The sequence below is a fragment of the Chionomys nivalis genome, chromosome 14, assembly GCF_950005125.1.
Source record: "Chionomys nivalis chromosome 14, mChiNiv1.1, whole genome shotgun sequence".
Taxonomy (NCBI): domain Eukaryota; kingdom Metazoa; phylum Chordata; class Mammalia; order Rodentia; family Cricetidae; genus Chionomys; species Chionomys nivalis.
This window is the reverse complement of record NC_080099.1, coordinates 32,979,375-33,051,463: the sequence shown is the minus strand read 5'-3', so window position 1 is coordinate 33,051,463 and position 72,089 is coordinate 32,979,375.

The following is a 72,089-nucleotide window of genomic DNA, read 5'->3' as shown; positions in this document are numbered from 1 at the left end:
GTTGCTTAAAAACTACAGAGTCTAAGGGTCAGGATTCTGGTATCAGTTTCCAGTGGAAAGTTCTTCTAGATCTCTGACCCAAGTCTTAATGGTTAACTAAGTAACTGTAGACCCAGAAAATATTACCAGAAGAGCTGTTCTTGCCATATAGCCATTGTCTTTTTGTGCCAAATACAGGCATATTTATTCTATTAGTGGTAGAAATATGTATTGGTACAAATATGACAATGTCAATAATTTATCACTAGCCATGAAAGTCATAATAGATATTTTAATTCAGAATTTGCCTTCTAAAAGTTTGTCTTACAGATTTATTTGTACTTATACACAAAAGTAATTGTAGTAAGTATTCATTACAGCACTTTTCTTAATCCAACAAACTATAAACCTAAGTGCTTGACAAAAGGATGTGTATGGTTAAATACGTATGCACACACGTGAATAAAATTATTTGAAAGTTTTTAGATTAAATAAAAATAGCCAACATATATTCCTCAATGTATCTTTGACAGGAAATCAACTGTACACATTTTTAGGATATTTCAAAACATATTAATCTATTGTAAAATAGTAAATTCTTGACAATTAAAGGTATTAAGAATGCAACCCTAAAATAAAAATATTTATTAAATAAGTGGCCACAAATATTCAGTATTGTTTATGATTCTGATACTTTCAAGTTAATGTTTTAAGCTGTTTTAGGTGTTTATACAAGAAAAGCTCAATTAATACAGTACAGAAATACTCAGTTTAGAAAAGAAGGCATGTTGATTTACAGCCTGATATATAAAGCTTTTAAGGTTACATTTCAGTGCTTGTCATGATCAGGGTACTCTCAGAGCTTTACAGTTTGCATGTAAACCTAATGTTCAGAAATAACCTATTCTTGGGGTTCTGGTGCCCCAGCATTCCAGACTGCAGATAAAACACCAGATATGGGTTGTCAGACTACCAGGCACCAATGACATTTTGGGACTTGAATCTTTGTTGAAGAAAAAGAGTGAATCAACATAATTTTCTTAGGTCTAAGATTTTAAAACCCAAATGGCATATTATACAACCAATATATCCTGGATATTTTCAACAAAAATACTTTAAAAAAGTACAATACTAAACACATGAGGATGTGACAAAAATATTCTAAGACCAAATAATTATAAATAAACAAACAAACAAACAAAAAACAAAACCAGAGTGGAAGAATAACTGACCCTGCAAGCAAGCCTGTTGGTTTACTGTCGTTGCTTCCTTTTTTGTTTTGTTTACAGACCAATGCTAATAGCAAGTCTGTTTTTTCTGAGGCACAGAATTGGCCCAGCTGCAGGAGAGTGTAGGTGGGATGTGATGAGGCAGTGGGGACTTGCATCGCAGCTCTCTCACGCGTGTGGCCATCAACTTGTTTTGGGATAAGTCTTTGCAGATATGATGAAATGAAAACCTTGGGATGAGATCATCTTGTTTAACCAAGTGAACTAGAAGCTCAATGAACTGTGTCCCAGTAAGAAACAAAGGTCAAAACAGAGTGATACACAAAAATATGGTGATGGAGATGAAAGGGCATAATTTGGTTAGACAAACCTATGACCTTAATAACGTAAGTGTTTCTGCCATTGAAGAAAGGCCAAAATCAATGTCTGTGGCAAATTTTTCACCAGAACCTCCATAAAGAGCCAAAATAGTACACACTCTAATTTCAGGATTCTTTACCTCAAGACTATTAAAAAACAAAAAAATAGTATCTCTTAATTTTATTCATTCAGTTTGTAGTGAATTGTTACTGCGAACATAGGAAGCAAAATACAAATGACAAAGCTTCATATTAGCAAGGGCTCATAGGGCAAAGCAAAGAGGCATGCAGAGTTTTAAGTTTAAATTTTTAATTCAAAATTATACACACACACACACACACCATAATTTAAGTCTGCTTAGTCTGTACTCTACAACCACCAATTGACAAACCAGCATAATCCCTAACTACATTTTAAATACTTGCAATAGAAAGTTTGGTAAGAGATTGTATTTCTTAGGAATGTCAGAAGTACACCCTCAAAGTCTCACCAACAACGCTGTCCAAGTATGAGCTGAACAAAGACAACAATAATAGACATGCCAGTGTGTATGGGGGAAAGTTCATGAGTCCTGAACCCTACCTAAAGGAGTATAGGCGACTAAGGGATCCTGAGAGTAGGCTGCAGTCTTGTCCAGGGAAGAGCTCTCCAACTGGTTAGGTAATGCCCAAAGTACACACAAGTAGCATGGAACTTTTAGGAGGGTTCCTAATCAGTTTTAAATTTTGATTGGATGATTAGTTTTAAATTTTGATTAGATGATGATGAGATATGTCTGAGTATTCGTAGGTTTTGGTTTCATATTTTAATTATTTTATTCCCAGGGCTTATCATGGTTTTTGTTATAAATGCCCAATAGACATTTGCTATTGAATAATTAATTGCTCTGCTCCATGTATGGGAGAGTTTGACGGTGATGCAGTTAGAAAAGAGTGACACAAAGGACCATTAAAATGGTTACAGAGGGACAGGTGGAGCACATACGAATGAATAGCAAAATCCATTTTCATCTTGGGTCGATCAGTGAGGCAATCGTAAGAAATAGGAGCCTTTTTTAAAACAAGAAAAGTGGAAAATGGCCCTTCCCAAGAACAAGGAAAACCCAGCAAACATCAAGGAAGACTGCCATGATGCAGTGGGGCCGGGAAGGGACAAGCTAGCCTAGCCCTCCCTTCTGCCACAGTTTGCAGTAGTAGTCATGTCTGCCCGACACTGAGATCAGTACCTCCTGAAAGAGAAAATAGAAAAACCCATAAGAGGGATGGGGAGAGAGAAGAGGGAGTACGGTGAAGAGAAAAGGCGGCAGAGAAAAGATGTAACCATGTAGTTACTTACAAAGCTGTACTAGAAGTCCCCCCTAAAATGCTGTAGAATGGTTCCTTGGTTTGAGAATAATTTATTTCAGGACTCTCTACAAGTACTAAACTCTACTAAGTTTTAGATTACATGCATTGCTCAATGCAATATAAATGCTTGATAAATAATGTCTATGCCATGCTGATTAAGAAATAATGAACAGAAAATAGCCTGTATATATTTAGTACAGATGCAACCATAGAAATAAATACACACTACACAAATGAGACACAAGAGAATGTGAGGGTTGAAGAGAAATAGGGACTATATGAAATGCTAGGAGGTTATAGCCTAGTGTGCATTCTTTTTTAATTTTTTAAATTGATTTTATGGAGCTATACATTTTTCTTTGCTGTCCTTTTTCCCTCTCCCCTCCCCTTCAATCCTCTCCCGTGGTCCTGATGCTCCCAATTTACTCAGAAGATCTTTCTTTTTTTACTTCCAATATAGATTAGATCCATGTATGTTTCTCTTGGGGTCCCCCTTGTTGTCTAGGTTCTCTGGGATTGTGATTTGTGGGTTGGTTATCTTTGCTTTATATTTAAAACCCACTTATTACTGAGTAGACATTCTTTCATGTGATTTGATGTAGTGTTTGGCATATGTCAAATTCAAGTTTCACTTTCTGGAAATTTCAGGAATAGGAATTTTAATGAACATCGGTAATATGCAATGATCAGATCTATGCCTGTGAAGGGCAGTTCGACTATCAAATATAAGGTGTTTTTTTCATATATGCATCATTAGGGCAATTGTCATTTAAATAACCAGAGTTAGAACTTATTCTCTCAATGCCACAAATTAAACAAAATTATTTGTGCTCCCCTTGGCTTGACTTACAGACAGCAAGAAACACTTCAATTATGACAAGATTGTGGAACACCAGAATCTGAGCAAAAACAAGAAGAAAAAGCTTATAAAAAAGAAGGAGTTGCTTGAGGATGACTTTGAGGTAAATGTTAGCGACACACGGTTTCAGGCAATGTACACTTTCCACTTACTCAATTTGGATCCTTCTGATCCTAATTTCAAGAAGACAAAAGCCATGGAAAAAATTCTTGAAGAGAAAGCTCGGCAATAAGAACGAAAAGAAGAACTACTTACTCAAGCAGTGGAGAGAGCTCAGCAGGACACGGGAAAGGTGGCACAGAAGCAGCACTCAGATCCTGCCTTGTCTTTGCTGATTAAATCCGTGAAAAACAAAACAGAGCAATTCCAAGCCAGAAAAAAACAGAGAGTTAAATAACTGGACACTGTCTCTGTGATCTCAAGTACACAGAAATAGTTTAAGGGTTAATGGGAATGTAGCTTTCTTAACCCCAGCACTCGGGAGGCAGAGGCAGGAGGATCTCTGTGAGTTTGAGGCCAGTTTGGTCTACAAAATGAGATCCAGGACAGGCTCCAAAGCCAAACAGAGAAACCCTGTCTCAAAACTTAAAAAAGAAACAAAAATATATGTAAAAAAATGGTGTCCATTTTTTTGTGTACAGATTAAAAACAAATTTTTAAAAAGTGAAAAAAAACCAAAACTCTTAGGATATGACAAGGAATTCATAAATAAATTACATTCATTGCACTACTGAACTGGTAACATAAGCATTACATTTTAATCCTGTTTTTTATTTATATGAGTATAAGCTTCATAGAATGGTTTTGCAGATGAAAATTGAACATCAATGTGAAACATTTAGAATTGTGTTCTGCTCTCTATAAATTCAATTGATGTTGGCTGTTATTGAAAATGCACTATAAAGGAATAAGGATCCACTTAAAAATTTTGTCTCTAAATAAATAGGTCAGATACTTGTATAGTTGGTGATCTTTCTAAGAATGCTTTGAACTGTTAAAAAAATATAGAATGTTCTTATACATGAGACAGTGGATTTTTAAAAGAATTCTCTTTTATTTCTCTGTCTTAGAACAGGTAAGCTGCCTCTGACTTTTCGTATGAAGCATCTTAAAATTTAGGCGGCCAGCTCTAAAAGGCTGCCTAAATATGAACTAAGCTTCTCCACATCCTTCTGGGTAAGGCCAGGTTTCTCCCAACTGGTCTAATGCAGCATGTACATTCTCAAGAAACAGCGCCTGCTGACTTTTCCTGTGCCTCTCATCTCCAGAACCTTCCTTCCTACTCTGAGTCAGTCTGATCTGCATTTAAATGCATTTAATAAATTATTTAAATACATTTAAACAAATTAAATGCATTTTAATGTCATAGACAAAACCGTGAAAGGTCAATAACTACAACAATGAATGTAATTCTCCCACAAATCATGATGCTCTACACACTTAACCTTCTCCACACTGTCCATTTCTCTAGAGTTGACTTTGTAATCGCTAGCCCAAGTGTTTTTTTATTCCAGTTTCCTTTACATTTAGTCCTCTCAATACAGTTACTACTGTCTTCTAGGTTAGTAAACTCACTAGATGGCTCCAGTCCATCAAGACCAGGAAGATTTGTTCTGTCTTCATCTCATGTAATCTCTCAAAAAGTCATTGATACACACGTATAGGTTAAGCTTCTAGTACCATTTATGGTGGCTCTCACCTGCTGGTAATTTCAGTTCTGGGCGATTTGAAACACTCTTCTGACCTCCAAGGGTACCAAGAGACAAAGTACTCATATACATAAAATGAAGAACAAGTTTTTCAAAAAAAGTACACATTACAGTAGTTTACTTTCTTTTGATGTGTCATCTGAACACATGTAAACTTTATCGACTGTGTAACATGATTGTACATTTATCACTGAACTCAGCAATGTGGACAAACCAATTCCTTTCTAAACATCTTGTACTAACTGAAAGACTGAAGGCCAAATTGTATGAATAAATAAATCACTGAACTGTATTTCTAAAAGCTACTCTCATAACTAACAAAGGCAACTTTGCAAGAGACATAAGCTGCTTAAAACTACTGGTTTGCATGACTACAGATTTGTAGAAGTATGATCAAATAAAATCTACTCATCCATATAATCATGGCTCATAGCCATTGTATAAATCACCTACATATGGAATAAGAAGCCAGTTCCTACATGGTATTCAAGTACTGTACAAAATGGCAAGATAAGCATCCAAACAACCTCTTCTATCATAACACAATCTCTGCACAAAGGTCATCTCTCTCTCTCTCTCTCTCTCTCTCTCTCTCTCTCTCTCTCTCTCTCTCTCTCATATATGTGTATATACGTGTGTGTGTGTTTGTGTGTATAAAACACTAGTGTGATGAATTAGCTTTCTGATACTTAGACTTTGTATTTACTTTTAGGGAACATGAAAAGGCCTCTAGAGCCTATACCACCTGTGACAGGCACCAGAAACAAAAGGAATGCTACCTGACTCAGAACTGCACAACAGAGACAGCTGTGTGAAGACCAGTTGACTGTGGTCTTACAAAAACCAGTTGATCAAAAGAAAAGTTCCCACAGCTGGTACTGCATGACAAATGAGTCCCAGGGTGGCGATTCACATATGGCCCTGCAAATTTACAGCTTGTGGTAGCTGCTACAGCCTTTGACTTTGCCCATGTTCTTGTGTCTTGCCCTTCCTTTATTTTATTGCATTCGTTGCATAGTCTCCTGGAAATAATTATTAAAGGAAGGTTTAGTGTCTTTTAGAAGTTGAGGGAAAAGTTTTGATAGAACTGAATTAGTTTGGATTCAGTTCAGAATGAACAGAATAGGATGTACAAATGAAAAAGTATCAGCTATGTTGGTGATAAAATCAGATGAGAGAAAGTGACCTCAGTGCACAGTTCAAAGAAACTTCCCAAGATGAACTGACATCAGCTAAGCACTGACAAGGGAAAACCCACATTTAAATGCACTTTTACCATGTTTCATGAACTGAACACTAATCTAGACATACAGCCAGATCTTTACTTTTTTTTCATGAAAGCCTACAATGAAGAAGGCAAAAAGCTAACACCTTTGTGATCAGGAACTTCACAAAGAATAGAGGATTCAAGCCTTTAGCCTGAAGGTCACAACCTCATAGCATGTGTAAAGATACCACTTTCTGACACATTACAATTTTATTGTGTCCATCAGTAATGCTTGCAGGCAAGTTTTGCTTAGAAAAACTAATATATGCTCATTTCTCTCATGTAGGTCAGTTCTTTGTGAAATTGCAAGTATTTTAATAAGGCAGTAAGGTAGCAATTTAATGTTTTTATATATAGATATATACAAATTGACAATACATATTTTTATACACATACATACATATATGTATGTGCATATAAACCTATACATATATATGTATGTATGTATATGTGTATTACATGTTTATACACACATAGATGTATGTGTTTTAAGGAGGCCGCTTGTTCACTTCCCGACTGCCCAGACTCCCAAAATAATCATACAGAAACCATACTATTTAAATCACTGCTTGGCCTAGCTCTAGCTTCTTATTTGCTAACACTTACATCTTAATATAACCCATCTCCATTAATCTGTGCATCACCATGAGGTTGTGGCCTACCAGCAAAGTTTCAGCATGTCTGTCTCTGGCGACTCCATGGCTTCTTCCTGACTCCACCCTTCTTTCTCCCAGCATTCAGTTTAATTTTCCCCACCTAGTTAAATTCTGCCCTGCTATAGGTCCAAAGCAGTTTTTTATTAACCAATGGTATTCACAGCATACAGAGGGGAGTCCCACATCATGTACGTACAGGTATGTTTGTACAAAAGAAGAAACATTCATCTAAGACTTTTTTGGCTTCATGCTGTGTTAAACCTTAGGAAACTGCTTGTTTCTCTAATACTCTGTGGTTCAAGGAGTTGTTGGACTTAATTTGGTTTGTCTATAAGATGAAACAGTTCTTGTCCTGAAAGAAAACAACAGCAGATATGACTTCTAGATTTCTTGAAATCCAAAAACATGACAGGACTCTTTGAATGAAAAGGTCATTATTTCTCAATATATTTTATTTCACTTTTCCACATTTTTAATGAATTATAGATAAAATAGCAATATATAGTATGTACATTGCCTACAACTTTGGCACCATAAAATTTTGGATTAAGGGCACATTCTTTTTTTTAAACATACATTATAGCCAGGCATGGTGACACATGCTTTTAATTCCAGCACTTGAGAGGCAGAGGCAGGTGAATCTCTGAGTTTGAGTCCAGCCTGACCTACAAAGTGAGCTTTAGGGCAGACAGAGCTATATAGAGAAACAATTATCTCAAAAAACCCCAACAAAACAAATAATAATAATAAGCATTGTTATCAAGTGTGTAGTCCTTAAGCATGAGTCTAAGAATGTTGAAATTTCAATAACATGAAGATTTTATTTTGATAGCAAGGACAGTATTAGCAAACCAGTGTGGGTCCTTAAGAGTCTGGAAACCAGATGATTAGATCAGGAGGTCACCCCACTGTCAACATTTCATACCCATAATTTGTTCACCTTATTTCATACTCATGATCTCATAGTCATTGTCATAGAATTCCCTTTGAAATAAAAGAAAATGCTTGGGTCTCGGCTTCAAAGATCACCAATGTTTGTTTAAAAAATGAAACAAAAAACATTGTCCAGAGGGAAAGGAAAGAAGACAATCAGTGGAGTTAGGTTCTACTTAAAAACAAGTGCAGACTGGGTCCAGATACAGGCTCAGAGACTAGCTACATTCTAGGCTCTTCTGTATCTATATCCTAGGCTTCAGTCATTCCCAACTCTGCTGTACATCAGCACCAGCCTTGTGTATGTGGACATAAATGCTCTTACTCACTCACATTTCACAGAAGCAGAAAATCCCTTAAAGTTTTATGTCTCACAGAATAATTTGTCAATAAAGGAATGTTTTTCATTTTCTTCTGTTACTTTTGGATCTTAAGTAGGTTGTAGAAATTGTTTTTAATAGCAATTTTAACAGCAGACTTGATGGATTTTATTTTCAAAAGTACATTTATAAAACACATTTCTCAGAGTACTACAAGGAGCGAATTCATAATCATTTATTTACTGGTGAGAAAGGGGAATAGGTTATAAACACACATCTGCTCACTCCATACCCTACAACAACCATCTCTTGCTCTTGTTATACACTTGTCTCTAGTAAAGATGCATTTAACTGAAATAAAAAAACCTGTGGCTATTGCTATAAATCCAAGATGGCTCTTTTTATTTGGCACAACTTTAACTAAGCTCTTTGCATTTTAGCGTTTCAACTTCTGCTGGAACCACACAGACCTCGCCTTTGCAAGCATCATTCCGCGTTCATTCTTCAGATGTGTGCATGTGCACGTGTTTTCAGATGAGAAGCATTTTAGATAGAATTAAAAAGACCTACTTTGGGATAATTAATATCCTTACCTCCTTGTAAACAGAAAGCGTAAACCTCTTTTCCTCAGGAGCAAGTTCCCCCATTTCCTCCTTTCCATATTGGATGCAGCTGCCTTCACATCAGTATTCTGGTACATGTTTAATTGTAAGGAAGACGACATTCCTTACTGTGCCTCATAGTCGGGAGCTATTTTTAGATGCTGGTTTTCACATGCATGTCTTTCTTTTTTAAGTGATTTTTTAAACCTAAAATAAGATATAAATTTTTAAATTAAATATATGGAGAAGTGCAGTGTTCTCCATTACATCACATAAAGCAGCAAGAACAAGGCACTGGCTGGATTGTGACCAAGAACCTAGTTTAAGACTCAAGAGAGAACATTTCAAATGTTCCAAATGTATCCTGTGTTTGGATATATATTGACCTTCTTTTGATGTGGCAGAGGAAATGCAGTTTGTGAAGTTCTAGATCAAAATACTGAAGTCAAATTTAGAAACTGAAAATCCCCCCTGAGCACAGACAACATCCACATGTCTGGATTCAGAAATTTGTTCTTGCATTCTGGATATTGACTTCCCTCATTTCCAAATATTTTGTCTTTAACTTTAAAGATTATTTCTAATTATGTGTACACACATGTGCCTGTGAGTGGATATGTGACCATGAATGCATGTGCCCATGGAGGCTAGGGGCTTCACATATCCCTGGAAGAGGAGTTGGAGACAGTGGTAAACTATGAGACATGAAGACTGGGTAAAGAATCTGGGCCTCTGAAAGAGCAGCAATGCTCTTAACCACTGAGCCTTCTTAGCAGGCCTATTATGCTTTATTTAAGCTTTGGATTGTTCATCAGGTAATTGAGGAAGTCTCTTGATGGTGTTGTAGGCTCAGCAGTCAGCAGTAAGTTGGACTCAGCACATAGGTATAAGAGCAAGTGGAAGATGCTTAAAATCATCTGCCTTTGACGAAAGAGGTTTGGACCCAATGAAAATGATCTACAGTTCATGGTTGCTGTCCACTTCATAATTGTAGCCTCAACCATTGCTTTCCATTTTATAGTTTATATAGTTTGCCAAAGTCAATCAAGAGCCTAAACAAAGAAATGAAATTGGAACAAGGGGATGATCTAAATGCAGTCATCTGCTTCATTTACTAGATGGAATTTCTGATACCAATTGAGTTTAACTATATCACTGTCAAAGAAGATTATAAAAGTTTTTCACGTTTTATATGCACTCTTATCTTCAAACCACATCATGAATTAAATATATGGCTTTATTTTCTTATTGCATCAATTTAAGTGGGGTGTGAAGTATTTCTTACAGCAGACAATCCTGGTTCATTTTCTCAATGAGCAAATAGAAGCAAATTCTTTTGTCAGCCTAGAGCAGGTGACATATTTATGGTCATCATACATTATTTGACTTGTGTTTCTTTGTCCCAATATTAAATCATCCTTCATTACTTACTACAAAATAGATATTGGCTTTGTTTAGCCTGCAATGTGGCAAATTAGTAGAAAGGCAGGTTATCAATTCTCCTGACAGGTATTTCACTCCCAAGGGAAGCAGGATACTTGTCAAAATATAGAATTCAAATTTGTTTTTATTGTCTTTTGAAAGCACCATCTCGTAAATTTAAGGCAATTATTTCAATAGCCATCTGTCAGCTCCTTTTGCCTATGGATAACTCAGTGTTATTTGCTGGGTCTAAAATCACTGCCCCACATCCTTTCAGCATATGTTTCTCTGACCCCATTCTGTCCTGCCACAGGCCTTTAATGGCATCCCAGCAATGTATGAGAGTTGAAAAGACAAGCATATGGTTGATTGGAGCTTACATGTGCTCTAAGGAAACCAAATCCGATGTTTTTTTTTCCCCTTTAAAAATGATATTATCAGTTTATCTCATTTATTTTAAACTTGATTTTATGAAAGAGAACCTAACTAGTGTTGTCATTGATTATTGAAACAGAAAGGCAACAGATGCCCCTTTACCAAGAAGGGAAAGGAAGGTCTTTAACAAACTCGAGACATAATTGGCATAATTCAGCAAACACATTCATTAAAACCATACCAGTCAGTATTCAAATTATTCTTCAGATAAAACAATGTGTATGAAGTAAAACTCTATAACACCTAATAACATCTCCTTTATCCTTATGGAATCATCGCAAAAGATTATACACACACACACACCCTTTGACGACAGCCCTTTTGAACATAATTTTATTCATCATGGTAAAAATGTTATCATGACAGATTTTCTTCTGTTATTCTTGGTACATTCTGCATAGGTCTATAAATATAAAGTCTATATTTTAAGCCAATGTATTTTCTTCCTAAATTTTTAGCCTACCTGACTAAGCAAGATGGGGAAAATGTAGGCTGCAGAAATAGCTGCTTTTCCAAATGGGCACTAACCTGGCTGCCATAGCAACTTTGGTGGCTCCTCTAGAATAGGAACTACAAAGACATATCCAAGGCAAATAGATTACATCATTAATACCAGCCTACATCTTACTTGCTTGCTAAGACATTCAATAAATTTGCATATGAAGTAATATTCTGTCCTATAACAATCATATGCCTACTAGCAAATTCCAAGTCACAGAAATGGACAGCATCCATCTGAACTTCATTTTCCTCCTTTATTCACCACTATTTCATCAGAAGCATCAACCCAACTCTACTGCTTATGTTCTAGAGTCCAGCCCTAAATCCATGGTTCTTATCTTCCTAAACAGTATCTTAAGCTAATCAGGAAACATGCTCAATTATCTTGACTGTCTTTTATCTTCTCTTTGCCCAAGGTTAGGATTCTTCCCTGTGTTCACCTTTTGTGCAGATCTGAAATCATCCTTCAATTCTATGGACAATCTGGTTATTCCTAAGCAGAACTATCTGTCACACCACCATGTAGCTAAAGCTCATTGTAGTAACTGTCATAAGATCCAAAACAAAAGGGTCTATAGATCTTAGAGTGCCAGGGACCCCAACAGTTATACACAGGATGTGTGTGTGTGCTATGGCTTAGACGTACTGTGGTCATGTTTTGGAAGCTTGATTCTGGCAATGTCAGCATTGTGAGGTACACCTTGAGGGGAGATGTTTAAGCTTCGGAAAGGGATCAGAACTGTCTGGTGGGATTCTAGTTTGGATGGAGCCAGATTAGTATTCATAGGAGTGGGCTGGTGCGAATGATCTTGGCACCTCCTTGAGCCTCTCCTCTGTTGGGATGCTGCTCTCAGCTCTCACACATACTGTCACTGTGTGGTGCCATCTGCCTTGCCTTCTGGCCGTCTTGACAGCCAGAAGACTCTTACTAGAAGCAAAGCAGATGGAGCTATTTAATCTTGGACTTTCAACTTGAATAACTATGTGCTAAATAAACTTCTCGTCTTTATAAAGTACACAGTTTGTGGTGTTTTGTTTTAGCAACACAAAATGGACTGAAACATTATGAAGCACCATGTCTCGGTAGACTTCTCCAGTCTAGAATCCCCACGCAATTCCAAAGTCAATGAATTAGCAATACTGACAGGAAGACTGTGCAACGTGGAAGAAGCCTTGCCCCCAAAGTCACCTTCACCTGGGTTTGAGACCCAGATGCTTTGCAAAATTGCAATGCAACTTTGGAAAAACTACAAATGCTACATGTTGCGTCTTATATTATTTTGGAAAAGCTGAACATTATAGTATAGAATTTGAAAACCTTGGTACTAATGTGGACAGTGTATTGAAATCTTAAGATTTATCCAATACTCACTCAATTCAAGCTATTTATTATTGTCACTGCATGCTAGCACCTTGGGGGAAAAGGACCTTGAAAGAGTCCTATTCTAGCATCTTATATTTGGGGCAACATAAGAGCTCCTGGGACATGGTAATGGCTGTAATACAGGAGAGAATACAGGAAAAGGGAAAGAAAACAGTGTACATATTTTTACAGAGGTACCAATGACTACAGGCTTGTTTATGTTGTTCCTACCAGAAAAAGTCATAGAAAGGGGTTGGAAAGAGGAATCAGAGGTGATGGACATTGGCTGCTCTTCCAGAGAACCCAGGTTCAGTTCCCATCACCCACATGAAGGCTCATAACCATCTGTACCTCCAGTCTCGGGGGTCCAATGATTTCTTTTCTTGCTTCTGTAGGTACCAGGCAACCAGGTGTTATGCAGACATGCATGTAGACAAAACACCCACATGCATGAAAAATTAATTTAAAAAATAAGACTTAAACATGAAGTAGGTTTTCTGACAATTCAGCAAATGGTTTTATCATCTATCTGAGGAAAAAACTTCCCAGTGAGGAAGAGACATGTGAACTTCTGTCAAACAAGACTAGGAGTTTGTTTAATTAATTAGAAAACAGAATCAATGAGTTAAAACTGGGAAAGCCTCATTGCATTGCCCCAGGCAGGAACCCTGATATTTTCCTTAGTGATTAATTGGTAAAGATGATGACTTTTAGAGACTCCTAAAAACTCAAATCTGAGAGCATGCATTTTAGATGAATGATTTCATTGTATAGTGCCAGAAATTATACATTAAAGTGTAAAGAGTGATCATGAGAGAATGTCTCTTGAGTCATATTAATAAATGTCTGAATTAGGCTAATTGCAGTGGCAGACTTCCTGAAATGGTCTCTCAGAAACAGCTCTCAGTATTCCTTGGAACCTGGTCCAGACTCACTCTAACACAGAAATGATCTGCTTAGGCCAAACATAATTACATCAGACTTAGTAGCAGAGAATTTCCCTGAGCTGGTGGGAGAAGAGAAAGTCCGAGGTTCTGAGCATAGACATGACTTAAGACTGCCGTTGATGGTTTGAAACTGGCAGGTGAGCAGGGATGTAGGCAGCTTGGTAGAGTCCCCATCTGACAGCCAGCACAAAACCAGGGACCGCAGATCACCAGCAACGGGATGGGATTTGTCAGCCACCCTAGCTGGAAAATTCACTCTTTTTACAAACCTGCAAGTAGAAGCCTGGTCAAGTCAACATCTTGATGTTGGCTTTAGAAGACGATGAGAAGAGAACTCAGTTCCCCTCAGACTTCTAACCTACAATTGAGAGATAAATGATGGTTGTGGTTTGAAGTCACCATGCTTGTCTTTTATTTAAACAAATGAAGAAAATGATTATAATAATTATTATATGATTAAAAAGAAAGCTATACTATTCAGTGTTTTCTATTTTGTAGTGACTAATTGAATTCTCTCTCTCTCCCCCCCCGCCCCCGTGTGTGTTCCTAATTTCTGGGGGTGGAATAGCTAGGCTGCATTTCTCTCTCATGTGTGTGTGTATGTGTGTGTGTATGTTTTCTAATTTCCTGGGGGGTGGTGCTGAGATAGCAAGTCTGCTTCCACTGTCTGTGCGGATAATAAGGGAAAAAAATCTAAATGACCCCTAGAAAAGTAGTTGTTTTGCCTTCAATAAAGTAGGATGAAGTTTTTGATGTACTCTGTGGTACTGGATTTTAGCTTCTGAAGTTCAGCTAATGGAGTCTGGAGCCTAAACTCCAAGGTCTACCATCACCTATCTCTGATTAGTTGCTGTACTGAAAATAAATTAAATTAGGCATGTCTGTTAAATAGTATGTATAACATTTCTGTATTTAGAAATCATGTTGTTTCAATGACTTCCCAGGTAGAAACAGAATCCAAATTACTAGATATGAACTGCATCCTAAGTCTCCTTCTGCAGAAACTCTCAACCAAGGAAGATAATTCAAAGGAAAGAAAATGAATGATGTAATGTACAGAGAAATTCCAATTCTTCTACACGGAATAAGAAATTAAAACCGAAGGTTGGTAGAGACGATGAAACAATGTCAGTGATGTAGCCAGAGGTCAGATGATGTAAGGTCTGAAAACCAAAGGAATGCTAGATTCTGGCTTTATTTAAATGGAACATTGTTACTACAGCACAGCTAAAGGACTGCAGAAGGACCAGAATGCAACAAAGGAAAATGCGTCTAATCATAGCAGCCCACTGAGTTGATGCTGATTTAGTTGTTTACAGAGGTAGAACTGTACACATTCAAGATTTTGAAAATACAACTAAAAATGTTTTGTCAAAATCAGTTCTGCCTTTTCTTTCCTTCCAAAATTCTGAGGCAGGACATATAGCAAGGGAGAGAGATCGGAGGGAGAGAAGAGGATAGGGCACCATGTGTGCCTCTGGATAAGACATAATAAAAGCTAGAGCTAATATAATGTGATTTCACTATTATCAAACCTGTCTAAACCTTTCTTGCCTCACTGGACAAACAGCTACGATAAAATGTCACCTTCTTTGCTTCTGGGAGTCACCGAACAAAGCCTTACCCATACAGCTCATTAACAAATTTATCTTTCCATGTGAAGGTAATGGTTTTTGTTTATCTAACAAACAACCAGTCTCCATCCCTTGAAAATTCATGAGAATGTTTTACTCCCAAAACAAGAATGCTATTTTCTAGTTAATATTTTTCGTTTAAAAAAAAATTTTTTTTTCCTTTCATACACCATATCCATGTCTCTGTTATGGCAAAAGTAATTCTGCAGATGGCCTCCCGGGTGCTCACTCTGGATGTCTGCAGCATGGCCAGTGCCTTCTGAAAGGCTGCTAGGCATTCCAAATGGCCCAAGTTCATTAACTTTAAGCCTATTCCTTAGGGAAACAGTTAAGCACACATAAAACCACAATGTTCCAAACTGCAGTTTTGATGTTCCAAACCTATGCTTCGAATCACTGTGCTTTGTGTTGATTTTGTTCGAATGTGATGCTTATTAAATGTGCTTTCAAGTCTATATGAGACTCAATATTTACATTTTGTTTTCTCATGGAAATGTTTTCTCATTTAAAATGTTTTGGAAGTCAATTTCTGCATGAGACTATGGCTTCCCCTTTATGCAGTTGTTTATCTATTCATTTATTTCCCTAAAGCACTGAAGATCGACCATCTTCACTAAATCCAGTTAGGTCAGTGAGACAAGAATATGTAGATGAGGAATATGCTCTTTCTTAATTCAAAACATTGCAAAAAGAAGTATGTTTAGGATTAGAATGACTTTGTTGCCACTTCTGCTTGCCATTTTCAGCCTTGGCACTCTCTGCTCTGAAATTCCTAAGAGGATAGAAAGGCAGATGTGAACCAAGGGTCAGAACAGTCCTAACAACCATGAGATTATTTGCTTTGTTGCCCTAACTTCCTGAGTCCCACTAGACCCCAAATATTCAAAGAGGCAGAATGTGGCCACTTTCCTTAGAAGCCATAACTACCTCTGATGAGATTTTTCTTCTCTCTGCATGACTGGTCCTCACCTTTGTGGTCAATTTTGGCTCACTAGAGTCATTACAAACAAACATAGACTACCTCCTTCCACTTTTCATTTTCATCCCCTCTCTCCATCCCTCTCTGTTTCTGCCTTTCTTCCTTCCTGCCTTCTCTCTCTCCCACTGACTATGAAGCTCTCTTACTGATATATTCAATTTTAGTTACTATCCATGAAATTTGAGCATCATTTTTAAGCTGTTCAATTCATATTGCTTTTTAGCCAACCAAATTCTCACTTTAATGATATCAAAAAACTTAGGTAACAATCCAATTTTTTTTTGTCAAATATCATGCATTGATCAAGAAAATAGGCATATACATCCATATATATGTACAGCAACTGCACAGATACATATAAGTGTATTCAACTGTCTACCTATGATTAAAGTCAAATTAATCTTTAATTGAATTGAATTAAGCAATGAGAATGAAAATTTCATTTTACTCTTTCTGCCTTCTTATGTTTCCATAAAAATTTGTTTAACAGTTTTGCTTTTCAATATTTGTTCAATAATGATTTTTATAAGAGTACTTAACCAAGGATGTACAAACAGGTGAATCAAGAACTAGACTATTGCTGTGTTTCATTTTCTCAACTCTCCTAAATCTTCACTGTGTAATATCTTCGTCACTGTTCTATTACTGTGAAGAGACGCCGTGACCAAGAAAGCATTTATCGGCGCTTCCTTAATTTCAGAGGCTTCCTACATCCTCATATGGCAGGGAGCATGATAGCAAGCAGGTGTGCTAGAGAGGCAGCTGAGAGCTATGCCCTGAGCCACAGCAGGGTGAGGGGAGACAGAGGCGGAGACAGAGAGAGATGTTGAGCCTGTCTGAGGTTTTGGAAATCCCCCCAAGTCCACCCTCAGCAACACATTTCCTCCAACTGTGTCACAACTAATCCTTCTTAGGAATTCGTTTTTTTTTTTTTTTTTTTTTTTTGTAAAAAAATATCATTTCCTAAAGTACAAATATAATTCAATGCAATTACAGGGTGAGACATTTCCAATGCCATAGAAATGATTAAATGAAGAGTTATATCTGCTGGGCTCTGATTCATTAGTAGACAACTAGCCAGAATGAACAACCTATCAACACTGAAGGATAACAGAAATTGGTGAATGCAAAAGAACTATTCACTTGTTAGAGGAAGGACTGCAAATTAAGGTAACACTGAGACGTTAACTCCCTCATCAGACTGACACAGGTGAGTAGTGATGCTGTAATAAAATGGCAAGGGGAGATATGGGAGAATTTCACTAATTATAGGTAGGCATGTAATTAATAAATGTATTTTTAGAAAGAAGCAATGATAAAAATTCAAAGGTGCTCCTACTATTTTAACTAAACATTTTCACTTAGAAAATGAGTTTTGGATTTAATATATGTTCTAAAATTTACTCACAAGGATTGTCTCTGCAGCAGTTGGTGTGATTGCTAAGAGGAGTGAGATTACGTAATGTTGTAAAGTAACATGGAAGGTAAGCATAAATAATTAGCTAAGTTTTAGATGGTAGGCTTATCACCAAAGCTTTTACTCTCCATACTGGTTATAAAGACACTATTTCTAAATTGTTCTGGTACACAAGAATGAGAAAGGAAATTTTATATGCCTATATGGGTCAAAGTCCTCAAAAGTCTCCCACACTTATTCAAGTCTGTATTCTTTGTCTCTGTTTATTTGAAAATCACATAGTTATTCTTCATGTTATGCAGTTTAGGTTCAAAAGGTTTTATAGGATCCACTAAGAGCCTTGACTTAACCATTTGGAGGAATGAGTTTCCACTGAGAACAGCCTCTGAGACATCGGTATTAATCCATTGGAGCAGCTAGCATCTTAAAACAGTGTAAGCAAGATCCAAGGAGATGGGTCAGTGGGTAAGACTGCTTGTCCTGCAAAACTGGAACATGAGAATTAGATCATCAGAATCCAGTTCAAAAGTTGGAATTGATGGAGTGCGTCTGTAATTCCAGCATACACACTGTGAGAGGCAGGTGAAGATGGAAAAATTACCTCAAACAAGGAAGCCTTCAGACCAGCTCTCCTGCAATACTCAGCTCAGGGGCAGAAACAAGAGACCTTGCTTAGAAGGTGGAGAGCACTGTCTCATGGAAGCTGTTCTGACTTCTACACATACTACATGCCTGCCCACATTTATACGCATATCGTGCATATGATGTGTGTGTACTTCAAAACAAGACCAGTCAGTCCTAGTATTGCATTCCTAAAAATAAGTGTATTCTGTATTAAGGGCAAATTGAAAGTACAGAGTATCCACATGTAGCATGCTCACTTTGTGCTTAGAAATATACGGAAGGTAATTTTCCTGTGAGCAGAATCAGCTTGCTGAAACTATCACTTTAGATAAAGGAGGAATCCATTTTGGTGTGGGACCATGGTCTGTATTCTGCCAATTATATTTTAAATAAATGCTGATTGGCCAGTACCAGGCAGGAAGTATAGGCAGGACAACCAGACAGGAAATAGAGGCAGGTCAAGGAGAACAGGGGAATTCGGGGAAGAAGGAAGCCCATTCTTCTGAAGTCCTGACCCAGCCACAGAACAAGCAAGATGTGACTGCCTCGCCGAAAAAGGTACCAAGCCACGTGGCTAACACAGACAAGAATAACGGGCTAATATAAGTTAAAAGAGTTAATTAGAAATCTGAGCTACTAGGCTAATCAGTTTATAGTTAATGTAGACCTCTGTGTGATTTCTTTAGGGCTTAACGACTGTGGGAACCAGGCAGGACAGAAACCTGAGACAACAATATTTTATATTTCTAATTATAATAATAGTGTCCTTTCCCACTATAGGAAAGATGCCATAACTTTTGAAACTCATTAAAACAGACATTTTTATTATATATTTGAATATGTCAAATCATTCATTAATTATTAGGTATGAATGAAACCTGAATTGCACCTATTGCAACACTTCTTTCTCATTCCCAGCCCTAGCCTTGGTGATAGCTTGGAGATCTTCAGGGGGTGGATGCCTAGGGTCGTCCTCAGTGTGATCTCCATCTCTCCCTCTTTCTATGCTGCTGCTTCAGAATCTCTTCCTGTTGGTGCTAGAGGATGTATGAATGCAGCATGCTCACACCAATTGCCCAACCAAAAGAGGGATTCTTTCATGACGAATTTGTGTATAACATTGTCCTGTGCCCTATAGTTGCTCTCTAGAGAACTTCAGTTGCTTCTCCCACTGACGCATCTCACATTCTCTCATTACTGGCACTCTCTCATCACCAGATGATGTAGAAGAAACTAATGAAGATAGTCAATTATAAATTATTGTCTGATCCATTTGCGTCTTCAGAAACTCATAGATCTTCCACAGCCAATAGTGATGAAACAGGTTTTCTCCACCACTGTCCCCCTGCTTCCTTCTGCCTTTAGGATGCTCGAGGCATGACACCAGCTTCTGTTTGTGGGTATTTCTCGTATGCAGGGGACAAATGACAGCTTGTTCTCTGAACTCTTTAGTTATAGGTTCATGGCAGAGCAGGTGCTATCAAGAAACATTCATTCAGTATGAGTGATGGTGACCTCTTCATGCAGACTTTGCCAAAAAGTACGAGCAGTCTTCTAGAAATAACACATGACTCGGCCTGAGGAGTGTGAGTGTATCTTTTCTTACCCCCAAAGTAGCAGAACAGAGAAAAGACATTGCTCTTCTGTAGATTCGACTGTCAATTATTTTGAAGCTTTTCTTTACTCACCTGCTATAGTTGAGTCTCCTTTTATACTTTCTGATGATATTGTTTTAGATACTAAACTTGACTAATTGATCAAGCACAGGTATTTTAATGTATCCTTTCAGAAAGAAAATACATTTTTAATTTATTTTTCAGACTTCATTAAAATTTAAAACCTATAGGAAAACAATACAATGTGCATTTTATTTTTACTTTTCTGACTATTAAGAATTAAAATCTACAGGAAAACAATGTAACATGTATTTTAATTTCACTTTTCAGAGTTCATAACAAATTAAAACCTATAGGAAAACAATTTAATATACATTTTATTCTTACTTTCAGACTTTATTAAAAATTAAAATCTATAGGGAAACAAGCCAACATTCAAACAAGTGTGTTTGCATCAGTGTAACTAGGTTCTTACAAGGAAATGCTTTGGGAAGGGGGACCAGACACATGTCTAGAGATTGATGATACTTGTCACTATAACCATTTCTAGCCAATATAAATGTTTATGTATAGGTGCTGATATTTTTTAATTTGATAAAAATGATTTTTAAAATAAAAATAGAATTTCACTGATCTATGAATTTATTGATATAGCGGTAATGCTTTGTCCATGGGAAGCCAAATAAGTTAAGCATCTGAAAAACCATTGCTGTTTCTGAGACTTTATTCAGCGTCATAGTTTTCTCCACTAACTGTGCATGAAACTGAAGCAGTGACTACAAACTACTGCAGCCGTCTTAGGAACGTGAGGAAATCAGCAGATGAGCCGATGGCCATCCTGACCCTTGGAAACCTGACAACTCAGCTGGCCACCTCTGCCAGAAGCACTGCTTACAGTTTCTGGACATGATTGCTTATTGTTTTCATCCACATGTGCCACTGGTGCCAGACCGCAGTATAATAGAATAAATGGCTCCAACAACCGTCAGAACTGTAGCTACAATTCCCTCATCTGGTGCCAACAAAGATCTCAACTACACTTTAAGCTGCTAAAACCAGACTCAATACAAATCTACCAAATTATATAAAGTTTATGCCTTAAGAAAAGTCTGTATTACATACATGCCCTAGGTAAAAAGTCAAGAAAGATAGTGAAAAAACAATTATAGGCTCTGGGTAATACAATGAGTATAATGAAACAATTTAAACTCTCTGAAAGTAATACTGATTGATGAGGACCATCATATTGTAAATATCTTCCCAATAAGGCCAGTGTCTTCCAAGGCAATGTAGCATTTGCTGAGCATTGTCACCTTTGCCTCATTCCCCTCTTCACAGATGCTCCGTAGAATCTCTCTGTTTTGAATTTAAGCCACTTAGTGTTTCCTTCCTATTTTAGATTAATTCATACTAACTGATTGTTTTTATTAATTTTGTAGCTTTCTATTTCCACCCTCTGATGTGGAGATGAGATGCTAAATGTGAAAGGAAAGAAAGGAGGACAGAAACGCTAGGAAAATTGGAAATAAAGAAAATAATCTGAGTAATCATTGGCCCACGTGGCACTGGCTGTTCATTTTACTAGCACTAATTAATTCTGCCACATTCTACGAGAACGCTATTGGATGATGCTCTTAAGCCCGGACCTTCTGCTTCACTAGCTAAAGGCAGGTTTCATAAAGGAATATGATTCCTCCTAAACTGTTATTGAGGACCAATTCAGTAACAAGAAGGACAAAGCAGCTGTGTTCACCAATTCAATTAATCCTCAATATGCTCTCCTCTCCATCAAAGAGCAAATTAGATTTTATTGTCTTTCTGCTAAGGTTTTCGACTGTACTCCAAGATCTTCTTCACTATTCTCTTACTTGTGTCCAAATACTCTCATCTTTTCAACATTTTTAGATGTCAAAATCCAGAAGGATTTTTCACTGATGCGGAGCCCCTCTAAGCACTTTCAAGACTAAATGCTTTAGAGTAGTGGTTCTCAACCTTCCTAATACTGTGACACGTTCATACAGTTCCTCGTGTTGTGGTGACCTTCAACAATTAACTTATTTTCATCCCTACTTCATAGCTGCTGCTATGGAATAACATAAATATCTGTGTTTTCACTCGCTCCCAAGGGAGTTGTGACCCCCCAGGATATTCATGGCGTGAAGAAAATTCCTGTAAAGCCTGCTCCTAATGAGACTAGCTGAATCTGCTTCATTGTTTACTGGTGTACAGTAACCCTGCCTCATTATTCAGCTGTGTGCAATCACCCTGCCTCCCTTTTCAACTGCATATAGTAAACACACTGATCTACCTGGGGTTGTGACGTTTTCATCAGAGAACCCTGTCCATCTGATGCCAGCTTCTCTGTGTGTCTGTGTTTGTCCTTTCTTCCCTTTGCTGCCCCAGTTAATTCAAGTTGCTGGAGGCAGGCTGGATGTAGCACATAAATACAATAGAACACACAGAAAATAAAATACTATCAGGTATTTTATCAGTAACTTGGGTGACAGAGTAACCTAATCCCGGCTTCTTGTTGCAAGGCAGAGGAATAGGCTTCTGCTGTGTGTAGCTTGTAACTAGCTAGTCTAGGTCACTTGTTCTCTCAGCCAAAACTGACCAAGATAATGAAGTTCATGGGTAACAGACCTTAAGGAACTATAAGCTATAAGCACAAAGAAATGCCCCATATCAATCAGCTAATTTTCAACCATTTCTGACTTACATGGAGAGTTTAAGAACCATATTGCAATAAACATACAACATTGATCTTTAAAATATGATAACCCTTTATGTTTTGCACTGAGGTATCACAGCCCAAAGCATGATCAACACAAAAACACTCCAAATTCAAGTGACCGAGTTAATATACATAAATTATAATAAAATAAACATAATCCACAGTAATTTTTAAAAACATTGTATTTCTATTCAAACATTTGCAAAAGAATGGCATTTGTTTTAAAAAGGAAAATAAATTACAAAAAGGTTATAAGAGATAAGAAAAATTATCTTCATTTAATAGCATACTCAAACTAAAAATACTTTCTAAAGTTTGAAGTAGACGAGGACCAGTTTTATCACTTCTAAATTATTTAAACATGGTTTCCTATTTGCCAAGCATTTCTGTAGTGTTTCATTATTCAGTAATGGAATTCAGCAATGAATTCCTTGTTACACTGTCCTATAAAGAAACATTTCCCAGGCTGTCCATCATTTCTCATGCTTATTCTTACCTCCAATTTTCTACAATTTTTAGGTACAATGTAGAGTATCATCATTAAGTACACTATGTTCTCTCGTAATGTCATGGTCATATTCCAGTCAGTAAACACTAGAAATAGACACTTACCTCCTCTTTGTACCCTCTTCAGTCTTTGCACAGGGAAGGATACTGCATGGTTTGTAAACAGGCACTCATGCAGTCCTGTGTAGATGTGCCCTATGTTTGGCTCAAGGTTCTGCTACTACTGTCATGGAGTGTTTACTCATTTTTAAAACAACTGCAATTGTCAGCTTTTACTGGATATACATACAGATTATATATTTGGTACTGCGCATACTCCAAATATTTGAGAATGTACATTTATGTACGTATGCATATAACACAATAGACACTCTGGGATTTCAATGCTTACTCTCTAAGCTAATATGACCAATATAGACAAAGGAACTACTATGCTCTCATTGGTTGCCACTGAAGAGTCTTGAAAAAATAAAAATATTGTTTTAATTTCAATATTAATTTCTCAAATATCCCCAAATATATAGTAATCAGCTAACAGATTATATAATGCATTTTGAGAGTGTTTGTTTTCTGATATGTCATAAGGAAATTTTGTGTAATTTTCTGGGATCTTTTCCATTGTCTTTAAGCGATGTATAATAAACTTACAGATTTATGGGGAAACTGAATTAATTATTTAATACTGTCTTCTTTCAGATGTTTATTAGTAAAATCATCTGTACACACGTGTTTGGCTCAGATAATTCTTGTAGTTATATAATATTCATAAATTAAAGATGAGAAGCCAGAGGAGAGCTGTCCAAGGCTAATGAAAACGCACTGACCTAATGTCTAATCTTATACAGCACTTACCAGTGTGTATTCTTTACTAGATTTTAGGTTGTCAGTCAGACAAGTCTCTGCAAGCAGAGAAAAGACTAGTGAAAATTTTTGTAGTAATAAAGACTTGAGACCATTAATCAGAATTTTCTAACTATAAGTAAAAGATAATTCAATTCAACAATTCTAAAATTTAGATTTAGTTGACAAGAGGTATTATCACTGCCTGAGCAAATTCTGACATAATTGATCTGGAATGCAGCTTAGAAATCTGCATATTTTATATTAAAAAAAGAACACCTGTCTAAATTACAGCTGAGAAAGGAGAGTGAAATGCCACTGAGGTTTATAGAGAAATACAACTTATTCCACAACTGCCCAAGCTCTAAGTCTGATCACTGATAAATGTATAGCAAACCCATACAGATGCACCAAGGCGCTTGTGTTTTGGGGATATGTTAAACCTAGAACATCTCATATCTCTGATACACTGTTGAGGACTTTGGGTTTAAATTTTGTAAATTCATCTATTTATTGTTAAAGCATGGCTATTTGTCATAAGAATATAAAGTAAATTGACAAGAGCATCACTTTTAAACATAAGGAAATTCAGATACCAATGAGCATTTTTGCTATTTTAATTTTGCATCAATTTTAAGCAAAGATAACAGAATCTAATCATTGTTCTATTAAACCAGTTCCCTTGACAAAGTACTCAGGAAGAAAAGCTCAGCTCCTGTTTGTCCTAAATGGTCTTCTGGGTAGATTAAAATACTCCCATTATTATTAGACAAAGTATCGGGAACACATTCATTCACCTCATATCACTCTGGTTTATTTTGGAAATGTAAAGAGCTACTCATCCAAACCTATAAATAAAATAGTATTAATAGAAAGTGTATAGTGGTCTTAATTTGAGCAATGCCACTTCACCAGGATGTATTCAGTTCACTGGCATTTGGAATTCAATCAGTTCACAAATCCGTCAAATATTTTGAGTCTGAAAAAAAATCTCAAAAATTACTTCATATAAGCTACTATTTCACTACCTTCATGTGTTTGTCTTTCTAACTTAATAGTTCCTAAGGTGGGTAGGGAGGCATCTAGCTGAATTCCAGCACTGGGGATGCTAAGACCAAAGGATCATCATTGACTCTAGTACAATCTGAGCTACAGAGGAAGGTACTGTTGCAATAAACCCAAAACATAAAAACCACGTAAAGACATTTCCTTCAGGTTTGTATCATACTTAAGATGACGCATATTCCTCTGGCAAGTCAAAGCATCATCCCTGCTTCCTTCCGTGGACCCACAGAAACACTGACAACACTTAGCTGGTGAGAGCGAAAAGAAAGGGAAGGAGGAATGGCAGAACCGCAGAAACATGTCAATGAAAACAGAATCCATTTGTCCTAAGGTGGTTCTCTTAACAACAAGGAAGAGGGAAACTGGGTATCAGGCAGAAGGTGAGAGACCACCATGGATGTCTTCCTATTTGATAACCTCCACTCACCTCAGCATTTGGGGATCTTGAATATGGGTTGTCACAACTTTGGACTGAGGGTACAGACGCAATACTTCCTATAGCAATAGAGGAAAGCCACAAAAATATTTTTTTCTGCAAAATATCTTTTGTGCAAACTCAGTTTCTGGGTAATCAAAGGCTCTGTTCTTTGACATCACCACCAGATAAAAACACATGGTCGCTAAAATGCTCAGCAGAAATAAATGAAAGCATTGACATCTATCTAAATTTGAACCAATCGTTGCTGAGCAGACTGACTTTACCACACGATCATTGGCCTTTCATCCAACTAGAATTGTTTCCTCTCAGTTCTTGTGCATAAAATCTCAACCATTTGTCTGTCTCTTTTCGTCTCTCAGGAAGAGGGTATGAGAGCTTTGCTCATGTGACTGGAGACCTAGACTCAGCTCCCATTATAAATGAATGTATAAGAAAGATAATAAATGGGAAAGTCTCAAATTTTAATCATTTCCTTACACACAGGGCAAGAAGCATTTCACTGTTGATTAAAAGGATCATAATGGGTGCATTTCAATTTGTTTCCCTAGAGGGAGGTAACGAGGTACCCCAGCTATTGTGTGCCATTAATGCACTTGCTACCCTCAGTCCTTTCTATTAGAATTTTGATAGCAGCAGCCATAATCAATCTGCAAAGCCTGGTCCATGTCTGTCTTCTGTGTGTGGAGGTAGGCAAAGAAGGAAAATTGTGATTTTTACACAGGAAGCAAAGCCTACGATCTTCGAGTTGTCACTCTGAAAAATAGGTGTGCGTTGCCAGACTGACCCTTTCAAGCTTCATGAAAAAGCACTTGTTCTTCTGTCAAGTCACATAGCTATTAACAAAAGACCCTAATAAATCAGAGAGCCTTGCAGCCCGAAGGAGCTCTAGCTCAGATGATTCCGAGTCCTATGAGTGAGTGATAAGAGATGAGACGTTTTGGCAAAATGACAACTTATGCTGGCTTACAGAGAACGTCTAAATCTCCTCAGCTTCAACATGACAATCACTCATCATCTGTTTCTTCTCAAGAAAATAGCATGACAAGAACGATGTGGCAGGGGAAACAAAATAAGGCATGTGTGAGGCTAGCCAGCATCACCCTTGGGTCAGATTAAAATATAATGCTACAAATTATTCATTTTAAGATATGGTGTTCTGGGTACTCTAGAGATGGCTCAGTGAGTAAGGGAGATTACTGTGAATGCATGAGAGCTTTGGATAAAATTCTCAGTACCAAAGTAAAAGTTGGACAAGGCAATACCTGCTTTTTATCCCCTGAGGTTGGGAAGAGGAAGATTGCCATGCTCTCTAGCCAGTCAACTAGCCAAGCAGAAATAGCTTCCGGTGATGTCGGACACGTCTCAAGTTAATAAATTAGTGATTATAGAGGGTTGTAATGTTCTGCTGTGACCTATGCATCACACACACACACACACACACAGAGAGAGAGAGAGAGAGAGAGAGAGAGAGAGAGAAAGAGAGAGAGAGAGAGAGAGAGAAAGAGAGAGAGAGAGAGAGAGAGAGAGAACAAAACAAAACATATAATCACACAGAGAGAAACATGTGCATGAAGTTTACTGACAAGCATATTGCTTCAAGAACTCTCTTTAGTTTCCTTTTGAATTAGAAACTCACTATCTCACTATCTTAATTAGGGTTCTATGGCTGTAAAGAGACAACCATGACCACAACAGCTCTGGCAAAGGTAAGCATTTAATTAGGGCGTGCTTGCAGGTTCAGAGGTATAGCCCATTGCCATCATAATAGTAGCATGGTGGCGAACAGGCAGACAAGGTGCTGGAGAGGTAGCTGAAGAGTTCTACATCTGAATTTACAGGCACAGGAAGAGACAGTGGCACTGGGCCTGGCTTGAGTATCTGAAACCTTAAATCCTGTTCCCAGTGACACTTCCTCAAACAAGGTCACACACCTACTCCATCAAGGCCCCATCTATGAATGGTGCCATTTCATGGGACCAAGCATTCAGACACGTGAGTCTATGGGGGCCATTCCTATTCAAATCACCACACTCCCTGACTGTCGGAAGGAACAAAGTTATTAATCCAAGCTCCCTCCTCCAATAAACTAAGATGTTAACATGACTAGTGAGCAAGAAATTAGTCTTTAGTATTAAATTTGTACTAAGCTAGCCGTATGAAGTTAAGATGTAAACAATATATTCCAACGATCTGTAGTCAGGAAAACATGAGTTGTACTGTGACAGTATCTATATTATGCCAACAAGTCCTCATTTTCCAGTAAGACATCGTAATGTTGTTTTAGACCTGTGCCTTTCATTCATAAAGAATGACACATTTAATTCTGTATTGTTTTTTCTTTAATCTTCTATAAACATAAGATATATTACATACTGTACTATTTGTCTGTATTGTCTTTTTCTCTGTTAGGTTATTTGTGTTTTGATGTATTAAATTTTACTGTCAATTCATTTCTTTTTTTGAGTAGGACCATTGTATATAGCACATGATATACATATATATGTTTTTGATTCCTAAAATCTGCCTAACACGTGTTAATAAATTAAAGTTATGGAATTGAAATTGCTCCTCAGTTTCTCAATTTTAGTTTTCTATTCACCAATTATAAAAGTGTTTAGTAGATATACTCTTGCCTTTTATGGATATTCCTATTTTCATGTATTTCAAAAGAATTAAAGTGATAATCACAAAACCTATAAAATTAGGTAGATAGTCATACACTAACTACTTTTATTTCTTTAAATAGTTATTTTCAGTCTAAATTTTCAATTGTACAAATGTCTGAACATACATTTGATACAAAAATGTCAACATTGCTGTTATAGGAAGGAAGCATAGACACAAGTCTACTGTATATACCTAGATGCTATTAGGAAAGAACAGTAATGTTTTAGATTTAAAACAATCAAACATTTTAATATTTTCATGTTATCTTTTTAATTTTGCAATTTATTTTAAAAACTCATTAAATGTTGGTACAAATGGATTTATTTCAATGTTCTGAAACAAAATGGAAATTTAAGAACACTCTAGAGGACAGAGCTGTCATGAGTTTTACTGAAATTCAAAGGTAGGTAGATCATGAGTAGGCTGCCAAAGACTGTGACAGCACAGTCCTTACTAAGTCTCAAAGCAGTTGCTGCTACAGTGTTTTCTAGGCCAGCAAGGACTTTATTACAGGACCTAACACAGTAGAGGCTTCCTAAATTATATATATGTATTGTAGTCAGGTTTTTCTCTGGGCAAACAGTTCACATGGAGATTTATTAATATAAGTACTTAGTAAGATAAATGACATGGATATTTATTAATTATGAAAGTTCAACCTTAGCTTAGGCTTGTCCCACTAGCTCTTCTATCTTAAATTTACCCATTTTTATTAATCTATGTTCTGTCTCATACTGCCCAGTCTCATACTTCCCTGTTTCCTGTTTGTGTCTGACTAGCAGGTGGCTGCCTAGTTGGGCCCTGGCATCTCACTTCTTTCTCCATTATTCTCTCTCCTTCCTAGACTCCGCCTACTATTTAGACTCGGTGCCCACCAGGCTTGCCTACCCCAATGCCTACTATTGGCCATTCATCTTGTTATTAGAACATTCAGGTGCCCTAGGCAGGCAAGGTGAAACAGCATCACATCATTACATAATTAAACAAATGTAGCATAAACAAATACAACACATCTTTACATAATTAAAGTAATATTCTGCAACATAAACAAATGTAATACATCTCTATATAGTTGAAGTAATATTCTATAACAATGTATGAAGGAAATCTAAAGTAAATCCTCAAATATTGGGGATAGTGGTGGACTAGGGGGGAACAGAGTCCCAACTGGGTATCTCTCAATACCAAATGATATTTCAGTACTGTCAGTGGATTACATTTAATTGAGTTGTTTCCTATGGGGGCCCATGGAAACCCCCAAACAACCCAGGCTGTTGCAAAAGCTATAGGTTGATCTTTTCAAACTGATGGCAAGGCCCTATTGAAAATAATATCTACAGCAAATTATTTGAATATGGAGAAGTCGAGCTGGTGCCTACCTAGAGCCTTCACCCTTACTGGCTAATAGGCTGGGTTCCAGAAGGTACTCTGCATGCTACCAAAGGAGAAAAACAACTCAGCTTCCTTTCTCTCTCTCTCTCTCTCTCTCTCTCTCTCTCTCTCTCTCTCTCTCTCTCTCTCTCTCTCCATTCCTTTTCTTTCTTTCTTTCTTTCTTCCTTCCTTCCTTCCTTCCTTCCTTCCTTCCTTCCTTCCTTTCTTTCTTTCTTTTTTTTTTTTTTTCGAGACAGGGTTTCTCTGTGGTTTTGGAGCCTGTCCTGGAACTAGCTCTTGTAGACCAGGCTGGTCTCGAATTTACAGAGATCCGCCTGCCTCTGCCTCCCAAGTGCTGGGATTAAAGGCGTGTGCCACCACCGCCTGGCTTTTCTTTCTTTAGCTCTCTTTCTTCGTTTAGCTCTTTTATTTCCCTTCTTCCTTTTCCTTTCTTTCTTCCTTTTTCCTTTCTTCCCTTCCTTCTTTCCTACCTTTTCCTTGCTTCCTTGCATCCTTCCTTGTATTTTACCCTACTTGATTTTTGCATATATATTACATATTCTGGTTTTGTGTTTTAATGAGACTCTTGAATGTGTTAACAAGTGGGTCTCTATATTTCTATCTCCTTCTTATAACTTGTCTTGGGCTCTTTTCCTTCTGCTTGTTTTTTCCTATTCTAATGTTTTCATTTTTGCTTTATGTTATTATATTATATTTCATATTATTATTATCCCTTGGATGCCTATTTGTTTTCTAAAGAGAGACAGAAATTGGGTGAAATAGGATGGAAGGGAAGGTAGGGAGAACTTGAATGAGTAAAGGGGGGGAAATGATCATCAGATTATATTTTATAAATTATATTTTCAATAAAAATATAGTTTCATTAAATTACTGGGATTTTTGTCTATATTAAAGAAAATCAACAAAATATTAAAATATACATACCTCAAATATAAAAACCATGAAAACTTAAATGGAAAACAAAAGACATTTTGCGTGTCATCCCAAACAGTGATGATATAGTTATATTGACATATGATAGGTTTTAAGACAAAAAATAAAATGGGTATTTTACAAGTATGATTTAATCTATGATAAACATATCCGAACTCTAAATATTTAAGCACTAGTTAAAGGTTAGAACAAAATGGATAGAACTAATAAATCAAAATATACAAATATACAATTATAATGAAAGACATAAAAATATCACTCAATTTTTAAAAATGTATACTGCAAAACTAATCTACAATCCACAACCCCAGAAAACCTAGACAACATAGAGAACCCTAGGAGAGATATGCTAAGTAAATTGGGAGTGTGGAGTAACTGGAGAGGGTAGAAAGGAGAGGGGAGGGAGGGAAGCAAAGAAAAATGTATAGTACAATGAAAACAACTTTTTAAAAGAAAAAAGAAAGATATTTTGTGTCTTTTTCTGTTTTTGTGTCTGTTGTTCAGTAAATTTTTCTAAACAACAAAATCCATATTTTATGTAACAGCCAACACACAGAGCCTTTACATAGCAGAGGAATTTACTTTCATTGATATTCTTGTAAAGCTTACATTATAGACTGTATTACATAGAAATTTCAAAATAATTAAAAAATTAATAAATATTGGATGTGATTTTGAACATTTAAAAGTAGACTTGAGAAACTGTTGTGGGAACTTTTTTTGCTCCTTCAGCCAATAGCCTTCAAGATACCAGCCCACTTGGGCGTGGTCTCTTATACTGTAATGTAGCTGTAAAGTGTGTGCTAGCTCTCAGGCTCCCAGCTCTCGCTTCCGGCTGCTAGACTCTGTACCTGTTCTTGTTCGTGCAGAGGACTGTTATCTAGGACAGTTATCTATAAGTTTCCCCTAAATAAATAACCTTTTATTATTCATAATTATGAACTGGTGTGGGATTATTTTGTGACTTCTGCCTTCAAAAAACTAAATATTTTTAACATCTGTAAGTGATTGGGAGCGTAGACTATATTTCTAAATGGTCATGTTAACATGCTGAGAAAATCTTCACACCAAAACCTAAAAATGATGTAAGAGGAAAATCTGAAAAATTAAGTGTCTCACAGGTACAAAAATACCATAGCAAAGCCATGAAAACATAGAAAAATGAATAGCATAACCTAATGCAAGCTGTGCTCTATTACTATGAGAGTTACTTAACATTTAAAAATTAATAAAATTTAACTTTATAGCACAAAACAAATGAAAAAATAATATCAGCTCTTTAAATACATCTGGTAAAATTCAGGATCTATTTTATGATAAGAATTTAAAGTTGGGAATAAAAGAAACTTCCATTTAACAATTATGGAGACCTTAGACAAGGCAAGGGGCTAACTTAGATGCACATTTTGAGAAAAAATGAATATAGCTATTACTTTGAGAAGGAATGTATCTGATTGACATAGAAAACAGAATAACTGGGTGGGTGGTGCACACCTCTAACCCTAGTACTTAAGGGCAGAGGCAGAAGGACCACAATAAGTACAAGGACAGTCTGGTCTATAGAGCTTCTTCATGGCCTACTAAAGTCATTATAATGATTTTAATAGTCATTGGGAAGACAATGTATCAATAACATTTTCAAACATGAATAAAAATTATATATTAATAAAAACCTTATTCTGTTTGCAAAGGATAAAAACATGACACACACAACACAATATTAGAAAGTATGTAAAAGTGCAATCACATGAAAAACAATTATGCAGGAACAGTAGATGAAGAGTTGTTGAAACTCATAGGGTTGAAGGTTCAACATGATCTAAAGATTTGTTTCAAGCCCAACCAAAATCTTAAAAGGTTTATTTACGAATTTCAGTAAGATTTCTACAGAAATGTACATTCAAAAGAATCTATGCAGTGAACTCAGCATAACTTAAAGAACTTCAATGAGAAGATGTCAAAGCTGATTTCAGATCCATACGAATGTATTACACGTAGTATTGGCTCAACCAATTGCACTGTGGGACAGAATAAATAGGTCAGAAATAGATGTGTTAACCTTGCATAATCATCTGAAACTCAAAGTCTGTTTATTCTGCAAGATTAAGCTGTGCTGGTGGCAACTCCCAGATCTATAACTGTATTGAAATGTTAACCATTTGCTGTTTCTTATTCTCTGCACAGGGTCTGCTGAAAGTGTTATCTGCTTACATCTCAGATTGCTTTGTGGTTTTCTCTTCCATTTTGTCACAGCTTTTAATAATTTGATGAGCAAAATCCTCAAACATAGCTGCCTTCTAAAACACATACAGTTAATAACCAGTGCATATTTAAGCAAAATATTTCTTTCCTAATATGTTGACTCCTAGAATCAAGGTCAGTGAGTTTTACAATCATGGCATATTTAATAATTATTATTTTCCCTTGGGGTAATGTAGTAAAATTGCCATTCCTGTAGCAGATGTAATATAAACTTTTTACAGAGAAACTGAAAATCTGCATTTCCACATTCTCTTTCCGACAGATTTCCCATCATATTTAACACTAGGACAAGACATCTTGCCTTGGGTATGTTCTCTTTTTCCTTTCAGTGATAACACCCTTATCTTCTTTGTCTCTCAACAGAAACTTAAAAAGCCTGTGGATTTTATGTAATTAAGTGGATAACATTAAGAAGACATGAGGGCACAGTAAAATTTTTATTATTTTTATTAGTAGTAAGACAGTTTTATCAATGTGTCTTACCTCCCATCATTTCACCAATTATTATTACCTACAAAGATCAAGCATGATAACAATTATGGAAAATTACTTACATTCCCTGAATCTGAGGGAGATTCTCCTGCAACTCTTACTATATAACAGACCCCTCTATGAAAACCAGACCAAAATATTGTTACTGTAACGATATTATTCATCAAAACTACTCTTTCAAATATATAATTTCATATAAATCCCATATTTTCATCTTTAGGAAAACAATTCTTTACCTTACATTTTCTAGGCAATAGCTCTTGGGACACACCTTCCCTCCAATATTAAACATCCTTCAAGGCAGTCATATTAGAAGGGGAAAATAACCATCCAGAGCTGGAGAGATGACTCAGCAGGTGAGAACACTTGCCCCAAGCCTCATAATCGGAGTTGAATTTCTGAGACCCACACGGGAGAAAGAGAAAACTGACTCCTGGAATTTCTTCTCTGATATCTGCACTTGGGCTATGACATATAAATATACAAACATGTACACCTGTGTGTGCATGCAATACTTTGCTTAAAAAGAATAGCTACAGTAAAACCGATTCTCAGTTTTGAAAACTTACATCACAAGTGTAGCACTTCCCAAAAAAAGTCTATTATTAACCAAATATTCTATCATTAACTAAAAATTATAAACGATTCTTATGTTACCTACCAATCCAGGACACAGAAATCTCAGTGTTCCTAAGCCCACAGCTGTCCTTTACCTGTGAGTGTATTGCTCTAAGAAGTTTCTCAAAACTTTCAACTTCAACAGCCAGAAATGCACTCCTTTCTGTTCCTCAATCTCGAAGACAGAAATACGAGAAAAGAGGTCAAGAACCATGACGGGGACACCCACTGAAACAGCTTACCTGAGCTAATTAATAGAAGTCTTCCTACTCCGGCCTGACAGCAAGGGGACCAGCAGGACCAAACTAGGCCCTCTGAATGTTGGTGACAGTTGTATGGCTGGGAAAGACTGTGGGGTCACTGGCAGAGAGACCAGGATTTATCCTTACTGCTTGTACTGGCTTTTTGAGCCCATTCTCTCTGGAAGGATACCTTGCTCAGCCTAGACATGATAGTGAGGGCTTGGTCCTGCTTCAGAACAATGTTCTAGACTTTGTTGTCTCCCCATGGAGTAGATGGGGATTGGAGTAAAGGGGATGATGGAGAAATAAGGAGGAGAGGAGGGAGTGGGAAACAGATTTGGCATGTAAAATAAGAAAAGATGTATTTTTTTTTAAAATAAATTGATTCTGGACTTTTAGAATTTAAAGTTGCAGAGAGAGGGAACTAGGATTGGTATGTAAAAATAATATTGTTTTTAAAATTAAAAAAGAATTTGAAGGTGCCATGAATCTGAACAGAGGCTAGAAGTGAGAAATAGTGCCTAAACCCCAAGGCCAGAGTCTAATACCTATGATGCATAATGATCAACCAGTCAACTTATTGTCTCAATATAGTAATACTTTTAACTGAAGTGTGCAGGAGGAGTGAAGACACATATAATTGCTCAGGAAGACTGGACTCCTTCTTAATGTGTCTTCCTTTGCTTTCAAATAGCAGAATGAAAAGCAAAAAAGCACACACATATCATTAACTACATTGCCCTAAAAGTCAACATCAATATCAATATCATTCTTATTTGCTTGAAAAGAACCTGTCATTTAGTTCCATCTCAATGCCAGGGTGTCTAGTAATACTTTATATGTTGTGAATGAGAAGAAAAAGATGGCAGGATGACTTGATATTCATATGCTGTTTTGAAAGATACCCCACAAGCTGAGACCAGAAAAATAGAAAAAATATTTATCCAGGCACTTAATGGCTACATTTTAAAGTGGAGTTTTCATTTTGCTTTTGAATGGCCCCTTTGATGGATTTAATTATTTAAGCCCTTTAAGGTTGTGCTTCATTTTCTTCTGCCTGGCCTGGCTTTTGATTAGCAACTACCATTATACTTTTTTCTCTGTGTCCCATTTATCTTTTCTTCTGCTTGCTTTCCAGATATTCTCTGTATTTTTAATCTTTCAACAGTTTGAATATGACATGTCTAGGGGTGGATGTGTGTGTTTTTATAGAAAAAGATAAATTCCCAACTGCAGCACTTTTGAAATAAATAGAACTTCATGAGAAGATTTAAATTGCATGCAGAAATAGAAAGCATCTCTGCCGAGGCGTCCTTTTTACGAGGCAGCTATGAGTCTTAAGCCAAACAGTACAGAGGCCCATCACAACGCTCTGCGTTCTGCCTTGGGTGCATAGTTTCACTTCATTCTACTTTATGTGACAAGATCACTATTATTCTCGGGACTTTTATTTCCTCTGATCAACTCAAGAGCTCCCCTTTGGAGAAATTACTTACTTAGTTTATTCCCATTCCCCTGAACAAATTAAGCCAATATCCAATACAGGATGACATTTTCATACACTTTCTTCAATTCTGAATGATCAGGCTGGCCAGATTAAGTGCATTCTGCTCCAATCTATGTTTCTGTACACATTTAGAATTGTAATTTTTATCAACTATCTTAAATTATACTATAAAATAGCTTTTTTTTTTTTTTGGTTTTTCGAGACAAGGTTTCTCTGTAGCTTTGGTGCCTGTTCCGGAACTAGCGCTTGTAGACCAGGCTGGCCTCGAACTCCTAGAGATCCGCCTGCCTCTGCCTCCCGAGTGCTGGGATTAAAGGTGTGCGCCACCATCGCCCGGCTACTATAAAATAGCTTAACATGACTGTGAACCTCAGAAATTTAAAAAGCATTGCTATTTATTCTACTTCTCTTAAGGAAAAACCATCAACCTCTCTATCTTCTCTCTGTGTAACCAAGGACTCCTCAGATGTCACAGCATCCTTGCATCCTCTCTATTTATTACACAAATATTTTATTGACTTGTTTACTGTTAAATATGATGTAGACATTGAGCCAACTGGTCTATGACACGCAGTGTACTTCTGAGCCAAGGCCTTTGTTCTCACAGATTTTACATCTAGGTGTGATTTTTTTTAATTACATTTTATAAAGCAAATGCATATATACATAGATTTAATAAATCTCTTCTTATCACCTCAGCAGAAAGTAGTGACTCAATCCTAATTATTTTTAGTCTTTTTACCATTTTAAATAATGCAGCCTTTGTTCATTGCATCTCACTGCTCATCATATATGATAGCTGTTCTACCACAGCATTCTAGTCAGCAATATGGAAGGACAGTGCAGACATACAGCCTGGGACTATATGTTTGCTATCTAGAGCCTAAGACACTCAGATGGTAGAAAAATAAGTCATAGACTGTGGCCTTAGAGCCCAGTGGTAATGTAAGATGGAAAGGCAAACATTGAGACCTACCACACTACATGCAATTTCAAATATTTCTATAAACTTGAATTTATAAACAATAAAAACCACACTAAACAACCAAAAAATCCCACTGTTCTCTGACGACCCCCAAATCTAGAAAATCAAATGGAAAAGAGTGTTTTCCAATATCTCTTTGCTGTTAATATCTAAGAGGTTGAGTTTGTAGTCACATCTATTAAGTGACTCACCAGTGTTTCAAGGTCATTTCTTTCCTGAATTGTTTTCCACAGAAGACCTATATGTCCAGGAGATAAACTGTCAAAGTGGGAAATTATCTTTATTTTACATTTGTAATAAATACTTTAGACTGCCTTTGTCTAATATGTTACTTTAAAAATTATTTTACACACATTAATTGGCATAAGTAATAATTGCAATAGTCCTGTTAGGCTTTCATAATCTTTATTATAACTAACATTTGTTAGTTAACCCAAATAATCCAGGTATGCTTCCAGGTTTATGGGTCTAGTACTTAGAATAAATAGGCTTAAGTTCATGTTGATATTGTAACAGGAATTCTGGAATTTATTATGTCATATGAATCTTATTGGTGTTTAGACTATAATTTGTAAAGATGAACATCAAAATATATTATTCTCAGTAATAGTTTATATTTTAATTCCTATCAAATGTAGCTCCATAATAAAAAGAAAACAACTCAGGCTATAAAGATTGTGCTGGTTAATGAAAATCTATATATAAGTGGAACTGTGGCTTAAGGAACAGCTCAAGAAAGTGGGTTGTCATAGGATGGAGAGTGGCTGTTGCAGATGCTCAGGTCCTAATCTCTAGAATCAGATTTCTAGTTTCCTCAGCAACAGACTTTACTGACAGGGTTAATTTAAGAGACTTGATATGGAGAGATAGGCATGGACTCTTGGCATGGACAATAAATGCAATCACAGGTATCCTTAAAATAAAGAAATGCTTGTCTATGGTGAAGACAGTTCAACAAGGGCAGAAGATCTGAAGATACGATGCTGCTGACACTGAAGACCAAGAGAGAGGCCCCGAGCTAAGAAATGCAACCTGGAATTTGCAATAGGTTAAAAGCAAACGCTAGGACAAATGTAGGTGCAAATATAACCAGAGAATTTGTTGCCAAATGCCAATCAAATAATCTCTAGGAATACTTCAAACAGCCCATTATCTTGCTTTAAATTGTCTCAAATGTAAAACAAGAAACTGTCTCACAAATTATAGAAAACTAAAGGCTAGTATATAGTCTAATATAAGCATAACTAAGAGGAGTAATAACGTCCTAAAAACTCTGTTTGTTCTAAGATAACTATGTAAAGTGGTAAAAAGCATATTAAATGTAAATGAATTCTCTCAAAATATCACCTATGGTCTTGTAATATAAAATTTGGGCTATTATTAGAATTATTTTCCTAAGTTTATACTCATTCACAGTGTGAAAAGCACCTAACTATGCAAAAATAAAGATTCCTTCCCAGTTTGTACTATAGAATTGTTCCAGAAAAATCTAAGAAAACTCATGATAAATCTAACATATTCAAACCCTAAGAAAGCCAAAGATAGGTTAAGAAGCAAATGAAGAAAGTTAAAAACTTTACTTAACTTGAAAATATTTTAAATATGGCATCTAAACAATACTCATTTCATATTCATAGCTATTTATAGAGTTCCTGTTGCAGAGACAGAACATACAGCTGAGAAAACAAATTAACCTTTGATGCTCTACACTGTAAGAATTCATCCCAGAAAGTGATTTGATGCTTAATATTGACTCCACCCTGAGACAGTCACCACGGCGCCACGGCAGCTGTGGTCTCTTTTCAAGCAGGTGACAAGTGGTGTTACTGAAGTCAGTAAGTCATGGTCTTACCACTGCTTACGGACCCAAATTTACACTATCAATTTAAGCAAAGTGCAGGCTCTGGACCTCTAAGGAAAAAAACCAGCCTCTGGGAATGGAGAAAATGACAGTGATCTAGAGTTCATCTGCATAATTTGCATACATAATGAGTTCTAACAGCCAGGTGGCAAACTCTAGGGGAGAAGATGCCAAACCCTGCTTTCTGCTCTGGTTGGGATTTTAAGCTTGTTAAACCTGCGGTATCAATAGCCACTCCCTCCACAAATGGAGCAATGCTTGCTCACAAACATAAATCATCCAGTCATTCTGAGAGCAGGAATTGAGCAGCAGAATGGTGGTAAATCAAAGGTAAGACTGGATTTCTTAGGTAATGTTTGTAGGACAGCTGACAAAATAAGCCTTCTTCATTACCTTTACACACATACACACACACGCATGTGCGCGCTTGCACACACACACATACACACACACACACCCCACAGACTCCACTTGACTGAAATGTTTGAGGAAGAATGCCAGAGGCAGTAGAGACATCGTAGCAAGGCCACTGAGCACACAGACTCGGGGTGGTCTTGTAAAGAAGCATCTAGCCCTGTATCTCTAGTCAGGATCAGCTGGGGAAACAGAAAACATGGACCAATGCTAGTATGGAATGGGTAATCAAGGAACCTTTAGTCTTCCCCATCACAAGTTGTTATGTCCTGAAGCCCTCACAGACCTTGTTTGGGAATTTACTGGAATTTCTGTATAGCTATATTTCCCCATGAAAGAGCCAACATAATGATGTGACCTCCTGGACCAAAGCTAAAGCTCTGTGAGATCCTGTCTGTTTGCAGTTTTGCAAAACAGCCAAGCAGCTTGCCTCTAGTTCCTCCGGTGCAGCTGTTCTGAGCAGCAGCAGAATGAACTCACCAATTGAACATAAACCCACTGCATCTGGTGAGTCACAGACTAAGCAAACAGCTAGTTGGCTCCCCCTACTCACCTACAGATCCACAAATACTTCATGTGTCTATGGTAAAAGGAGGGGTTGCTAGTGGCCATCTGTTTATCTGAGACCCATGTGGAAGATGAGCTGGTACATTATGTGTACTTTCTTCTTTTCTTTATAAGCTTGTATTGAATCTTTCTTTCTCATCTATCAACTCATCCTGCTTGCCAAACACTCAGCCCTGGAGTGCTATCTCCCACAAAACCTTGCAGTTCAGACCTCTGACTGTTGGGTACTGAATGAGTTGATTTCAGCTGAGGAAAACCACAGTTAAGACAACTATGTGCTTTCACTGTGAAAAAAAAGCCAATATGGCTTACAGATTCGTGGCCTATAGTTTATCTATAGGAAAACTCTCCATAAAATGAAAACCACTGCATAAAAAGAAAGGTAACTGAAGGACCCAAAATGTGAAGATATGAATACACAGTCATAATGAATATGAAAAGGTATACTAACATAACCCTTTCTAAAGCACACAATAATTCTATACCAGGAAAAACTAAAGAAAATCCACAAAAATGCATTAAAGAATTGAAAAAATGATAATCTTAAGAAAATTAAATAAGATGTTACAATTCAAGAGATAGCGAAACAATGTCAACAATGTCATGGAAAATAATGGTAAGAATGAAAACTTTGAATGTGTAGATATAAAAAGGAACAAAACAGAAATCTTGGAACTGGAAAATTTATGTTAATGAAAATACAAAATGAAACTGAGAGCCTAAACAATAGTTGAAAGAATTTCTGAATTTGAAAGGAGAGCTTTTAAATAACACAGCCAAGCCAAAAGGAAATGTAAGAAAAGTGAATAAAGAAGAGTGAATCAAGCCATTTGGGGACACAGTAAACTAAATATTTATATTATTGAATTTTCCAAGAGATAAACAATGGAAAGAGGTATATATTTTTAATAATTGAAAAGTTCCCCTGCTTTTGATATATTTAAAAAATTCAGATGTGTTTCTATTTTCATGCATAAAGTAAAAAAAGAAACCCACTGTGGTCAGAAATTGCAATATCCAAAGGTTGAAAGCGAGATTTCTCATTTAAACATCACTCAAAATGGTCATTTTTAGAGAGAGTATCAGTACTTAAAGTGAGAAATCCAAAAACAGCAAGAGAAAAATATTGAGTAGGGAATTCCACATAAACTTTCTCAGATAAAAAATAATGACAAAGAGAAAATGAGGTGAGATAAGCAAGTTGCTACAAATAAAAGCAAAGACTCAAGAATCCTATACCCAGAAAAGCTGGTCTTCAGATAGGAAAAAAAAAAAAAGAAAAACGAGTTCTTCCCAGAGGAGAAAATTGCAGGAATGTAAATTGAGTAGGACATGCTTATCTGAAGTGCTCGAAGGGGCACAGCACATGGAAGGGAAAGAGAAAATTATCACATGCAAAGTCTAAAACCTACTGGAAGAGCAGACATAAATTTTAAAAACAACCTTTTGTCTTAGAGTTTCTATTCTTTGATGAAACAGCATGACCAAAAAGCAACTTGGGGAGGAAAGGGTTTGGTGGGCTTACATTTCCACACTGTAATTCATCACTGATGAAGCCAGGACAAGAACTTAAACAGGGTAGGGACCTAGAGGCAGGAGCTGATGGAGAGGCCATGGAGAGGAGCTACTTAGTGGGTTGTTCCACATGGCTTCTTCAGCCTGCTTGCTTATAAAATCAGAGCCACCAGGAATGGTATGACCCACAATGGGTAAACAACCCTGCCATCAATCATTAATTAAGAAAATGCCTCACAGTTGGGTCTTATGGAGGCATTTTCTCAAAGCTCCCTCCTTTCAGATAACTCTAGTTTGTGTCAAGTTGACAAGGACTAGCTAGTACAACTGAGCCCTTATCAACTTGACACACAAACACATCATAATTAAACTACAACCCTTCCTTTCTTATTTGCCCCCAAGATCTCACATTAAAATCATGAAAAACTTTAAAGTTTCACAGTCTTTACAAATTTTTTAAATATACAAAATATCTTTTAAAAGTTCAAATTCTTTCAGCTATGGGCTCCTGTAAAAATCAAAATTAAATAACTCAATGCCCAACCATCTGGGATTCACTCATGGGATTCTGGCCTCCTCCGAGGAGTTTCCTTCCCTTCTCCAGCTCACCCTCTGCAACAAACTCAGCTTGTCTTCTAGGCTCCAGTTCATTTCACTCCCTGCTGCTGCTGTTCTTGGTGAATATCCCATGGTACTAACATCTCCAAAATGCTGGGGTCTTCTACTGCATCTCAACTGCACTTCTGCCAATAGTCTTTCCTTGGCTCTCTTTACGGTGCCAAGCCTCAACGTCTTTGCATGACCCCTCAGTCCTGAGCCTTCAACTGCTACTGAGGCTGCATCTTCGCCAGTGACCTTTTTTGGCTTCCGACAGTACAAGGCTCAGCTGCTTCCCACCATCCATCATGCCTTCAAAACCGGTACTACCACCCAGCGGTGTTGGCCCATGCCTTTAATCCCAGTGCTCGGGAGACAGAGGCAGGCAGATCTCTGTGAGTACAAGGCCAACCTGTTCTACAAGAGCTAGTTCCAGGACAGGCACCAAAGCTACAGAGAAACCTTGTCTTGACAAACAAAAAGCAAAAAACAAACAAACAAACAAAAACCAGTACTACCTGGGTGATTCTTATGCTAACAAGTTCAGCAGCTAGCTGGAGGTACAACCTTTGTCACCTCTGGAATACAGTTTCTATGTGTTGACTCTTAGGAACTATTTTCCAGAAGATTTTCCTACAGTGATGCTGGTCTCTTTTTAATCACTGCTAATTTCTTGGCTCCAGATAGCCAATACTGTGCATTAACACAAATGTTTCATTTCAATGTGTCCAATCTCTTGTTAATCACAGCTGACTCTTCAGCCCCCCCCCCCCCCGGGTGAGAAGAATGATAGAATCTCAACTAAAAATAACAAACATCCCTGAGCCTTTAAACTTCCCTTTCAATCTTCACAAGCTAGGCATCTATCGTCCATGCTCCTCTCAACATTCTACTCTTCCAAATTCCTATAGAACATCCCACTTAGCTTTCAACACTGAATGGCTTTTCTGGCCCAAAGTTCTAAGTCTATAGTTTTCCCTAAAACATAGTTGGGTCTTTCACAGCAATACCCCACTATACTGGTACCAATTTGTTTTAGTTAGGGTTTCTATTGCTGCAATGAAAAACCATGGCTAAAGAGCAAGTTGAGGAGGAAAGGGTTTATTGGGCTTACACTATGACAATGTAGTCCATTACTGAAGAAAGTCATGACAGGAACTCAGAGTCAGAACCTGGGAGAACCTGTTGCCAAAGGGTACTGTTTACTGACTGTTCTCCATAGCTTATTCAGTTTGCTTTCTTATAGAACCCAGGACTGCTGAACAGCGATGAGACTACCCGCAAGGGGCTTCACTACTCCCATTAATCACTAATTAAGAAAATACCTTACATTTGGATCTTACAGGCATGTTTTCTCAATTGAAGTTCCCTCCTTTAAGACAACTCTCGCTTGTATCAAGTTGACATAATACTAGCTGGTATACCTCCTAACTATAATCAATCAAACAAATAAACATACAAAAACCCTAAAAGCAATAACAAGGTAGAAAAGGAACGCAGAATTTCTTTTATAAAAAAATAACAAAATGATAGGAATATGTTCTTGTACATCAACAACAATCTTGAACATTAAAGTCCAATGTCTGGAATTTACTCACAATCTTCTGGACTCCTCCAAAGAGCCTGGGTCACTTTCCAGGTCCACCCTCTGCAAGAGCCACAGCTTGTCTTCTAGACTTAGGCTGTCGCCTCTCTTTTGCTACTGCTCTTACTGGTGGTCTTTCCATGAGGATGGCATCTCCAAAATACTGGGTTCTTCTGTTGTAACTGGGCTGAATTTTCACCAATAGCTTCCCCTGGACTCTCTGGGGGCTCCAAACCGGCCAGACAGCTCCAAGCCTCAGCTGATCTATATACCCTGTTCATAGTGACAATCCTCTGCTTCTTTGCATTACCCTCTCAGTCCTGGGCCTTCAACTGCCACCGAGGATGCACCTTCACCAATGGCCTCTCACAGTACCAAGCCTCAGCTGCTTTCCATGACCCCTTCATGCCTTCAAAACCAGTACCACCTGGGTGACTCATACAGTAATACGTTCAAATTCCAGCATGAAGTACAACGATGACCACCTCTGGAATGTTCTGTGTGTAAACGATGAGAAAACACTTCCCAGAAGGTATCACATCAGTGATGCTGGTCTCTTCTCAAGCATTACGGATTTCTCAGATCCAGTTGACCAGTATCATGTCCCAGCAGAACAAAGGCTTCACTGTAGAGGTTTAGAATAAAATTCACAGCTGATTCTTCAGCTCCAGCTAGCCAGAACCAAAGATTCTTAACTCAAAATAGTAAACTCCTGATAGAATCATCTGGGGACTTTCAGACTTCCCTCTAAACCTTCGTAAGCCATGCCTGTGTAGTCTGAACTTCTCTCAACATTCTTATCTTTCAAGGGCCCACAGAGCATCTCATCAAGCTCTGAACATTCAATGGCTTATTTTCTTTCACGAGAAAGATCCAAAGTTCTTCCACAAATCTTCCCAAAACACATAGTTAGATCTGTCACGGCAATACCCTACAATCCTAATACCAATTTCTGTGCTGGTTACAGTTACCGTTGCTGTGATAAAGCATCATGACCAAAAGCAACTTGCTGAGGGAAGGGTTTATTTTGCTCATACTTCCATATAACCATTCATCGTTAAAAACAATGAGGGCAGGAGCTCAAACAGAGTAGAAATCTAGAGGCAGGAGTTGTTGCATAGGCTATGGAGGGATGCTACTTACAGGCTGACTTCTCATGGCTTTCTTGGCTTGCTTTCTCATTGATCTCAGGACCATCAGACTGGCTTGATATCACATGCAATTGGCTGGTGCTCAGTTAATCAATCACAAATTAAGAAAAATCCCCACTGTCTTGCCTACATCCCTATCTTTTGGAAGCATTTCTCAGATGTCTCTAGTTTGTGTCAAGTTGACATAAAGCAAGCCAGTAAGGTGTCATAAGTCAAAAATGATTCATCATATAATGATAAATGTGTCAATTTAATGAGAATTTATAATATATATGCATACACACATCACAAAACATAGAAAGCAGAGTAAGTATCTATAAAATATAACCACAATCCTACCTCTACTTCAAACTCATGTCACCACGATGACCTAAATTTGTAATGAAAAGCAAAACAGTGCCACACTCCTAGCCCAAAGCATGCATAGCACATTTAAGGAACCTTCCTACCCAGCGCATCAGAATACATTTTCTCTACAGACACATGGGAACAGTCTCCAAACACAATCCATGTCAGTTTACAAAGGGTGTTACCAAATTTTACTGGTGGAAATAATTCAGAGTCCTTTCCTATTGAAGCTCAAGACTTGTACATTCATAATCATAAACACTGAAGAAAATTAAGCACATGCAGATGGCAATATCCTGTATCCGTGGATAAGAATTAATTTCATAAAGATTCCCATGGTGTGTAACATAATATAGAGATTAGATGCAACCACTACCAAAATTCAAGCAACATTTTTTTTAAGGAAATAAAACAATATCAAAAATTTTACATGCAGTCACAAAAATCTCCAAACTATGGAAAGACTTTTGATTAAAGAACAAGTTTAAGTCATCACACTTCCTGATTTCAAAATATGTCATAGAATTACTGTAATCAGAATAATATGGTGCAGGAATAAAGACATAGTGGCCAGTGGAGAGGAGCAAAGATCATACACATATACCCACATACACAAAATAATCGAGGGTCAGGAAACATTGGAAGAATGAATGGTCTTTTCTGATAAATACTTGTGAGAAAACTAGAAATTCATGTGCATAAGAAAACAGCAAAACCGTCTTTATACCATTTATAAAATTGAACACAAAATTAAAGACTGGAACATAACTAAGTGGAAAATCTTTGTGATAATTCTCTGAAAAATTATATTTGGTGCAACACCAGAAGTAGGAGAAAACTAGAGTAGTGTGATGGTACTCTACAAAATCCTTGACACACCAGAGGAAATGATCTAGGTAAGACAGACAGACAAACAAACAAAAAAACAACAAAAATCTACCAGATGAAAAAAGTATTCACAAATATTTCATTTGAAGAAGTTAATATTCAAAAAGAAATTAAGAACTCAACTCAATATCCAAAGACACATGAAATAATTAAAATAAAAGCAAAGAAGCTACCGAACAGGCAACTTTCCAAGGAAGACTTTATAGTAGGAAGAAGTCAACACATATGTAAAAAATGTGTTCAAGTTACAAATCAGAAAATGCAAATTAAAATCAAAATGAGATATCTTTTCCCATATGTTAATGCGACTTTGGAAAAAATTTCAAGGAAATACTGCCATTTAAAAAATATTTTTGTATGTATTTTAGGTGCTTTGATTGCATGTCTTTGCCTTACGTCTGTGACTGTCATCCATGGAGGTCAGCAGAGGGCATTAGATTCCCTAAAACTGGAGTTCAGAGTAGTATGTGTTATCTTGTGAGTGTGGAAATTGAACATGAGTCTGTTAAATGACAGTCAGTGCTCTTCTGAGCCATCTCATAATTTTTTATTAAATTTTTTCATTTATTTGACATACTAAACACAATTTTCCCTACCTTCTCTCTTCCTGTTCCTTCCCTCCTCCCATCTATCCTCCCATCCATTCCTCCTCAATTCAGAAAGGGGCAGGCCTCCCATGGGTGTCAACAAAGCATGTCATGTCACACTGAGGCAAGACTAAGCTCCTCCCCCTGTAGAGATCATGATGGACAAACCCACAGAGACAGCTGACCTGAGCTAATGGGAGTTCATGGACTCTGGACCAACAGCTAGGAAGCCTGCATGGGACCGATCTAAGCCCTCTGCATGTAGATGACAGTTGTGTAACCTGGTTTGTGGGGCCCTTGAGCAGTGGGATTAGGACTTGTCCCTGGTGCATGAGCTGGTTTTTTGGAACCCATTTATATTTTTAAATTTTTTTTCCCTTCCAAGTTCACATACTGATGACTCGGCTTCCAATGTGGTGAAGCTTAGGGGTGGAGATGGGTTAAAAAGTCTACCCAATAGTTACGTCTCTGAAGGTAATATCTGAGAATAGATGCCTACAGCTGGGATGAGCTCTCAGATCCTGGGCATCATCTCACTTTTTTGATAAGAAGAAAATGAAAGATGCTGTCAGAATGTCAACTACATTTGATAACTCAGTTTTGAAAGTGTATATCATAATGATTATATTTAGTAATGCACCATTACCTAACTGAAATCTGCTGAATGTCCAACTCCAGCATTCTCACTGCAAAAATAATAACCATGTGATAGGGCCGATATGCCAATTAACTTGATTCTGCAAAAATGTGATCAGGATATTACATTGTATACTTTAAACATATGTACTTTTCTTTAAGTACATAACACCAGTGTAGAGGGAAACAAATCCTCCCTTCATATGCCTTCCTACCCACAACAGTAACTGTGAAGATAGTCAACAGCCTTCTACGATTCCTGCCTAGGGTATTCCCCTGATAGCATGCTTTAGAACAGTAGCCCTTTGAAATGTAAATTAGGTCACACCTTTCCCCTGTTTCAAAACTCGCAATCAATTCCTGGTAGCTTTGAGAGCAAGTCCACAGTTCATCATGGGATCTGAGGTTGAAAGGACTTTGGCTGGGTATATGATGTTGAACCCAGGAGGGATAAATAATAAAGCTGAAAATTTGAACAAGAAACAAAATTAAGTCTATAAAGGGTGCCTTAAAAGTAAATTATCAGTATGAGCAACTAAGACTCCATCTCCCTGCAGACTCCCTGTGCATGGAATACTGTGTGAGACATTTATTCATTGTCTTTCAAACCTACCTGTTGAAGCATCTGTTCTGTACCTTAACATTGCTCCCAAATTGTGCTTCTGGAAAGAACACCATGAGCCTTGATGATAGCAAAATACATTGGCAGAAAAGAGGGAAACAGTAACCTTAGTGCTGGAAACTTGTGTTCTAGAAAGTAACTCAATTTGTAGCTTCAGGTGAACTAAGAAAGGGAAAATGATGACAATAAATTGTGAACTTATTCTTCACAGCACAGAAGATTTATGATCTGACATGGTCCTTGTGGTCTGAAGCCTGGCTTCATATTCGTGTGTGTGTGTGTACATGGATGTCAAAATTTAACATATGTCTTGCTCTGTCACCACTTTGTTTTTGAAGTCTGTCACTGAACCCAAAACTCACCAATTTTACTAGATTGAGTAGCCATAGAAACCCTGGAATCCTCTAGTCTGTGCCTTCCCAAATGCTGGGTTTACAGACACATTCGGCCATGTCCATATAGTACATGGGTGTTAGGGCTCTGAAATCAGGTCGTCATGCTTGTACAACAAGCACGTTACCCACTGAGCCAACCACAGCTGCCCTATCTTTCCAAAGTTACAAATTTACTCTAGTGTGCTCAGGCTAATTTCTCTCTTCTTTTACAGGAAATGTTTCATACTTCACTAGCTCATTAACCTAACATTGAAAATCAATGGTAGCCTGCAGAAATCAGGACACCAACCCAGCCACAAAACTCTTGATCTATAATCTGTTAGACCTGCAGGATGTTCTGGGAGGATGGTGGAGCAGAAATTGTGGAATGGCCAACCAATGTGTGGATTAGCTTGAGGCCCATGCCACGAGAGGGAGCCAATGCCTTACACTGCCTGGATGGCCAGGCATCAGAGGCTGGATAGCCCAGAGACCTAGAGTAGAGCCAAACACTAGTGACAAGCAAAAAAAAAAATCAATGAAATGATTCCTAATGATCTTCTGGTATACTCATAGACTGGTGCTTTGTCCAGCCATCATCAGAGAGGTTTCCTCTGGCAGAAGATGGGAGGAGCTGCTGAGACCCACAGGTAGACATTATGTGGAAAGAGGCTAAATTAGAGGTCTCCATTGGGTCTCTCCCCCTTGGAGATTGGGGAAACCCACAGAAGAGAGGGAGGAAAGATTATAGGAGTCAGAGGGAATGGAGGACACCAGGAGAACATGGCCTACTGAATCAACTAAGTAGGGTTTACAAAGACTGAAGCATCAAGCACAGGGTCTACAAGGGTCTGTACCAGGTCCTCTGCATGTCTGTTATGGCTGTTAGCTTGGTGTTTCTGTGGGACTCCTAACAGTGGAACCAGGTATGTCTGACTCTTTTGCCTGCTCTTGGGACTCTTTTTCTCTTATTGGGTTGGCGTATCTATTGTTGGATGTTTTACTCTTTACTATATTTGTGGTACCCACCACCAAGCTCCCAAATAAATCACATACAGATGCTTGTTTTTAGTTATGAATGCCTGGCCTTAGCTTGGCTCATTTCTTGCCAGTTTTTCTTAAATTATCCCAACTATCTTTTGCCTCTGGCCTTTATCTTTTCTTACTTCTGTATGTCTTACTTTCACACTTATTCCACAGCTGGCTGAGTGGCCAGGTGGCCCCTGACATCCTCCTTCCCTTGTTCTCTTATTGCTCCTTCTCTTTTTTCTCTTTTCTCTTATTTATGCTCTCTGCCTGCCAAACCCACCTATCCTTGCTCCTGCCTTGCTATTGGCCATTCAGATTTTTTTTTTTTTTTTTTTTTTGGTTTTTCGAGACAGGGTTTCTCTGTGGTTTTGGAGCCTGTCCTGGAACTAGCTCTTGTAGATCAAGCTGGTCTCGAACTCACAGAGATCCGCCTGCCTCTGCCTCCCGAGTGCTGGGATTAAAGGCGTGTGCCACCACCGCCTGGCTTGGCCATTCAGATCTTTATTAAACTATCAGGTATTTTAGACAGACAAAGAATCGCAAAATTTGTCACAAAGTTAAACAAATGCAGCATACACAAAAGGAACACTTTTCCAACCTTGATAGGACAGTATTTACGTTGTTTTATTGTACTTTATTTTTTTATGTTTGGTTATTGCCTACTGGAAGTCATCTTTCTGAAAGGAAATGGAGGAGGAGTGGATCTGGGGAAGAAAAGAGGTAGGTGAGGGATCTGGGAAGAGAGGAAGAAAGGGAATCCATGGTCTGGATGTATTGTATGAGAGAAGAAACTATTCTATTTTCAATTAAATAAAAAGAACCACTGGTAATCTACATACCAAATCTAACGCAGAGATTTCATACAGAAAGTACATAAATGTTTGATAAATGAGTAAAATGAAAAAACCAAACAGTCCCTTAATTGGTAGTGAGATTGTTATGGAAATGACAGAGCATTCTTTTCTGATGAGGCTGACTTGAATTATTGTTGACAAAAGAGGCAGAAGAGCCTTGTCAATGTGTTAGAACATAGTATAAAAACCTACCAGACAATAATTAATAAAAAGTTGAGTCAAATAGATATAATTATGCAAATTGTTTCCTCTTTTAGCTTGAGTTGTTGATCTCCTCTATGGATTCTAGAAAAAGACCAGAAAGAGTATCTTCTTTCACACATATATCGATTTTGGGATATAACTTTTTTAGTATCATTCTTGTTCCAAGAGATGTTAAATATCTGAACACGCTCTCCACTTGTAGATACAGATAGAGTTCCTGGAAACTGTGCTTGCTACTGTTATTTTACAAAAATGAGTTTTTACTGCAATCATCACTTTTCCCATAAATATATTGTGAGTTAGAAAATTTCAATTAAAGTGAAAAAAGAAACTCCAGGGTTCATTAAATTGCCATGCAGCCAGAAAGCTGCCTAGGAACCATAGATAGCTTATAATGCTACTCACCTTCTTTGTAAATGTTTAGCAATGGACGTCTAGATCAAGAAACAGCAGGTACACGTGGCTTTGTTTGTGCCTGTCTGCATCTCACTATCTATCTTTTTCCATTAGATATAACAGGATTTTCCTCGGGGTGCCAGTTGTCATGGGACTTTTCTATTTCCTTTCTGCCTATTCAGGGGATGTTGCAAATTTGTAAGGATATGATTTGTAAACATTGCAGCTTTTGATAGCAAATGCAGAAGATTTTGAAATCAGTGGATCTAAAATACATGTTTGTCAGATGTGAGGGCAATCTCTCCAAGCAAAGCTTCACAGAAGATGAGTTGAAATTATTAACTCATTTTTGTAGGTGAAGGTTATTTTGCTACGCCAGCGCAAATATTTACACTAATCCATAGGTATCGGGGTCTTGTTTTACTTAATAAAGAGGGTTCTATATTCAAGGCTTTCTGAGCAAAGAAAAATTCAGCACCAGGGCTCTTTGCAATAGGACATCTTAACAAGAGCTATACAAATGTTATGTGATACATTGCTAAAGCTGCACCTCCCTCAGTGAGGCACAAACAAACGATAACAGATAGTCATGACTCAAGGATGTTTTGGTTGACATTGGAAAGGGAGGTCAAGACCTTCAACAAAATCCCATGTTGTTTGGAAACTGTGTGGATACAAAAGTAACAGGAACAGATGACCTGATGTTTGTGCTAAACAAATAAGCACAGAATACAATCAACTCAAATGATTGCGTTTCCAACTCTGGAATGTTTGGGAGCTATAGAACAAAAGACCAACAGAGAAAACTGTTTTACCAATATGCCTCTTAGTGTTCAAATGAATGTTAATCATCCGCATTTATAGAGTCTCATAAATGCACATGGCCAAAAGAGAACAGAATGTGTTAGTGACTAAACTCTGAATCATCTCTTTCACTCTGCACATCGATGCTGTTGCCAGAACTTACCACTTCCCTCTTCAGAATGTCTCCTATAATTATACCTCCTTGCTCTACTACCTATTGTCATTCCAGCTCACATGTGCCTGTTCAGTAGTTTCCCAACATCAACAAATCACTTTACAGGCTAATAAATTTGGCACTCAAATGGTATTAGGATGTCCCTCAAGTAATAAACATTGTCCTCAATTTCCTATTTAGAGGATGATTAGCAAGCACTATCCAACTCTCCAAGACTGAGGGTTAACAACCACACACGCTCCTTTTCATCTTTTAAGACTTGGCTATTTTCTCTCTAGGCAGCTATGCCATGCTTCCTTATTGCACTCTCTCTGGAATCTTCCTTCAACTTCTTCCAGCGTGACCCTCTTCTCTAATAGACAACAATGCATTCTTTGCTTTCGTGATGACAGCCAAGGTGTTCAGCTTCTTTTCTGAGTCTCCTGTTGAAGACTGAATTGTGTGAGTCTGGCCAGAGCTTCCTAGTGTATTATTGGCTCATTTATATAATCCTCAGCCCCAATCCCAGCTTCCTCCTACCCTGAGGTGTCACAAAGCTGTCTTGTGTGGAAACACATTCATTTTTATCTCACCCTACTTAGCTGCCTCTGGCTTTGTCTTGTCCTTTATCCGTTTAATCAATTAAGTCCATTGCCCCACAAACAGTCTTCAAGGTCTCGATTTTTTGTGGTCTAGTCCCTTGTGCCAATACAAATGGAATGTGGACATTATTTGTTGCCAGCAGCTGGCTCCTGCAGGGCAATGACAGAGTGTGATTACCAACACTGTGGAGAACACGGAAAATAGCACCAGATCCCTGTTAAATAAAGTAAAACAAACTGAACCCAGGGTTTCATCTTGCAAAGCTAGCATTTTCACATAGCTGAGCTTCATGCAACCCTGCTACTTGAAGTTTTCATACATCTTCTTTTTGATTCATTTCATGCAAATCAACCAGAAAATGATCTTAAGATTTGATAGACAATGTTACCCTAGAAATATGACATTCTTTGGGTATATATGTTTTTTATGAGTATATGTTCATTTATATGTGAATACATGTGTACACATATATATGTGGAGGCCAGAGAACACCCTTAGATTTTATTCTCAGGAATGTCATGTACCTGAGACAGGGTTTTTCAGTGGCCTTCAGGTAATAAAACATGTTAAGCTTGGTCGCCAGCAAGTCCCATAGATCCTCATCTCTTTGCCTCCTTAGTAATAGGATTACAAAGGTGTATCATGCTGCAAAGCACTTATTCCATGGGTCCTGGGGATGGAAATCAGATTCTCATGCTTGCAAGGCAAGCACTTTACTAACAGAGTCATCCCCCCAGAGCCAGGCCATTCCTGTATGGGTTTTAAAGTTTCTGTATGTTTTGTTCTATTGGCCTGGCTTTTAAAGGAGAGTTGTAGATACATAGTGATATATTTGCGACAGTTTGAGATTTATAAAGAACAGTAAAAGAAGGATGCTATATTTGTTATACTTGGATGTTTTACTATGTTACATGGTATGTGTCTGAATATCACAAGTAACAGTTACAAATAACCTTGCAGAATTCATGTAAAGGTATAGAAGAAGTGGAGTGTGGTGGCTCACACCTTGGAGTCCATGCTCAGGAGGGAGAGGTAGTTACATATTTGTGAATTATATGCCAGCTTGGTCCACACAGTGAGTTTTGGGCTAGCCAGTGCTCCATGGTGAGATCCTGTCTCAAAAAGAATAAATCAATAAAAAATACAAAGCAAAACCAATAGAAAATAGTGACTTTCGTTGGTTTGGGCACTGAGTTGGCATGAAGAAATCTTGAGCAAAACTTTATTAAGTTGAAAATTAATAGAAACCACTTATGATTTGTTCACAAACTGTAAAGAATCAATGCCTCTTTAACTATGTAATTGTAGGAACATAAAGGTAAGTGTAGCATGAATCTAATTGGTTTTAATAATAAAAACCCAGAGCCAGGTATCAGTGGGCAAAAGCTGTGAGATCAGAGAAGCAGAGCAGTCAGTCACTAGTTCTTTCCTCTATGAAATCCTCAGACTGAAAGGGGTATCCAGTCTCTACAAGACCTCAGACTGAATGCTTCAGATTGAATGCTCTCTCTGTGAATCCCGAGCTCCTGTCTCCTCCTGCCTTCTACTCCCTCCTCAGCTCAGCCATATCACTTCCTGTCTCCACCTCCCTAGTGCTGGGATTAAAGGTGTGAGCCATCACTAATTGGCTCTGTTTCTCTTTTAGAGTGATTTAATCTCCTGTAGCCAAGTGTGACCTTGAACTCGCAGAGATCCGTCTTCCTCCCTCCCCAGAGTGCTGAGATAAAAGGTGTGTGCCACCACTGCCTTTCACTAGCTAACTAGTGTGGCAACCTCCACACTCTGATCTTCAGGCAAGCTTTATTTGTTAAAGCACAAACAACAGGTTGCCACAGATGAGGGTATTAATTAGAAGGTGGCTGATGTAAGCTAGCTCAGCTCTGTCTGAGTCTGTTCTACTTTTAGAAGCATATTGGAAGTGGCTGATGAGGAAAAGCTATGTGAAGGTTCTAACTTTCCCAAAGTTCACTGTCGGCGACACCTGCTCCAAGAATTCTTTCAATGCATTCACTGCAGATTTTCTCATTTCAAACCAACCCCCAAATTTCCCTTCTATACAGTAATTAAAAATTCTATGTGTGTGTATGGTTAGGTATCCTGGGTGCCTTTGGAGTTGAAGACAGAGTTTCCTAAGGTTCAAGTTACATGCAGTAGTATTCCACATGGCAGTTGGTTGCTGGGAAGTAAAGTCACTCTAGTCCTCAATTCTTTAAACTGTGCCTCATGAGCACGTTTTTATTTTCTAAATTTCATGGGCAGGACCTCTAACATCTTATCTAGCAGTTAGTGCAGCAGATTGTTTATAAACTTTCTTGATTCTGGTGACTTACCATTCTGTAGCACCATCACTGGTACTGTCCAACCATTCTTCCAAAAGAGGTGGATTCTATTGCTACACTTCCCACTTTATTGTTATATGACATAACCACTTTATTGACATATGATATAAATCTTCCCTATCGTACTTTTTTGGACTTCCCACATTCTATCTGAAATCTAGGCACCTTGTTCAGGTCTTGCTGAGGAAGCATTGACACCAGTTGACATGCTAACACAAGAACAGGAAATCTTCTAGCTCTCAACTCCAGACAAAAATTAATTCAGGCAGCACTCTTAACTTCTGCCTTCCTGTTGCCATTCTTTCTCCTTCTAATTTAACCTGTGATCAATCAATTTGTATAACCTAACTGTTACTCTCAAGTCTAAGATGCTAGCCCAGCCCTCAACAACTATAATGAACATAGGCTGTTTCCTGGTCTTTGCTTACAGGACAGTACAGTGATTAAGGGCACAGACTGCATCAGTTCATAGATTAGCCTTGCCAGTGATTAACTGAATAAACCCAGCCCAGTAGCTTACCTCTCAGTGCCTCCCTATTTTCATTTTAGTCACGTGGCAATACCAATCTCTACTTCATTGGGCTGTTGTAACAATTAGATGGGGTGGCAGAGACATAGAGAAGTATGGTGCACAGGTGAAACGTGGCGGGGGTGGTAGTTGGACAGCAATGGAAGCTGCAAAAGATTCCAACTAATTACAATCAGGAGAACCAGAATAATCCTCTACAGTATGTCATACTTTGCGTGTATTCTTGTTTACATTTTCCGGAGAATTCTCTTTCATTGTACTTATAACAAGATTCAAAATCTTCGATCCTAAACTCTCAGTTTCCGATGTGTTTTTGCTGACACATCTATTGCATCTTGAACTATTTGTCCCCATCTTGCTTTGCTCAGTGAACTCAGCTTCCATTCCTTCTAGGAATCAATTAAGCTATTTCACTGTTACCTGTTCCTCCCACACTCTTTCATGTCCAGTTGCTCATCCTCTGGGTAGGTTCCTGAGATGACCTTCTTAACTATTCTGCCTATTATAAGAGAATTCTATCTCTGATATTTGTGACTGTCATATCTGATTGTGTCTGTTGTTATTATCAGTTATCACACCCTTGCTTCTATTGCTTTTTCTCTTGGTGTTTTATTTGCTGCATCCTACTAGCACAAACCACAAGAGCAAAGGTTGGTGTGTATCTTGTCCACCCCGAACCATTAGCATTGACAATTCGGAACATGAACCGAACAGAGTACATGAACCATAATCGTTGGTTATTTTTTGATAATCTATCAATATATTTGTTTGCTTTTAAGTAAACTACTTATCTATGCTCGCAGATATTCACCTATCACTGTGTTCAGGACATTTTCATGAGCTAAAATTACCTGTCTACTTACTTTTCACTTACCTCTCTTGACACAAATACTCCATTCTTTCAATTTGGTGTGTCAGTTCTTATGACTATCTTTTAATTTCTGTAGAGCCTCTTGTATTCATAGCTTTTTCAAAACATAGCATTTATATGTGATTTTAATGCTTCTTCCTCCACAGTTATAGTCCTTATAAATATAACAATATTCTTTTCCCTCATGATGCAGTGCTATCATCGTAATTAAAATCTAGATATTCATTTAAATATATTTTATATTTAGCAATGCATACTCCTAGAGTGTCAAATAAGAACATTAATAAATATTTCTAATTAGTTTTATGTTAGAAGAAGTTAAGACATACATATTTATGCAAGTCAAACTTAAATCTTTACTTCATAATATCTATTTAAAAATTCATTCCCTTATCCAAAAGGATTCTTTTGTAAGTTTTGTAAGGCATGTAAGGCTTTGGTTTTGCTTGGGTGATAATGACACTTAACTTCCTAAAGTATTCCAGACTCTAAAAATTGCAAGAACAAAACCTACTGGAGACCATATGGAGACAAACTCTGCAAGACATTTGTGCATTTGGCATCTGCTCCTATCAGAGCTGGCACAGAAACTGACATCCCCGGGTCTCTGATTCTTTCAGGCCAGGGCTTACAGGAATCTTTAATCATAGAATACTATTGAAATTATTTGCCAAGATCCAAATTAATGATTTATTTGTTTAAGGATATTAAGTGATAACTCACACTTTGATTTCATTTTATTCAAACTGTTCCATTTCTTTTTTCCAAAGCAAGCGTTTCAGAATGAGCACCTGCATTTGAATATCATTCTTGGTGCATTTCTTCTTGTGTAATGTGAACTCAGAAATAGGTTATAAGAGTAACCTTTACAGCCCTTGGGAGGGCAGGCAGGCTGGTGGGCAATTCAACTACCATCTAGGTCCAGATACAATGCTTTTAGTCTGTCCATCCCAGCCTCTCCTCCATCGATGAGCTGCTAGAAGGAGCTGGTCCTGAAGAACAGAGCTGCAGGATTATCACACCTCTGGAAAACAGCAGGATATCCCTGAGGAGTCTCGACGATGGTCCAGTGTTGATGAAGTGTCAGGAACCAGAAGCTTTGAACCAGACCTACCTACCACTCACTGCAATGAAAATTTGCATGTATATCTGTTTGGGGAAAAAAAAACATACCATTTGACAAACTGCAGCTTCTATAGTTAACGAAGATGTGATGCGGAAATGAGATAGATGGAGGAACCGGTTGGTGCATAAGCTGCGGAAAGGGGTGGAACTAGAGACATGAAAGCTGTGACAGCTGTAAAGGAAGTCTGTGGTGGGAAGGGGAGCACGTCCTGCTGACTGGGGCCGATGAGAGTGTGTGCTGCACACTGCAGTTTGGCCAGACTTAGCCCCTAAACAAGCTGCGCAGCCCCATGATTGCCCTGAATCTGAGCAGAGACAGGATATCCAAAATGAAGATTCAGATTGGCCTTCCTAAAAGGTTCCCTGTGGTCCAAGCTTACCCCAGAGGCCCAGCTGGTATCATAGTCTGTACTGCTGCCTGAAGCTGTGATGAAGCCCAAGGACCATGTGTATGTCCAGTGGTCTGTCTTGCTGCTGAGGATCATGTTTGGGTGCACAGTCTTGCTGCAGTCAGGTGCTGTACTGACATCCATGGTCAGTGCTACCACTGAGGGCCACACTGTTGTCTATGCCACTGCCTGAGGCCATGTTGATGTCTGTCTGTGGCTGAGCTATGGCCAAGGGTTATGATGGTGTCCACGGCCTATGCTTTGGTGGAGGGCCATGTTGATGTCCATGATCCCTGTTGCCACCAGAGACCAGACGGAGGTCCTTAGGAGTTTGCTGATGCTGGAGATCATGTGAATGTTCATATTGCCAGAAAGCATGCGGAAGCCCAGGATCTGTGCTCTCAATGACTGCGAAGGACAAGGAAGCTACTTTTGCAGTGGTTTTGATGACTATAGACACACTGTTGATAAGGGGGGACATAGAGGGCTTCTGTGACAAATCTTACCACCACCCTAATCCCTCCCAAAAGTAATAGCCTAAAAGGGATGCCATGAAATGGAACTCTTATAAAGGAAGCCTGCATGGGACCAGCCTAGGCCCTCTGCATACAGGTGAAAGTTGTGTAGCTTGTTCTGTTTGTGGGACCAGATCTGTTCCTGGTGCATGAGCTGGCTTTTTGGAACTGGTTCCCTGTGGTGTGATGCCTTGCTCAGTCATTATACATAGGGAAGAGCTTGGTCCTGACACAACTGGATATGCCATGCTTTGTTGATTCCCATGGAAGGCCTTACCATTTCTGAAGAGTTAATGTGGGGAGTAGAAAGGTGATAGAGGGAGGAGGGAAGGGAGGGGAAACTGGTTGATATGTAAAATAAAAAATTTAAATGAAAATTGTGATAAGGATGCTGAAATGTGGCTCGCCACAATTGATGGCGTGCTGCAGTGGTGATGCAGGTGGAGAAGAATCAACCATCCCTTGGAATTCTCCTGTATTTGTTGTTAAAACGAAATCTGGTAAATGGAGAATGGTGATAGATCTAAGAGCTGTCAATAATCTCCACCTGCATCACCAACCTATGGGCCCTCTACAATCTCGAATTCCTCTGTCTTCTCTATTACCCAAAGGATTGTCTCTTAGAGTTATTCATTTAAAAGATTGCTTTTTCACTATACTTTTACAAGAAAAGGACAGAGAAAAATTTTCATTCATATTGTCTTTTAGCACAAGGTAATGCAGAAATTGATTGATTATTGATTAGAAGTGTGGTGAAGGCCTCAGAATTTCATAAGAAACATCATGTCAATAGCAAAGGTTTAAAGAAAGAGTTTTCAATTACATGGCAACACGCTAAGATTATAAAGCGATGTTCTACTTGCTCTTTCTATAACCAAACACCGTTACCTGCAGGGAGTAACCCAAAAGGTACTCAAAGGATTGAAATCTGGCAGATGGAAGTGTTCCACTTTGCAGATTTTGGAAAATTAAAATATGTACACCACACTATTGATACTTATTCAGGTTATTTTTGTTTTGGATTGTTTTTAATTTTTTTAGTTGATTTTATCACGCTCACCTTTTCTCTTCTCCCCTCCCTGCCTTTCCCCTCCTCTTCAACCCTCTCCCATGGTCTTCAAGCTACTAATTTTCTGTCGTGGCGTAAAAGAATGTAGACAGACTGTAAAAATATATACAGCTTTAATGGGGAAATAGACTTACAGAACCAGGGGTTCCCACGGAGAACAGGAAAGCAAAGGAGCAGCTGGGAGCATGCCCACAATCTTTATTATTAAAAAATATCCTCAGGGGACCCCGCCCCCTGCTAGCAAGGTGATTGGATGGGTCTCCCCTACATCTCCCCTTTTTGTCTAAATAAGATAGAGCCAAACCAAATACAACTATATACAATAGGAACAAATAATAAATATACTAAACGTTCTATTTCAAAAAATCTAAATAATGTAGAGAGTAACTACAATTATCTAATCTTCAACTCCGTCAAAGATCTGAGAAGGGAATTAATATTACCTAACAAACGAGAGATATCCAAAATGTGTAACAATTGACAGAGACAACTGACTACCTGGGCAATCACCCAAAGTCTCGTTTGCAATGTTGAGTCAACCAACTTTGACTAAGGCCTAACATAACTGACATACCATTATTAAAGGCAAGGAACTTTCTTAGAACTATCCTACCATGTCTTGGCAAGATAAGACAATCCTGTTTTATCCACTTTGGATATTTTGTATCTTTGTCAGTAGTTGAGGTATGGGCTTTTCTTGACCCAAAGGCCAGTTCTGCCAAGAAGACAAGCTCCCAGTGGAGTGTCTTTGGTGCTTAACGTTCTCTCGGGAGTAGAGTGGTGTTGTCAGGAGTAATTGTGTCTCGTTGGCACAGAATTCTAGGTTAGATTAAACACCATTTTTCTACAGTTCTTTGAAGAGGCTGAAGATCATACTATCTATACTAAATATAATCTCTATGTATCTAAAAAACCTGATTAACCTAAAAATAAATATGACAAACATAATTCTCAATACCTATCTAACTTAAAGACTAAGAGAATAAACAACTGTGCAATATATGAAGACAATGATCTTCAACTGTAAACAATGTCATTACATATCAAATGTAAACAATGTTATTATATAAATAGTATCAGAGGTAGAAATGTACATTGTAATATGGTAGATGTATCAATACAATATAGACAAAGTTATAAGCATATTCTTATACAAAAATAGAGGTAGGAACACTCACATTCAATATTTAATATATCAATATACAAGAAACAGTACCAATACAATTTTCTAAAAACAGTACAGTGTTTCTTTTATTATATGTGTACATTTCATTTTTATTTATTTATTTATTAAAGATTTCTGCCTTCTCCCCGCCACCACCTCCCATTTCCCTCCCCCTCCCCCATCAAGTCCCCCTCCCTCATCATCCCTAAGAGTAATCCGGGTTCCCTGCCCTGTGGGAAGTCCAAGGACCACCCACCTCCATCCAGTAATTCACAAATACCAATCATCCCATCAAACCAGTTAATCCTCCCCCCTTTTTTTTGGAAAATACCCCTAATACCATAAAATATCTCCCCATCCCCTCAACCCTAAACCAACCAGTAAAAGATGTCTCTAACCCTGAGGGCAAACTCTGTTGGGAGAGGGGACATTGTCCTCTAAGATTGCTTCTAGCTGACATGGGGGTGACGTTCTTCTTAGGGGCTCCTGTGAAAGCAAATGATGGTAAAATTCCCAAATTAACCTTTGACCTAAGAAAATTGTAACTAGTCTCTGAGCGTTTTGAGAAGGTCCAGCCAGAGTGTTGTCAAAAATGTGCACCATTCGAAATTGTCTCGTGCAGTTGGTAGCAAAAAACAGGTCTAATTTTAGCGCTTAAAAAAAAAATTATGACGTCATAAAAACCAGATTGAGTTGATGTCGTGGGGCCCCATCTTCATCCTAGAAACTTTAAAGATTACTGTAGGAAAATTTGTTGCTTGTTATGGGAAATTTAAACATTAACAACAAGGACATATATACAATTTTCTCAGGACATCTTGTCTTTTTCAACTTCCAATGTAGGTTATATCCATGTATGTCACTCTTTGGGTCCTCTGTTATGTAGGTTTTCTGGGATTGTGATTTGTAGGTTGGTATTCTTTGCTTTATGTTAAAAACCCACTTATGAGTGAGTAGATATGATAATTGTCTTTCTCGGTCAACACAACACAAATATGATGTTTTCTAGCTTCATCCATTTGCCTGTAAATTTTAGGATATCAATTTTTTCTGCTGTGTAATACTCCATTGTGAAAATGTACCACATTTTTTTAATCTAATCTTTAGTTGAGGGGAATTTAGGTTGTTTCCAGGTTCTGACTATGACAAAGAATGCTGCTATGAATATAGTTGAGCACATGTCCTTGTGGTATGGTTGAGCATCCTTTGAATATATACCAAAAAATGTGATTGCTGGATCCTGAGAAAGGTTGTTTCCTAATTTTCTGAGAAATCACCATACTGATATCCAGCTTGCACTCCCACCATCAATGCAGGAGTGTTCTTTTACCCCACAACCTCTCCAGCATAAGTTGTCATCAATAATTTTGATCTTGGCCATTCTTACTGGTGTAAGATGGAATTATTTTGATTTGTATTTCTCTGAGGACTAAGGATGTTGAGCATTTCCTTAAGTGTCTTTCAGCCATTTTAGATTCCTCTGTTGAAAGTTCACTGTTTAGATCCGTACTCCACTTTTTTTATTGGATTATTTGTTCTTTTGATGACAAATTTCTTGAGTTCTTTGTATATTTTGGAGATCAGACCTCTGTCTGATGTGGGGTTAGTGAAGGTCCTTTTCCCATTCTGTAGGCTGTCATTTTGTCTTGTTGACCATGTCCTTTGCTTACAGAAGCTTTTTAGTTTCAGGGGGTCCCATTTATTAATTGTTTTTCTCAGTGTCTGTGCAATTGGGGTTATCTTTAGGAAGTGGTGTCCTGTGCCAATGCATTCAAGTGTACTTCCCACTTTCTTTTCTATAAATTTCATTGTGGCTGGTTTTGTGTAAGGTCTTTGATCCATTTGGACTTGAGTTTTGTGCATGGTGATAAGTATGGATCTATTTTCATTCTTCTACATGTTGATATCTAGTTATGCCAGCACCATTTGTTAAATAAGCTTTCTCTTTTCCACTTGATATTTTTTGATTCTTTGTCAAAAATCAGGTGTTTGGATGTGTGTAGAATAATATCCAGGTCTTTGATTCGGTTCCATTGGTCCTTCTGTCAGTTTTTATGCCATTACCAGGCTGTTTTCAATACTGTATGTCTGTAGTAGAGTTTGAAGTCAGGGATTGTGAAGCCTCCAGAAGTTCTGTTATTATACAGGATTATTTTGACTATCCTGGGTGTTTTGCTTTTTCATATAAAGTTGAGTACTATTCTTTCGAGGTCTGTGAAGAATTTTGCCGAGATTTTGACGGGCATTGCATTGAATCTGTAGATTGTTTTTGGTAAGGTTGCCATTTTTATTATGTTAATTCTACCTACCCAAGAGCATCTTTCCACTTTCTGCTGTCTTCTTCAATTTCTTTCTTCAAAGGATTAAAGTTCTTGTCATACAAGTCTTCCACTTGTTTGGTTAGAGTTACTCCGAGATATTTAATGCTTTCTGTGGCTATTATGAAGTGTGGTGTTTCTCTGATTTCTTTCTTATCCTATTTATCATCTGTGTAAAGGAGGGCTACTTTTTTTTTTTTTTTGTTAATCTTGTATCCTGCTACATTACTGAAAGTGTTTATGTGTTGTAGACGTTCCTTGGGAGAATTTTGGGGGTTGCTTATGTAAACTATCTTATCATCAGCAAATAGTGGAGTTTGACTTCTTCTTTTCTGATTTGTATCCCATTGATCTCCTTTTGTTGTCTTGAGTTAGGACCTCAAGAACTATATTGAATAGATATGGAGAGAGTGTTGCTTCTTCTTTTGTTCTTGATTTCAGTGGAATTGCTGTTTCTCTTCATTTAGTTTGATGTTGGCTGTTGGCTTGCTGTATATTACCTTTATTATGTTTAGGTATGTTTCTTCTATCCCTACTCTCTCCAAGACTTTTATCATGAAGGGATTTGTATTTTGTCAAAAGCTTTTTTGGCATTTAATAAGATAATCATGTGGTTTTTATTTTTCAGTGTATCTATATGGTGGATTATGTTGACAGATTTTCGTATGTTGAACCATCCCTACATCTCTGAGATGAAACTGACTTGATTATTGTGGATGATGATTCTGATGTGTTCCTGTATTTGATTTGCCAGTATTTTATTGAGTATTTTTGCATAAATGTTCATGCGTGAGATTGACCTGTTATTCTCTTTCTTAGTAATGTCTTTCTGTGGTTTGGGTATCAGGATAATAGCAGCGTCATAAAAAGTGTTTGGCAATGATTGTTCCTTGTGTGGAACAATTTGAGGAGTATTGGTATTACTTATAATTAAATAATTAAAATATGTACACCACACAATTTACACCTATTCAGGTTTTCAGTGACCAACTGCTTTAAGCTCAGATAAGGCTGATTCAGTAACCACACATTCATTAAAAGTTGTGGCTATCATGGGTATGCCTGTACAAATAAAGACACATAATGGTCCACCATACATCTCTAAGAAAATGAAATAGTTTTTTGCTTATTATAATATATAACATATTACAGGTATACCAAACAATCTAACAGGTCAGGCAGTCATAGAAAGACCAAATTGAACTATAAAGGATATGTTAAACAAACAGAAACGATGAAAATTACCCCCAGAAATAGATTTCATAATGATTTATTAACCTTGAATTTTCTTAATGCTAATGAGAAGAAGACAACAGAAGCAGAGAGACATTGGGTAACAGAAAAGTCTTCTGAATTAAATCAGCTAGTGTATTTCAAGTATTATTGACCTCACAATGGAAGCCAGGAGTTACTCTATGTTGGAGAAGGGGTTTTGCTATTGTTTCAACAGGAGAAGAAAAGTTATGAATACCATCAAAATTAATAAAGGTTTGGTTTGAAAAAGAGAAATCTCTTGAGAAATAGAAATGATTTCTTATCCACAGAGGTGACAAGCAATCAGGTGGTAAGAAACCTCATAAGGGTTGGGGCAGGATTCTGCACTTGTCTTTGCAGGATAATATTCATCTTCAAAAGGCCAAGAGACCCTGTACATCTAGATGCCTAAAGAGAAAAAGATAATTATTCAGATAGGATCACCAAGCAAAGAGAATTATCATTTAAGAGGACAGGTCATCTGAGGGTAAGAATGTCTGAATACTAACTAGATTAATAGTCATGACTCATTTAAAAATCAAATCTGGCTTTGGGGTTCGACAATGGCTCTCTTCCTCCAAGAATATTGTTAAAATAAAAATTTAGAGTTTCTGTCTCATGTCAAGAGCCACGGTATGGGACAGAAGAAAGAAGGAATTTAGAAAAGATTTTACTTGTCTTCATACCTATTTTTGTCTCTATCATACCATTCATTGAATATATGTCTGTATAAATAATGTTTAAGTTTTCCACAATGAACAATGAATTTTCCTGCAGTAATCTTTTAAGTTTCCAAGAAGAAGATGGGGCCCCACAACAACAACTCCACCTAGTTGATATGACATTATGATGTTGATAGCACTATTTTATAAGACCAACTTTGGGTAACAGCTGCTCAAGATGGTTCCAACTTGATTAGCTGAAATTGTGCACCTTTTTACAATGTTCTGTTCAGAACTCCAAATAGGAACCTCAGAAAGACCCTGCCGAATACTCAAAGACTATTTGCAATTATATCAGACAGTAATCTTGAAACTTAACCATTATTTTACTTTCACAGGATCCCATAGAAAGAACATCACTCCCATGACAGCTAGAAGCAATTCTAGAAGACAACGTTCCCTTTCTCAACAAAGTTTCTCCTCAGGGTTAGGGACATTATTTAGGTGTTGATTATAACAGTTATAAGGTTGGGTGTTGGGGAAAATTATGTAAGATCAGGGATCTCTTTGAAAAAGAGGAGGGGATTGGATGGGATAATAGATTAGTGTGAGCTTATTCATACTAATAATAATAGTGAGTAATATAGTGAATACTTGTGTGCTATTATTTATAGGGAATTTACATTGGTATAGATTCTTGTATATTGATACAAACTTAAATTATATTGAATATGTTCCTATTTTTGTCTACAATATATCTAGGCAAAGTTATTTTGTCATATTATATGCATGCATGCTTCTACATCTGCTTAAGACATTTTGTATATTGATACAATTTTAGGATATATTTATCATATTGTAATATACATTTCTACCTCTGATCAAGATACTTATACATTGTTTATGTTTTGAGGTCATTGTTCTCATTTATTGCACAGTCATTTAAAGATTGTTTAATATTCTAATACGAAATCCTAGTCTTTAAGTTATATAGGTATTAAAAATTATAGGTCAATAGTCTCCATGTTTGTCATACTTATATTTAGACTAATCAGGTTCTTTAGATACATAGAAATTATATTCTGCATAGATAGGTAATCTTCAACCACTTCAAAGAGCTGTAGAATATGGCATTTAAATAACTTAGGGTTCTGTTGATGTGAGACATGATTGCTCCTGGAAGCACCGATCTATTCCTGAAAGAATTATGAGCACCAAAGATACTCCACTTGGAGCTGTTTTTTTTCTTGGCAAAACTGGCCTTTGGGCAAGGAACTGCCCATGCATTGACCACTGACAAAATGCACAATATCTGGACAGGACAAGCAGGATACAAGCAGAAAGACTGTCAAATCTTGTCAAGATAGGATAAGACAGTTTTGAAAATTTTTCTACCTCTGAAAATGGTCTGTCAGTTACTCTAGGCCTTAGCTAAAGTTGGTTGATCCAACATTACAAATGAGACTTTGAGTGATTGCCCAGGTAGCCCATTGTCCCTGTCATTTGTTGCACATTTTGGAAGTTGCTTGATTGCACTTCCTGCTTACTCAAGAAAATTATTTTCCTTCCCGGGTCTTTGATGGAGTTGGAGACTAGGGACTAGGTAGTTGTAGTTACTTTCCTCTCATGACTTGGCCAAGTTATTTATAATACAAGACTTAAACTCCTTAGGATAGGATAATTATTGAAACATTTATCACAGGTTTCTTGCTTGATATTATTTACGCTCATTATAATTCTAATTTTTTTATACCTGATATTTGTTCTTATTGTATATTGTATTAGGCTTAGAACTCTCTTATTTAAACAAAAAGGGGATGTGATGTAGGAATTCCTACAGCCAGTAGCCTTTAAGTTACCTGCCCACATGGGCGTGGCCTCTTGCACTATAAATACCGATGTAAAGTGCACAGTCACTCTCTCTTCTAGCTGTGGGATTTGGTTACTGTTCCCTTTTGAGCAGATGACTGTGATCTGTGAGTCTACCCCTAAATAAATAACCCTTTATTATACTCAATTCTGAGCTAGTGTGGGATTTCTTTTTAGCGTCCGTCTTCAGATATACAGCAACAATTTAAAAAGTAGAAGTCAGTAATTTCAGAGAGTAGACAAGTTGGAGTGGGGAGAGGAAGGGTGAAAAGAATATAAATATAGTTCTCATGTATGAAGTTAGGAGTGCCAAAAAGGGATCCAGAAAGTACTCTACTTCAACCTATTATGGAAAAACAGTGTTGTTGAAACGTTGTCATATCCCTTCCATGTCATCCATTTTACTTTTGCATTGAACTGCAGAACAGAGTGGTTGTAATGGAGACCATGTGGTCCACAGAGCTCACGTGAGCTTTTAAAGAAAACGTCTGCCATCTTCTGAAAAAGAAGATAGAATCTCAAGGAATGAACCAAAACAAAACAAAAACAAGAAAAAAAGAAAGGAAAGAAAACAGGGTCTAAATTTTATTGTCAAATACTTCGTATGTTGAAAGTCTAAATAACTCTATCCTTTTAAGCATGTTTACGTAGGGCTTTTCGTCCATATTTAGTAGTCATCATGACATTGTCCTACACAAACACATCTACATCCACATTCTCACAGGCCTTTAGACAAAAGGTAATATGCTTTACTCTCTTATCTGCTATGTATAAGACTATGACACAGTAATAAATGATGATTTTAATTTTATTAGGTATGAAAAATCTTCATGGTTTATTCACATGTAATGTTTTTAAACTTTTGTATCTTGGTCTGGGGGTATGGTGTGGTATGGTGTGTGTGTGTGTGTGTGTGTGTGTGTGTGTGTGTGTCTAGTGTTATGGGTGACACATATTGAAGTCAGTGAACATAACTTTGTGACTCAGCCTTGCTCTCTAACGTGTCTGATGGGGTCTTTTGTTGTTTACCAAACTGTATCGTATCCGGTACTAACTGGTCCACAAGCTTCAGGAATTTCTCCTGTCAGTATCTTTCATTGTGTCACAAAGTGCTAAGATTACATGAGAGCATCTGAGAACTTAAACTCAGGTCCCTAAGCCTGTTTGGCAAGCACTCTCTCCTAGGACCCTTATTTATATGTTCTTAAACCTATCTTGGGTATGCGTGGACCTGTACTGCAAACTTTCATCATCTTCATCATTTCAGAATTCTTATCCACTAGACACTGACACTTTATTAACACATCTTGTAAAGAGTAACTTTCCATGAATCCAAGTGCGACTGCATGAGTTCTATTAATACTTAGTAATATAAATTAAAATATTTTTTATTTTTATCTACCAAACTAATGAATATACATAATCTTTTTAAAATATATGATCTGATAGCTACAAGGATCTGAAACATTATATTCCTCACTCAGTGTAAAAATATCGGCTGTGCTAAGCAAATCAGGGCCTGCCTTGATGGCGAAACTCAGCAAGACTTTAAAATATCATTGTGAATAAATCAAGAATTTAGCATACAAAGAACCACTGAATTTATTTATAAACTGATTTAAATAGTGATTCTAGATTTATCAGGACTCAAACTTTTTCCATAGCAAATTTTGTAGCCTTTTTGAAGCTAGGATTTGAGATATTTTATACCCTCAAGATTAATGTGCAATTCTGTTAGATGAAAAATATTGACCCAAATGAATGACTCTTAAATCTAAAATATTCTATGGTCTTAACATGTTACCTACTAATATATAGGTAATTCCTACAGGAATAAAAACATCCTGAAATTCAATTCACTAAATGAGTCCCTCAACCATGCTCTTAAAAAATATTCTGAACTCTAATTGATTCCGTAAATGTTCCAGCAGAAAGCTTTCTTGCACGCTAATAGGATGTTGGCCAGCCAGGATCCCCAACAATTTTGCCTGGGTAAGTAAACCTAACAGAGCTGTTGGCAGCCATTCCAAATGAGGTTTTCCTAAGCCTACAAAAATGCCTTTAAATCCTGCAACTGGTGAAAATAGCTCTTCAGATATTCACACTTTCCAATACCTCATTTCCCTCCCAACTTGATTTATAACATTTCGGTTCATTGACTTTCAACTCCAAATAAACTTATTGAGGATTCAGAAGAAAATCAAAAGACTTAGGGATGCTGAGAAGAGAAACAGATAAACAAAAGCAACTCTGAGACATTGGGACAACCTGCAGTAGAGATGCAGGGGAAGCAGCATAGATTTATTTGAATAGAGAAATACTGGATCCAAAAAGAGGAGAATGGAGAAGAGTGGTGGACCTGGCTGGAGTGAGACAGAGTGGGCAGGGAATAGACCAATACAAGGAAATACAATGGCCATCTGGAAGCAGAACTGCTCAGCCTCACGAACATTGAAATGATTTAACAACATCCCTGGAGGAGTTGTAAAATGTTTTGTTCCTGGAAATGTTTATAGTCAAGCTAGGTAAGTCGACACAGGCAAGTGATTTAGTCGACCATTCTAAGTGTCCTTCCAACTCTAATTCTTTGACTTGGTAACTTGGGAATGACAAAGGTGATGTCAAAAGATGAAAATGAAAGATACATGTTCGTGGAGCACACATAAGATTTATGCTGTGCCCCAGGACTTAACTCTGCTGCAGTCTGGATTGACTTGAAAATACATCATGCTCTGCGGGAAACCATTCATGAAAGTGCTAAGGAGTGGCTCAGTACAAGTCCCTGACGATATTCCATCCATAAACAAAATTGGCCCTCTCACTTCCTCTATATTTCAGCATCAATTTTCCTACAGCCCCAAACAAACAGGTTTCTAGTCTGCTTTCTGAATACCTTTTATATTGTTTCTGTAATCTTCACCAGGTCCTTTCCACATTCTTAATGAGATGCCTAACACAAATGAAATAAACCACGATTTTCCTCCAAATTTTCACAAAGTATTGACTCCCTTATAATAAAACTTTATTCTATGAAATGAGTTATACTTTCCTGAAAATAATTGTTCTTAGCCTTTCATATTGATGTGCTGTTTGTGGGAATGAGAGGATAGTCAATTCGAAATATATATTACATCTGAATTCAACTGTACATGCTTCTACTTTTCTTAGAGCCCACCAGACATTAAAACGCCATATGTTTTAATTTACTATCATGCAGTTCATAGCAAGTTTCTAACAATTAGTCAAGCTTTGTGGTATTAGAATCCTTGGGAGTCTTATCCTCTGTTAATCTCCAATTTATAGGTGCTACCTGTTAGGAGCAACATTGTAGTTTAAGGCCACATTTTCAATTAGATATGCATTAAAAGCCTTGCAGTATTCCTACCTGGCTGAAATCTCCATAAGGACTCTATTAGGCTGCTTGTTCTAGCCATCATCTTAAGTGAGCCTTAAGAAATATTCTGACACCATTTTATCCACTTATTATTATTTTGTGCAATCTTAGTTATTTTATGCACTTTGTTTTTATTTCAGTAATTATTGGCTTCCATTTCTTTACATATGCCAAGTAATTTATCACATATATTTAGCATTTTATCACATTTTTCCTTTTAAATACTCTAACATCTAGCCAACATCCTAGTGGTGCCCACTCTTTCTGCTCTTATTTCATGGCTAATTATCTTAGTGTAAGACATTTTGGAATAATTTATGAGTCCAGCAGAAAACTGATTAAAAACAAATTTTTAATGTAATTAACCTATTTAGCCATTACATTAAAAGAAAAAGACACACATCAGAAAGAAAGTATATTGTTTAGTGTAAACAAAGAGGACTATTTTCTCAGGATTGTGTAGCAGCTTTGTCTTAGATTAAAACCTTCTGTTCTGGAAGGAAACATCTCAAGACAGGGTTTCTACAGGGAGGTGGAACTTCAGGAATTTTTTAAGGGAGGTGAAATGCTGCAGGAAAGTCCATTAAGATGGAAAGTAAACATTTCAAATTAGTTTCAGGAAATACCTGAAACTGACCAGATTCACTAACCTTCCCTCTCAAGAATGTAGAAAGAGTAAAGACTGGTGAAAACATTTTTATTTTTTTTATTGAAAAAAAAATTTCTGCCACCTCCCAGCCTCCCATTTCCCTCCCCCTCTTCCTCCTTCTCTCTCCCTCCCCCAACTCCTCTCCCCCTCCCTCTCCAGTCCGAAGAGCAGTCAGGGTTCCCTGTCCTGTGGAAAGTCCAAGGTCCCCCCCCCCCCCATCCAGGTCTAGGAAGGTGAGCATCCAAACTGGCTAGGCTCCCACAAAGGCAGAACATGAAGTAGGATCAAAACCCAGTGCCATTGTCCTTGGCTTCTCAGTCAGCCCTCATTGTCCGCCATGTTCAGAGAGTCCGGTTTTATCTCATTCTTTTTCAGTCACAATCCAGCTGGTCTTGGTGAGCTCCCAATAGATCAGCTCCACTGTCTCAGTGGGTGGGTGTGCCCCTCACGGTCCTGACTTCCTTGTTCATATTCTCCTTCCTTCTGCTCCTCATTGGGACCTTGGAAGCTCGTTCGGGTGCTCCAATGTGGGACTCTGTTTCTATTTCCATCCATTGCCAGATGAAGATTCTATGGTGGTATGCAAGATATTCATCAGTATGGCTATAAGATAGAGCCATTTCAGGTTCCCTATTTTCAGCTGCCCAAGGAACTAACTGGGGACATCCCCCTGGGCACCTGGAAGCCCCTCTAGATTCCAGTCTCTTGCCAACCCTAAGATGGCTCCCTTAATTAAGATATATGCTTCCCTGCTCCCATAACCATCCTTTCTTTATCCCAACCATCCCAATTCCCCAAGTTCCCCCCATCCTCCCCTTCTCACTTTTCTCTCCCCATCTCCCCTTACTCCCATCCCACCCCACCCTCAAGATCCCAATTTTTTGCCTGGCAATCTTGTCTACTTCCCATATCCAGAAGGATAACTATATGTTTTTCTTTGGGTTCACCTTCGCATTTAGCTTCTTTAGGATCACAAATTATAAACTCAATGACCTTTATTTATGGCTAGAAACCAATTATGAGTAAATACATCCCATGTTCATCTTTTTGGGTCTGGGTTACCTCACTCAGGATAGTGTTTTCTATTTCAAAGAAGAGTCACAGACAATCCAAGGGATCTGGAAGAAATGGATACCAGCTGAACCACTTAGAAGAAGCAAAGGCTAGGTGAATTGCCAAGAAAGGCTCAGAGCAACTGAATCATCTGGAAAGAACTCTCTCCAACTTGCTGAACTGCCTGCAGGATGTGCATTGGAGTACAGGTTCCCCGCTTTAGGGAGTTGTCACTCATGTTAGGGTGGGCTTTGAGTCTTAGAGTTATTTTTGTTCCCTACCCCCATTCCTGCAAAAAATTCTAATACAACCCATTGGTTCACCAAACTGAACATTTCTGGTATCGGTACTTTGGTCTGTTGTGAGATTTTTATTTGGGGTCTGTGTGTATATGTGCTTGTGTGTGTCTCATCTTCACATAGAAAAAGTCTGTCACAGCACTCTGGAATAACAGTTTTCCAAACATAACAGGTTAATAAAAATTAGGCAAATTTAGAAGATAGCCAAGAATAATTTTCAGAACTATTAGTAACCACTGGCCTGTTTTTTGCATATGTTCCCTGTAAATCCTGTAGTTTCTTTGATCAAGGTAAACACAGAGAAGCTGAGAATTCAGAGAGTAGAACAATAAACTATACCCTTTTCCTTAGGTAAATAGTGAGGAGCCAAAGGGGGATGCTCACACAGATACAGTCTTACTGATTTGTGACTTGCTGAAGAGCGGGGCAAATTCTGCAGAGGAGCAAACCTCTTCCACTGGATACGATCTTATAGAATCTCTGCAGCATTTCTCAGGTGAGAATTTCTCACTTCTCCC